The sequence below is a fragment of the Cololabis saira genome, chromosome 1 (assembly GCF_033807715.1).
Source record: "Cololabis saira isolate AMF1-May2022 chromosome 1, fColSai1.1, whole genome shotgun sequence".
NCBI classification, from domain to species: domain Eukaryota; kingdom Metazoa; phylum Chordata; class Actinopteri; order Beloniformes; family Belonidae; genus Cololabis; species Cololabis saira.
The window spans coordinates 41276658-41348746 of NC_084587.1; the positions used below are offsets into that span (position 1 = coordinate 41276658).

General features: G+C 44.2%; 1 protein-coding gene across 1 annotated transcript; it reads right to left on the minus strand.

Moving 5' to 3' along the window:
- Window positions 1-3205: 3205 nt before the first annotated feature.
- Window positions 3206-36662, minus strand: LOC133445876 (NACHT, LRR and PYD domains-containing protein 12-like). The gene is made up of 9 exons (XM_061723384.1): window positions 36386-36662; window positions 36039-36122; window positions 21378-23238; window positions 19675-19848; window positions 16227-16400; window positions 11489-11662; window positions 6458-6631; window positions 5085-5131; window positions 3206-3747 (listed from the first exon to the last, which is right to left on the minus strand). The coding sequence occupies exons 1-9, from the start codon at window positions 36657-36659 to the stop codon at window positions 3206-3208; spliced, it is 3504 nt and encodes a 1167-aa protein (XP_061579368.1). The 5' UTR covers window positions 36660-36662.
- Between the last annotated feature and the right edge of the window lie 35427 nt (window positions 36663-72089).

The following is a 72089-nucleotide window of genomic DNA, read 5'->3' on the forward strand; positions in this document are numbered from 1 at the left end:
ATTATGAGATAGAAAGTCAAAATTATGAGATAGAAAGTCGAAATTATGAGATAGAAAGTCGAAAGTATGAGATAGAAAGTCGAAATTATGAGATAGAAAGTCATAATTATGAGATAAAAAGTTGAAATTATGACTTTTTATGTCATAATTATGACTTACTGTGGGGATATTTTTATTTTTAAGGCTAAGATAAGATCTTATTTTTTTCTTTTAATGCCGGAAATGAGCTTCCATAGACATCACTGGATGTCATTTGATTTTTATCTCCAGTTTGATACTTATATCTTAAATTAGGCTTATAATTAGGTTTGACATAATGACAGGTAAATCCATGGTGCTGAAACCTCATGTGAATGGTTCTGACCGTGTCGCCTGCATGCTGTGGTTGTGTGTCAGAGACGCTGATCTGTGGCATTCTTTTAGCGATTATGACTTAACGGGGATGTTTAGGCCATAAGGGCCCATCTAGAATGTTTCGCCCCCCCTAGGCTGGGACCCCTGCTCCGCCCCTGCGTGGTGCCTAGTCTGGCAAATGACATTGCGGTACCGAGTGATTGTGAGGAACTCAATGAAAGGAGCATCAAACAAAATCTAAATTCAATATTTATTAGGAGGGTAGATTAAAGTGAAATTCTGGAAATAGTTCATCAATTAAAAAACAAAAAATCAACTGTCTGCACAGACATAGACATCACATTGGTCAAAGATATCATAGATTGCATAGTAACCCCATTCACATACATCTGCAACCAATCCTTCCTAACTGGCATCTTTCCAACCAACATGAAGACCGCAAAAGTAGTTCCCATTTTTAAAAATGGAGATAAACACAACTTTACAAACTACAGACCGATTTCACTACTCTCACAATTTTCAAAAATCTTAGAAAAACTGTTTGTAGTACGGCTTGACGATTTTATAGAAAATCACAATCTACTAACCAATCACCAGTACGGATTCAGGTCAAACAGGTCTATATCGATGGCAGTTACGGAGTTGGTGGAACATATATCTACAGCAATTGATGACAAGGAATATACAGTGGTGGTTTTCGTTGATTTACGAAAGGCATTTGACACTATTCATCATGGTTTACTATTACAGAAATTGGAAAGGTATGGGATCAGGGGAATAGCGAACACATGGGTAAAAAGCTATCTTAGCGACAGACACCAGTTTGTACATATGAACGGTGCCGACTCTGAAAAGGAAAGGATCACTTATGGGGTTCCACAAGGCTCGGTACTAGGGCCAAAGCTATTTATAATGTACATAAATGATATATGTGATGTATTAACAAATATGAGATGTGTTCTGTTCGCAGACGACACAAGTCCGTATTGCTCAGGGAAACACCTGGAGCAACTCCAGGTAACAGTTGAAAAAGAGCTTAAAACTAAAAAAAAAATGAAAAAATGGTTTGACATCAATAAACTGTCATTAAATCTAAGCAAAACAAAATTCATCATCTTTGGAAACTACAAGATTGACAAACAGATCAAAATCAAGTTTGACGGCGTTGAAATCGATCAAGTGCATGAAAACACATTTCTGGGCATCATAATTGACAGCAAACTAAACTGAAAACCTCACATTGATAACTTAAGATCAAAATTATCCAAAACAATAGCTATACTGTACAAAATGAAAGCAAATTTGGACCAGAACTCACTGTATCTACTGTATTGTTCCCTCGCACTTCCACACATCAGTTACTGTGTGGAAATATGGGGGAACAACTATCAAACAAATATAAATCCAATATTTCTACTCCAAAAAAAAGCAATCAGAATTGTCAACCATGCTGAATACCACGGACCAACAAATCCACTTTTCATCCGGTCAAACACCATAAAATTATACGATTTAATCAAATTCAAGACAGCAATAACAATGTACAAGGCACACAACCAGATGCTCCCACGCTGTATCCTGGAGTTGTTCCAGGTGAGGGAAAGCAGGCACAACCTAAGGGGCTATGGCATTTTTGAGCAGAAATGGCAGAGAACAAAAAAAATGTCAAGGTGTATCAGTGTCGAAGGGGTGAAACTATGGAACCGCCTGGATGAGGAACTAAAAAGAAGTAGCTCAATTTACAAATTAAAAACAATTATAAATCTAAAATAATAGATACATATAGAACACTAATATAAATTATCTTCATATTAAACTGTCTAAATTATGCAACTTTCCTCCTGCAGCTGTCCTCAATCGTGAGTGACCACACTTATTTTCTTCTCTTCTTTGTTCATTTTCTTTGTTTTGTTCGTTCTTTTCGTTTTCTTCTTATTAGTATGTTTTTTTTTCTGTAGTCTGCCTTTTGTTGAAAAGGATAGGCAAAATAAGCCATGAGGCTTCAGCCTATACCTTTTTAGTCAAAAAAAAAAAAAAAAAAGGAAATGTGTGTGTGTATATATATATATATATATATATATATATATACCTGTGTGTATACATTTACAGTGTGTGTATGCAAACATCTTAAAATGTAAATGACCAAAACAAAATAAACTAAACTAAACTAAAGTTCATAAAGCCTTCACACTCTTGGTGTTTCTGGGTCTGAGCTCAGGGAGCCTGCAGGTAAACTGGTCCATCAGGTGTGTTTGAGTGCAGTCATGGTCTTTTGATGTAGCCTCAGGACTCTTGGTACATCAGTGATGGTTGTTGTGGTAATTATTCAGCCCTAGCCTTCTTCAGCAATATTCCTCACAGGAGCAGCGACTCTACTCTGAGCCTCTCCTAGACAACTGAACTTCCCTCACTCATGAACAAGACCCTGAGATACAGCAGCTAACTCCTGACCTGGAGGGGACGTTCCATCTTTGTCTCACTGAGAACCCTGGTCTCGGATGTGGAAGTGCTGATACTCCCTTCTGCTTCACACTTGGCTGTGAACCACTTAAAAATTAGCTGAATATTGCAGGGCAATCAAACCCACAGGACTACACTGCTGGGATTCAGGACTGTGGATGAGGACGGCTCCAGCATTCTTGTAGCCACAGGTCCAATCGGCCACCTCAACAATGGAGGAACACGGAACATGGCCAAATCAATGTCCATGATCTCCTTTAAAAACGGGCTTGAGGATGATAGCTTATGGCCTCTTTGTTAAATTAAAACATCATTCGACAGATTTTAGTCGCTTATCAAGGCCATTGGGTTGTTCTTTCATGTCTGTCAGTTTGTTAGTCTCTTTGGACGCTTAATCCTGCAGAGAACACAAAGAAACTGAAGATGTGGAGCGACCAAACCAGAAGCCGAAGCCGGCATAAAGAGGCTCAGTAAAGGTGGTGCTGAAGGTGTGCAGGTGGACCAGAGTGTCAGTAACGATGTAGAAGGACAGCGTGCCGGCGGGGAAGTCCACATACACCGCTACTCTGTCAGTGACGGGATGGCAGTCGGAGGGGAAACTCTGCACCTTCTTTTGGTGCATGACCATGTAGCCTCGATCTGAGCAGCTCAGAGTCCACGACTGATGATTATTTCCGAACAGGCAGTCTTCTGGAGTTCCTCTTTTCCTGATGCTCTTGTAGCTCACTGCCACTTCAACCACGCCTTCCCAATTCACCTCCCAGTAACAGCGACCGGTCAGCGCGTCCGTGCACAGTAACTGGTAGAAGTGAAACCTGTTGGGATGATCGGGATACTGCTGATATTCCGTGACCGGGCTCACCTCCTTCTTGTCGTCAGACACTATGAGCTGTTGATGAGCCGTGTTTGTGTCGAGAGCGAGTTCACAGAAATCTGATGGAGAGATGAAAAAGAAAATACCATCTGATTCTCGTTTCCTCTATCTGCTGTTCTTTTAGGTTAAAACTTTTCTCTAGCTGAAAAAACACAAGCAGGTCTGACCTAATGGGGGCATCTGCTGGGTCGACAAATGAGCCACCACACTGTGCTTATGAGTTGTATAAATAGAACTGGACACACCCCCTGTGACATCCCCCACAGGTGTTTTTTTTTTTTTTGTCATATTGTGTCATGTTGGTAAGAACGTCCCCAACCCTAGCTGATCCAAACATTGACAGATTCTACATTCGACACAAACCAAACAATTTTGATGAACGACACTACCCCACTGGTCATTTTTCAATAAAAACATGAACATCCTGCCCATCTACCCTTCTCCTCTGGTGTTCACCAAGGCTCTGTCCTCGGACCACATGCGAATGATACCCAGCTCTATCTGTTCACCAAACCCACGTCCATCCTCCCTCGCACTTCGCTCTGATTGTTTACAGGGAATAATTCTTAAACTTCTTAAAACTTAACAGTAAGGATACTGAACATCTACTCATTGGAAACAAATCCAGCCTATCAGAATGGAGTAACTTCCCTATCTCCATTGACGACTCCTCCGCTTACCTCCCCCAGTGTAAAGACTCTGGGTGTCATCCTCGATAATGAGCCATCAGTCATTTAGCTTATTTCCATCAGTGAAACATCTTCATTCTCCATTCATCCCTTCCACCGTTGTGGTACTCGGCTTGGTCACGTCGCATCTTATTTACTGAAACTCCCTTCTGTTTGGGATAACCGCCAAGTCCATCCATAAAAGTGCAACTGGCCCCAAACCCTGCTGCCTACATCATCAACAGAACCTCCTCCATCATTCATATAACACTTTCCTTGCAGCATCTCCACTGGTTTCCTATAAAATTCTGCATCATGTATAAGATTCTGCTTATCAACATCCTCAACTGCCGCACCAGTCTCGCTGCCAGTCCTGAAACGTGGACTAGCAGAGTTAGTGGCTGCTAGACTCTCTACTGGTGGGCCAAGGCCGGTCACAGTCGCCTGCCAGGCTCTCAAGCAGCGGGACGAGCGATGGCGTCAAATTGCTAAAATAGCTGCTTCAGGCTGTTTTACCACGTTTCAACCCAGAATCCTTCCAGACCAAATCCGAAATTAAACTGCAGATCAGGATCCAGACCCCAGTTGTCCGTAGAGGAACTGTGGATTTTCAACATTCCTGTTTGTGCAACAGACTCTCTGTTCTTCCAACCCCATATGGTAAGAAGTGATTTTCCTACATAGAGTGGCTTTAAAGTATTTGATGGTAAATCTGAACTCAAACTCACACTTCTTCAGTCCAGGTTTCAGCCTCTGCTCTCCACACTGATCCAGCCTGGGGGAAGAAGGGAAGAATCTTCATCATAAACCTTTCATTCTGACCGAAGACTAGCATGGAAACTTACTAAAATGTATATCTTCAACAATGTCTTGGATACATTTACAGAGAATGGAATGTGTCTGGTCACATTTCAAACAAGAATATGAAAAGAAGCTTCTAGGCTGTTAAACCCAACGATATTGTACAATCCTGATTCTAAGGAGGTTGGGACGTTTGATATCATCAACATCTGTAAAACGTTGGAACGGGGGCAGGTTTATCGTTGTGTAGCCTCTCCTGTTCTTCTGACATCTTTCTAGTTTCAGGAGAGGAATGCTGTCCCATTCCTGTCAACCGCAGAATTCTAGCTGCTCAAGAGACTTGCACCTTTGTTGCTGGATTTTAGGTCCCTTGATGCTTCAGATGTTTGCTGTCGGTGAAAGGTCTTGACAGCAGGTAGATCACCTGGCTGTGAAGGTTAACCCCCCTTCATGAGCACTGCACTCTTCACAACACAGGCCTTGTCCTCTCCTCAGCCAAGGAGATCTCTGTCCAGAGAGTTCTCCACGTGTTTCTTCAGGGGTGGAACAACTTACCAGTGGAGACGAGAGCAGACTCGTCCCAGTGGAGACAATGTTAATCAGCTTCCAGGACATCCTTTTTTCGTGAGCTGCGTTCTAACTGGTCTTGAATCCCGTTTTAGCACCACTTCCATTAGGACTGACATATGTACATAACTGACCGTCCCTTCTGTGGGTCGTTAGCATCTTCTGTCCACTGTCAGCTCTTTACCTGGTTTCAGTCACATGAATCAAACTGTGGATGGTTGTGAAACCATCCATCCATCCATCCATCCATCCATCCATCCATCCATCCATCCATCCATCCATCCATCCATCCATCCATCCATCCATCCATCCATCCATCCACCAATCCATCCACCCATCCATCCACCAATCCATCCATCCATCCATCCATCCATCCATCCATCCATCCATCCATCCATCCATCCATCCATCCATCCATCCATATATCCATCCATCTTCCTCTCATCCAGGTTCAGACAGTGGGTGCAGCAGTGTAATCAGAGGTTCTCCTCCAGCTCCTCCAGAAGTTGTTTCCAGACTAGATGATGATCTCACCAGTGTTTCCTAGATCTACCTCGAGGCCTCCTGCTGGTTGGAGGTTCCTGAAAAACCTCCTCAGGGAGACTTCCAGACACCATGACCACAAGAACCACCTGAGGTGGTTCCTCTGGATACAGAGGAGCCTCTCCTAAAATTGAGACCTTATTTGCTTCAGCCTATGTTCACCGCTGGTTGGACGACAGTGCAATCTGACCTGAGAGTGTCCAGTTTCCAGTTGGGATCCTCCAGTCCAGCAGACAGGAGTTTCACTCCAGACTCTCCAGGATGGTTGTAGCTCAGGTCCAGCTCTCTCAGATGAGAGGGGTTGGAGGTCAGCGCTGAAGCCAGAGAAGCACAGCCGTCCCCTGTGATCATACAGCCCGACAGCCTGCAAAGACACACGCCAACACACACACCTAACTTCTAGCCACGTTCACCGTCTGCCCACCACAACAACTCAGACTGTGTCCACAGAAACATGACAAGAACTGTCACTGACCATCCGAAATGATCCAAACATTACCTGAGAACCTCCAGTTTGCACAGTGGACTCTCCAGTCCAGGTGACAGCAGCTCCAGTCCTGAATCCTGCAGGTCGTTCATGCTCAGGTCCAGTTGTCTCAGACATGATGATTGACAGCGGAGAGCTGATGATAACTCGCGGCAGCTTTTCTGTCTCAGGCAAGTTTGATGAAGCCTGATTCAAGATTATGTCAATAATTAGAATCAACATTCCTGGAGAGGAGGGGAATCCCTGATGGTTTAAGTCTAGTTTTTAGGGGCGTGATAAGTGCAAGATTGGCATACTCAAAGTTAGTAGTAAAACTGAACACAACGATTATAATTTGACTGTTCAATTCAATTCAATTCAATTCAATTTTATTTATATAGCGTCTAATACAACAGATGTTGTCTCTAGACGCTTTCCAGAGATCCAGAACATGAACATAAACATAAACATAAACATAAACCCCCGAGCAATTATTATATAAACAATGGCAGGTAAAAACTCCCTTAGTGGGAGAAAAGCCTTAAGCCAAACAGTGGCAAGGAAAAACTCCCCTTTAGGAGGGAAGAAACCTTGAGCAGGACCAGGCTCATAAGGGGGGACCCTCCTGCCGAAGGCCAGACTGGGGGAGTCAGGGACGTCGACAGCACACAGCAGGCAGGTGGAAGCAGCAGCGGGATGACCAGAGGTGGGGGGGGGGGGGAGGGGGGGCGTCAGCAGCACACAACAGTCATGTGGAAGCAGCAGCGGGATGACCAGGGGGGGGGTGGGGGTGGGTGCAGGCAGGCGGAAGCAGCAACAGCAGACATCCACGTAGGCAGGTGGAAGAAGCAATGGGATGACCAGAGGGGGGGGAGGGCCGGGAACACAGGCCAGAACGCAGCTCCTGAGGCTCCGGCCTGCAAACATACACAAAAGAGAAAAAAGGGGGCCGGCACAAGAAACTACAGGAACAATGGACAAAAATGATAGCTATGAGATATTTATAATAAATAAAAATGGTAATGGAGAAGAGAGGCAGGGAAAAGGAGAGGAGAAGAAGGGTGAGAGGCACCGCCCAGCGGATCATGTCGGTGCCCCCCTGCAACATAAGCCTATAGCAGCATATCTACCACCAAGCTATATTTGAGACTAACTATTATAGTTTTGTTCTATAGCTGCGACTATGACTACTGACTCTAACACACTAAAGTTTACACTACCTAGAGATTTACCAACACCAGCTAGAGGTTTACTAAACACTAACTATAGGCTTTACTAAACAGAAAGGTTTTAAGTTTAGTTTTAAAGGTGGAGGTGGTGTCAGCCTCCTTAACCCAGATTGGAAGTTGGTTCCAAAGTAATGGTGCCTGATAGCAGAACGCCCGCCCTCCAAATCTACATTTAGATACTCTAGGAACTACGAGTAAACCTGCACCCTGGGAGCGGAGAGCTCGGCCAGGAACATAAGGCACTATCAAATCTTGTAAATACTGCGGAGCTAAGCCGTTTTGGGCTTTATATGCAAGTAATAAAATTTTAAATTGAATTCTGAATTTTACAGGTAGCCAATGGAGCGACGCTAACACTGGAGAGACGTGGTCTCTCCTGCTAATTCCTGTCAGTACTCGTGCTGCTGCATTCTGGATCAGCTGGAGCCTATTCAGCAAATTACTTGGACATCCTGCTAACAACACATTACAGTAATCCAGTCTAGAAGATACAAACGCATGAACTAGTTTCTCTGCATCCCTCTGCGAGAGGATTTTCCTAATTTTTGCAATATTACGGAGATGGAAAAACGCTATTTTACAAACCTGATTAACATATGGTTTAAACGACAAATCCTGATCGAAAACAACACCAAGGTTTCTCACAGTTGCACTGGAAGCCATCACAACACCATCTAATCCCTTCCTAAGATGCTCTGGACCAAGAATGATAACCTCTGTTTTATCTGAATTTAGAAGCAAGAAATTTCTGGACATCCAGTCCTTGATGTCCCTAAGACATGCCTGAAGTTTAACTAATGGTTCTGTTTCATCCGGCTTCATAGACAAGTAGAGCTGCGTATCATCAGCATAACAATGAAAGTGTATGCCGTGATTCTGGATTATACTTCCCAACGGCTGCATGTATAAACTGAACAAGACTGGCCCTAGCACTGAACCCTGCGGAACCTGTTAGCAACAGTAACCAAGGGGCACACTGACTGGTCATTTGTTTTTTCTTTTAAATATATTTTTATCCCTGGTTTTTTCCCCATTTTTATCAGCCAGTGCTCACACCTACCATTGCTACCCTCTACCAACCCCAGGAGGGCCTAACTGAGCTCAAGTCTCCTTCATACTTGAGGAGCCAACCCCACCCAGGGTGTGGGCGCTGAAGTCATGGGGGAACTTAACACACATTCAGCGCCCACAGCATTCCCGGCGGGAATTGAACCCAGAACCTTGTTGCTATGAGACGGCTGCACTACCAGCTGCGCCACCGTGCCCCCTTGACTGGTCATTTGTATGTGGGATCAGATCAATCGTCAGATCAGATGTGGGATCAGATCACCGGTATCTTTATCGTTTCCAGCTGGTCCAAAATGCTGCTGCTCAGCTCTAAACTGGACCAGAGATGGTATACTCCATGGGGGCGTGTATTTACTCGTTCTGTCCACTGTGGGAAGGATTTTACTGATTGTTTTCAGGTTTTTTGCAGGTTAGCATCACAATATTTGTCTGAGCTTATTCATCTTAATCCTTGCTAAAAGACCTCAGAACTCCAGAGAACAATATGATTTATTCGATTATTAATCTAATTATTAAGTATTGAATTTAGTAATTTACTGTTAAGACAAGTAACTCTACCTAGAGTTCCAGTTTTCACCATTTTTAAAACATACTAATATAAAGTAATGTTTACTTTCATTCATGAGTTTATCTTCTTGTTCCTTGGTTTTTACTCTTCAGGGACCTGGAATCAAGACGTATGTGCGGTTTTCAGTGTCTTTCATCTTCTATCTGCAACTGTTTCTTTATCAGTTTAATCTAAAATGTAGAGATTTTTTGAATTTATTACAAACTCTGGAAATATGTCACTCCGCTGCTAATCTCTCTGCACTGGCTTCCAGTTGCAGCTCGCATCAAGTTCAAAGCTCTGCTTTTGACTTACCAAACAATTACCCAAATGGCTCCTGCCTACCTTCACTCCTTCATCCAGAGCTACACTCCCTCTCGATGACTCAGCCAGTGAAAGATGCTTGGTGCTTCCACTACAACGTGGCGTGAAATCAGTAACTAGACTCTTCTCCTCCATTGTTCCCCGATGGTGGAATGACCAACCAAACTCTGTTCGATCTGCAGGGTCTGTATTTACTTTTAAGAGCAAGCTAAAGACTGAGCTCTTTAAGGAGCACTTCTGCATCTAGTAAACTTCTCTGCTCATCAAAATTAGTAAGAAGATCCAGCTCTTTGCAGGACTCAGCACTGAGAAAGCTGCATGCACTTATGACAAGATGATGGTGTTTTTTTAGAGGTAGCTTTCTTGTATAAGGGGACTGTTGGGTTGGGGCGAAAATAAAAAATAAAATAAATTCTAGCATTAGCATTAACATTTGTCTGAGCTTATTCATCTTAATCCTTGCTAAAAGACCTCAGAACTCTAGAGAACAATATGATTTATTCGATTATTAATCTAATTATTAAGTATTGAATTTAGTAATTTACTGTTAAGACAAGTAACTCTACCTAGAGTTCCAGTTTTCACCATTTTTAAAACATACTAATATAAAGTAATGTTTACTTTCATTCATGAGTTTATCTTCTTGTTCCTTGGTTTTTACTCTTCAGGGACCTGGAATCAAGACGTATGTGCGGTTTTCAGTGTCTTTCATCTTCTATCTGCGTCTGTTTCTTTATCAGTTTAATCTAAAAGGTAGAGATTTTTTGAACTTGTTACAAACTCTGGAAATATGTCACTCCGCTGCTAATGGCCCGGTTTCCCAGATCAGTTAAGTAGCTCTTAACAGCAAAAGACTTCTTTCACAGGCTCCTTAAGATGGTTTGAAAGAAGTCTTTCGCTGTTAAGAGCTACTTAACTGATCTGGGAAACCGGGCCAATGTCTCTGCACTGGCTTCCAGTTGCAGATCGCATCAAGTTCATCAAAATTAGTAAGAAGATCCGGCTCTTTGCAGGACTCAGCACTGAGAAAGCCGCATGCACTTATGACAAGATGATCGCATGATGGTGTCTTTTTAGAAGTAGCTTTCTTGTATAAAGGGACTGTTGGGTTGGGCTAAAATAAAAAATAAAAGAAATTCTAGCATTAGCATGGCAGAACCTTTGTTCAACTAGACTCAGCAGTCTGACCAGCACTGATCCAGCTGGACCCTCCTATGGGATTTCTTGCTGGTGTTTTTCTCTCAGATGTAAGTCGCTTTGGATAAAAACGTCTGCTAAATGACAGTAGTAGTAGTGGTAGAAGTAGAGATAGTAGTAGTAGTATTAGTAGTAATTATGATGTATTGTCAAATTAATAAATCTCATTTCAGAGATGGATGATTTCACTCAGAGTAAATCATTTTCATCTTAAACTGAGTGTTCCTCTCTTGTATTTTAGCTGGTATTTTTTACAGAGCACATCATAGATGACTGTGAGAGAACGAATGACCAACTGATATAAAATTTGTAACATACCTGAGAAGTGTGTTTTGATTGTTCAAAAACTCCAAGTGGCGTTTGGCCTCAAAAACAACTTCATGGGCTCACCTGAGAACCTCCAGTTTACAGTGAGGACTCTCCAATCCAGCTGACAGCAACTCCAGCCCTGAATCCTGCAGCTGGTTCGTACTCAGGTCCAGTTGTCTCAGACACGATGACTGGGAGGAGAGAACTGATGAGATCTCCGAGCAGCTTGTCTGTCTCAGGCCAGTTTGATGAAGCCTGATTCACAAAGATTATGTCAATAATTAGAATCAACATTCCTGGAGAGGAGGGGAATCCCTGATGGTTTAAGTCTAGTTTTTGGGTGTGATGAGTGCAAGAGTGGCATACCCAAAGTTTTTTTTTTCTTGTTTCTTCCAAAACTGTTTTTATTAATGTTTTCTACATATATAAAGTACATTCAGTACAATTACAGGCAATGATATCAATTAAACACTCTCGTAGACAGAATGATCAGATATCTAAATCATATGATCAGATAAATAAAGGACAAAAACCAATAAAAAAATAAATAAATATATATATATATACAGTATATATATATATATACATGTATATGTACCTGTGTATATATATATATATATATATATATATATATATATATATATATATATATATATATATATATATATATATATATATATGCCCAATAGTACCAGATAATATTCAGACTTTTCAAACCTCCTTTATTGTAAGGTAAATGTAGTAGTGACAATCTAATTCTGGCACGCTTTCGTGCATGTACGTCAAACCGTATTATGGGGCTTGAGGCACAAAGTTTTTTCTGACTGGACCAATCAGATAAAGGGTGGGTGCGCTTTTTGGCGTCTAGCGTCGCCACGGTAACGCTTTTGACTGAGAAAAGTAATGCGCGTTGTCGCAGGAGACGAACATTTTGATGTATAACACACCTGGGTGGACGTTACAGTTCGGGCCGTATTAACTGCCGAAGGAATGGCATAAATTGCGCCAAAATTACACGATTAATTCAAAATGGCCGACTTCCTGTTCGGTTTCGGCCATGGTGCCAAGAGACTTTTCTTTAAGTTGCGACATGATACAGGTGTGTAGCGATTTTCGTGCATGTACGTCAAACCGTATTGTGGGCTTGAGGCACAAAGTTTTCTAGGGGGCGCTGTTGAGCCATTAGGCCACGCCTATTAATTTGGCTTTTGGGGCATGTTTAGGGGGGCAAAAAGGCCCTCCTTTCGTCAGAAGAAAGAAAGAATTAAAAAAAAAAAAAATCCTACAGATACAATAGGGCCTTCGCACTGTAAGTGCTCGGGCCCTAATTACTAGTGGTCAAATCGGTCATACCACTATTACCAGCATACACGCGTAATATACTGATGTGTATGTGCAAACATTCATATATATATATACACTTATAAACATATGCACAAACAAACATCAGCATACCCATAACAGAGGCCAGCAATTGTTAAATCCCCTATGAAGTAATGGGCTTTATGTTTACTTGTAACCTGGTACACAGTCACACTCACATCCTCGCGTCCATGCAGTATTAATCAGAATTGTTCAGCCTAGTCTGCCGCTGTCTGTCTCTCAACCTCCGATATTTATTCAGCCAGTTTCTTCTTTTATCTTGTTAATGAAGGTTTGTACTTCAGTCGGATTGTTAAAAGTGTGTGTTTTTTCTCTGTACGTTATTATACCGTGTCTGAGTCCCAGGCTCCGCAGCTGCCGGCGCACTGAGTTGTACTGTCTCCGCTGCTTGTGCATTTCAGTGGCGAAGTCGCTGTAGAAACGCACCTAATGCTTCTTGTAGAGGACGTCCTTCTTCGCTGTAGTTGCCTTTATCGCCGCCATCTTCTGCTTGTAGTTCAAGAACTTCATAATCAAAGTTCTCGGTGGCGCTTCGTTGTCTCTCCTCGGCCCGACCCAGTGCGCCCTCTCTATCAATCGGACGCCGCAGGGGAGCCGTCTCCAGCGCCTCCGGCATCCAGGCTTCCAGGAATGAGCAGGGGTCCGGGCCCTCAGCACCCTCGGGGAGGCCCACTAGCCTCAAGTTGTTCAGCCGTGACCTCGTCTCCATGTCGATAACTTTATCCTCCAGGAGTTTGTTTTTCCCTTTCAGTGTTTGGACCATCTCCCGCAGCTCGACGTGCTCGTCCTCCACTGTTGACACACGTACCTCCGCTTGTGTAATTCTTTCGGCACAGTCAGACAATTCTCTCTTTGTTTCCTCTACGGCAAGTAGGATCCCGTCTAGTCTGGCCGAAAAATCGGACTTTAAGCCGTTTATTGTGGTGTTCTCCAGCCTCTCGGCACGCATTCAGCGCCCACAGCGAATTGAACCCAGGACCTTGTTGTTGTGAGACGGCTGTACTACCAGCTGCGCCACCGTGCCCCCTTGACTGGTAATTTGTATGTGGGATCAGATCAATCGTCAGATCAGATGTGGGATCAGATCACCGGTCTCTTTATCGTTTCCAGCTGGTCCAAAATGCTGCCTCTCAGATCTAAACTGGACCAGAGATGGTATACTCCATGGGGGCGTGTATTTACTCGTTCTGTCTGACTCCAGAGAATAATATGATTTATTCGATTATTAATCTAATTATTACCGTATTTTCGCGACCATTAGGCGCATATAAACGTCTTATTTAAAAAAAAAATGTACCGCGCGCCCAATGACGCAAAAGCGCCTATTGTATTATTGTAAAGGTGGATTTATGGTTCTGCGTTACACCAACGCAGAGCCTACGGCGTAGGGCTGCGTCGACTTAACGCGGATCCATAAGGCGGACGTAATTGAGGCCACCATGAGAAGTTAAGGGGGAAGGGGGGGAGGGGCGTGATTTGCGGATGTAGGAGGGACCACCATGAGATTTTAAAGGGGGAAGGGGGGCGCGTGAATTGCCCGGCGGCGGCTCCGTGGCGGGGCTCCTGGGGCGGACGGGCAGACTCGGACTCGCTACCGAGAAGGAGACGCTGCTCCCGGGGGAGCTGCGCCGCAGAGGCGGGCCCGAAGGCTGGGAGGAACCGCCGACCGAGCAGCAGCCGACACGTGACGACACAGCCGACTCGTCGGCTGCCTCTCGGTCGGTCAGCGGGCTCCGTCGTTTACTGTTGAAGGATTCTAGATGCGTGGACTGACGTGTCTGCTGGGTTGGACTGTTTTTCGGGCTTTTGCAAAAGCCGGCATCATTTCCGAGGGGCCGCACGGCACGGAAAATGACTTGGCTGCAGCGCGGCCAGAGAGCTGCGGGCTCTGCCCGTTGCAGCTGATCAGTTCTCCCGGTCTCAGCGCGATCAGGCTCGGATGAATGCAGAAACGGAGGATCAAGATTTTGATGGGTTTGATTAATGTAATAATTTAAATAAAGTACAATCAAACTAAGTTTTGCTCCCGCTTTATTTTTAATAAATTTTTTTTCGCTCTATTTGTGTGTGTTGTGCGCTCCGTGTGTGTAGACGGCGGTGCGCCATATGTGTGTTTTAAATACAGAAACACAAAACTGAGGGTGCGCCTTTCCACACGGCGCGCCGAATGGTCGGGAAAATACGGTAAGTATTTAATTTAGTAATTTACTGTTAAGACAAGTAACTCTACCTAGAGTTCTAGTTTTTACCATTTTTAAAACATACGAATATAAAGTAATGTTTACTTTCATTCATGAGTTTATCTTCTTGTTCCTTGGTTTTTACTCTTCAGGGACCTGGAATCAAGACGTATGTACGGTTTTCAGTGTCTTTCATCTTCTATCTGCGTCTGTTTCTTTATTAGTTTAATCTAAAATGTAGAGATTTTTTGAACTTGTTACAAACTCTGGAAATATGTCACTCCGCTGCTAATCTCTCTGCACTGGCTTCCAGTTGCAGCTCGCATCAAGTTCAAAGCTCTGCTTTTGACTACCAAACAATTGGCCAAATGGCTCCTGCCTACCTTCACTCCTTCATCCAGAGCTACACTCCCTCTCGATGACTCAGCCAGTGAAAGATGCTTGGTGCTTCCACTACAACGTGGCGTGAAATCAGTAACTAGACTATTCTCCTCCATTGTTCCCCGATGGTGGAATGACCAACCAAACTCTGTTTGATCTGCAGGGTCTGTATCTACTTTTAAGAGCAAGCTAAAGACTGAGCTCTTTAAAGGAGCACTTCTGCATCTAGTAAACTTCTCTGCTCATCAAAATTAGTAAGAAGATCCAGCTCTTTGCAGGACTCAGCACTGAGAAAGCCGCATGCACTTATGACAAGATGATCGCATGATGGTGTCTTTTTAGAGGTAGCTTTCTTGTATAAAGGGACTGTTGGGTTGGGCTAAAATAAAAAATAAAAGAAATTCTAGCATTAGCATGGCAGAACCTTTGTTCAACTAGACTCAGCAGTCTGACCAGCACTGATCCAGCTGGACCCTCCTATGGGATTTCTTGCTGGTGTTTTTCTCTCAGAGAAAAACACCAGCTCAGAGCGAAAAGTCGCTTTGGATAAAAACGTCTGCTAAATGACAGTAGTAGTAGTGGTGGTAGAAGTAGAGATAGTAGTAGTAGTATTAGTAGTAATTATGATGTATTGTCAAATTAATAAATCTCATTTCAGAGATGGATGATTTCACTCAGAGTGAATCATTTTCATCTTAAACTGAGTGTTCCTCTCTTGTATTTTAGCTGGTATTTTTTACAGAGCACATCATAAATGACTGTGAGAGAACGAATGACCAACTGATATAAAATTTGTAACATACCTGGGAAGTGTGTTTTGATTGTTCAAAAACTCCAAGTGGCGTTTGGCCTCAAAAACAGCTTCATGGGCTCACCTGAGAACCTCCAGTTTACAGTGAGGACTCTCCAATCCAGCTGACAGCAACTCCAGCCCTGAATCCTGCAGGTTGTTCGTACTCAGGTCCAGTTGTCTCAGACATGATGACTGGGAGGAGAGAACTGATGAGATCTCCGAGCAGCTTTTCTGCGTGAGGCCATTTAGGTTCAGCCTGAAACAAAACAGAGGAAGCTTCTGTCATGGTCTGAATGATCTCAATGCCAGACGAACCCGGCCACATGCTTCCTTTCTCTGACCGGTGGTTTGTCTCTCCAGTAGTGTCCAGTGGCGGTTTCTTCTGCAGATGCAGGAGTGTCTGAGAAACTCACAGGAGCATTACGGCTGCTGACACTCCTCCACCGCTTGTTGCGGATGTAACCATCGAAGTGTTTAAGTGTGCATTCACATGTTTTGGTACGCAGCGTGGTGTGCCCTCAGTTCACACCGGGGGCCTTATGTACTAAGAGTGCGGCGCACAAAAAACGTGCGTTCGCCACTTTCAACGCTCACGGTCGAATGTACAAAGAATGACGTGAACGTAGAAAGTTGCGGTCCGGCACTCACACATTAAAGGTATTGTGACATGAAAAACAAATTTTTCTTGATTTTTTGTGTTTTGTTGGGTGTCTTGACATCAATTACACCCAAAAAACAACGAACTTTTAACATTCAGTGTATTGTGTGCTTTCTGGGATTTTCCGCATAACTATGCAACGGCGCATGTGGTTTGGTGGCGGAACGTGACGTCACGCCCCGCTAAATCACCGCCCCCTCCACCCAGCTCCCTGTCTCCTCTCCTCTCCAGCGCACCATAAAGGCTGATTTATGGTTCCGCGTTACACCGACGCAGAGCCTACGGCGTAGGGTTACGCGGCGACGCGCACCGTACGCTGAACCCTACGGCGTAGGCTCTGCGTCGATTTAACGCGGAACCATAAATCAGGCTTAACACGGAGCTGTTTAGAGCCTCTTTTGTTCTCATCACCGGAGGAAAACTGCTAAGAAGACCCGCGGCCACTGACTGGACTTAAGATAAGGGGACACTGCTGCTTGCATGCCTTTATTTTTATGATTGTTTGCTGTGGACTGTCTGCTTCGCCCTGCTGCTTTTCCGTGCATGCTTCGCCTGTCGCTCCTGGCTTAACTCTCCATTGGAGGAGGTTTGGAGGAGGAGCGCGGCAATGATTGACAGGAAAGGGGGAAAAGGAAGCAATTTTCACGGCGCAAAAAAACACCGTCATAAAAAGCCAGGAATAGAGTACTGGAGTGAAGTTTTTCTTGTTACACTCTTTTAGACACATTTGAGGGATGTTGGCCAAGACTTTTAATAGTGTTAAAAGCATGTTAAAAATGATGTCACAATACCTTTAAGGCTGGTGTACGCACTTTTCTGAGGTTTTGTCCATTGGCGACACTCACTGGTGATGCAGTGAAGTGCAGAATATGAACGTCAACAATAAATTCACAACCACGTGAAGGACACAACAGTCCCCACATCACCAGATAAATTACACAAGAGTGGAGCTGCAACAATCTCACAATCAACCACATGATCTGAACAAACAACTAGAGGCAGGAGCTCAACGATGGAACCTGCAAATCCCGATGGCAGCCTTGGCTCCATTAGAGGAACCTGCTGATGGCAGGATCAGGAGCGAGTCTTCAGGGACCAGACCAGACCAGGAGTAAGACTGAACCATCAGCTGGTTTAGGTACCAAGAGGATCCTCCTGGATCTCTGTCCTGAACTGGACCAGCTGCTCCGGTTCAGACCAACATGATGCTTCCAGCTGGAGCTGCTGACAGGTCGGACATCTGTCACCATGACGACCGTATGGGAGGACTACTAGAGATTAAAGCCAGATCCTAAAACATCCCATAACTGTGTCTGGACAGAAATACATTAAAATAAATGTTTTGCAAAAACCGGTTCTGTAAAGTTGTCTTAAAAAAAAAAAAAAAAAAGGTGTCACGGGAAGGTTGGTTGGTACGAACTGATGTGATTCAGCAATGATGAATAAAGTTTTTATTGAATGTTTAGGCTACTTTCAGAGTCTGATATCGAGTCAGCTGCAGGTGCTGCAGGATCCAGAAAGTGTTTCTCCGGTGATGGACCGGGATCTAGACCAGTCTCTCCTCCTGCGGATGCAACACTCCGAGTTAAAGCAACTTTGCTCCTTATTTCTCACGTTTGCACCTCGATAATCCCGTCGGCACAAATTGTCTTTATTTCTGCAGCAGAGGAATCAGATCGTGATGCTTCATGTTTTAAATATAAATGTATATTGTTCACATTGTTATACTTATGAGAGAGGTGATCGCGGACATCCACAATGTGTAAGAGTCAATAAACGTGTTTGGATTTAATCCGTTAGTATATAATATGCATGACAATAAAGTGGAACGAGGAGCCGTTTTTCATCCACCAACTTAAGTTCTGGTGTCGGTTCTTAAATTACAAACAAGAAAAGCAGAGTGTAATGATGCACTAACGCTGCCCATAAACATTCACTAACCCGTACAATCATAATAAAACCACAACTCTTCACGGAACGCAACGCAAAGCAAAGAACAGCATTACCCATAATGCATTGCAGCTGAAATCGGAAGAAATGCCCAAAATAAATTATTTATTCCAGCTCACAGCCGATGTTTTTTTTAATTTGTTTGACCTGTTTTTGCAAATTTCTTGTTAGGTTGAGCGGTTTTTAATTGATAATTATCTTCATTATCATATTCAAACATACAGGTATGTATTTGAGGGAGGAGACAGGGCGGAGTGTTGTGCTCCCGCATGTGCGCTCAAATCCACGCTGATTGGGATGTACAGAGAGACCTGCGTGGATTTGGGCGAACGCACAGTTTTGTACATCTGAATTTTTGTGTTCATGTAAATTCCACGCACGGTTTCACGTTGAAATCCCCACACTCTTAGTACATGAGGCCCCAGATGACATCCAATCATGTTTCGGTTTGGTTCAAGTTCACAAGTGTTGTTCTCACTTTTGTCGCGTGTCCCACAACCACCCGTAAGTGCTGTCACTGATCACTATCAGTGTTGGTGGAAATTCATGTTTCCATCACAACCGGCCTGAAGGCAAGAGCTGAAATGCAGTCCACATGGCTGGCCAGGCTGCATTTATAGGGGGGTAATAGTGACTGGTGTCTGATCTTTGATCACACTTACTTTTAATGTCCTTTCACCATCTTCCTGCATAGATTCAGTACTGACTGGTTACAGCAGGGTTACGGACTAGACTGAATGTAAGTGCTGCTCTTCATCGTGAGGATGCTTCCCATGAAAGTGTCAATAAAGGTAAATGTAAACTGGGTCCTGCTTGGATCATGGAGTAAACTTTAAGAACAAAACAACCAAAAAAAGAAATGTGATCACCTCCATGCGCTGAATCTCAATCAGCTTCACGTAAAACCATGACATCACCTCACCTGAGACTCTCCAGTTGACAGTGTGGACTCTGCAGTCCAGCAAACAGCGGCTCCAGTCCTGGATCCTGCAGGTTGTTGTCGCTCAGGTCCAGCTCTCTCAGACCACAAGACTTGGAGACCAGAAGGGATGAAAGTTTTTCACAGCTTTTCTCTGACAGATAACAGCCAGCCAGCCTTAAAGACAGAGATGGACAGTCTCTCAAACTCCAAAGGACTATCTTCTTGTTTCACTAAAAAAACAGATGCACCACTGTGTTCTGGACCATCATTAATGGTTTCACAACTCAAGCTGGAGGACTTGCCCTGCACCAGGACGTTGGGGGCATAGTTGGTTAGGTATGGCCTGGTTTTCTTTTTATAGTAAAATGCAAATCGGCAACATCCGGTAACATGGATAACCTGGTCAGAGATGGATTCTTGATCATCAGCGATAACAGTTTGTAAGGTGTGATAAATGTAGAGGCGATGTTGATTTAAAAGTCCTGGTGGACATGAGTATGAGCATGAGTGACCAAGACCTGGGTCTTAGTGGTTTAATTTAAAATATTGTTCCTTCATCCACTAGTGAAGAGATGTCAAGGTCATCTGGTCTTATTTGCATAGCAGTGATATCATGACCTGGAGCAATGAAGTCATATAGATCGAAAATACAGGCGGACGCAACACCTTGCTTTCACCTAGCTAGAGGTGATGAAGAGGGGTAAAGAAGCAGTGAAAGTGGGCAAAGGAACTTCCTGCCTCGAGATTACATGAGCAGGTGCATTTTGGACTAACAGATGTTTATGGAGAGACTTGACTGAAAGGTCAGACAGAAAGAAAAGAGAGTAATCAATAGTGGGAAGTGGCAAAGAAATGAGAAGTGGAGGTTGGGATTAGAAATGGCCAGAGGTAGTGAATGATCGAGGTGTGGTAGGACAGCAGTTGGTAGAAATATAGATATTGGTGTCGTTGAAAGTTTTTGTTAAAAATGTATGTCAAACTTCCAGAAGATGTGACCAAAAGAAAGCAAGTACATATTGATAAGCAAATGTACCAAGACTAAGCCTTGGGGAACTCTCAAGATCATGAGAAAGGGGCGGGATTTAAGGGACCATAGCTGAGTGTGAGTGGGCCTGAACAGTTATGATTTAAACTAGAGATTTCAGTGATCGTAAGCTTGTCAATGTGAATGCTGTAAAGAAATGGTGCCAATGGTCATGTTCAGATCCAGAAGGAGAAGAACTGGTAATAGTCCAGAATAAGCTGCCAGGAGGTCGTTAGTGATTTTAATCAAAACTGCTTCGATGCCGTGGAGAGGACGGACACCAGAGTGGTGTTGTTTCTCTGATTCTCACTTAGGTCAATATTAGCAAGAGACACAATCCCTTTTTAAGAATTTTGGAAAGGAACTGGACGTCAGTGGGGTCAGAATAAGTATTTTATAGAAGAACAGTTAAGAAAACTGAGCTGAAAGGCGAGAGGACACTTCCTGAGGAAAGTAAATGATAACATTGATCAGAAAAACTACGGAGGAAAGGAAGGCTTATACTGAGACAGGTAGAAGGCTTGAATTTCTTGTGATCTGAGGGTTCTCTTAGGGGTGGTAGACTAAAACAGAGAAGCGGGTCAGAGGGACTGGAAATGGAACCACTGGAAGAATTAGTTGAATTGATACATTCTAAACATGAGTTACAGTAAATATCTGCAGACTTCTGAACACCTACATAACATTCTTGGCGGCTTTGACCACTGGAAGCAGCCTCAGAAGAGCCTCCTCCGAAGCTTCCTCTGAAGAGTATTTCTTGAGGTCAAACACCTCCAGATCTTCTTCTGAAGACAGTAAGATGAAGACCAAAGCTGACCACTGAGCAGGAGACAGTTTCTCTGTGGAGAGACGTCCTGAACTCAAGTAGTGCTGGATCTCCTCCACCAGAGAACCATCATTCAGTTCATTCAGACAGTGGAACAGATTGATGCTCCTCTCTGCAGACAGGTCCTCACTGATCTTCTTCTTAATGTACTGGACTGTTTCCTGTCTGGTCTCTGAGCTTCTGTCTGACTTTATTAGCAGGTCCCTTAGTCTATCCTGATGGGTCTCCAGTGAAAGACCCAGGAAGAAGCGGAGGAACAAGTCCAGGTGTCCATTTGGACTCTGTAAAGCCTTGTCAATGAAAATCCTGTGGATCACTGTTGGGGTCTTCTTGCTCAACAGTTGTGGAAGATATTTCAGGGACATTTTTGGTGGCAAGCCTATGACACTTTGGTTGTGCTTAATAAGTGACATCCTGACATGAACAGCAGCCAGAAACTCCTGAACACTCAGGTGGACAAAGCTGAACATCTTTTCTCTCTCCTTCCTCCCACGCTCTTCTCTGAAGATCTCTGTGAACACTCCTGAACACACCGACGCCTCACTGAAATCGATGCCGCTCTCTCTCATATCATTCTCGTAGAAGATCAGGTTTCCCTTCTCGAGCTGCTGAAAAGCCAGTTTTGCTAACGACTCGATGCACTGAATGCTCTTCTCTGGACCATACTTGTCTTTGGTCAGGTCGATCTGGAACACCAGGAACTCTGTGTACATCTCAGTCAGGGTCCTGGGCAGCTCTCCTCCCTGTCTGGTTTTCAGCATGTCCTCCAGAACCGTAGCAGTGATCCAGCAGAAAACTGGGATGTGACACATGATGTGGAGGCTTCGTGATGTCCTGATGTGGGAGATGATTCTGTTGGCCTGGTCCTCAACTCTGAACTTCTTCCTGAAAAACTGGTCCTTCTGAGGATCAGTGAAGCCCCTGACCTCAGTCATACAGCTGATAAACTTTCGAGGGATCTGATTGGCTGCGGCAGGTCGCGTAGTTATCCAGATGCGAGCAGAGCGCAGCAGTTTTCCATTGATGAGTTTCCTCAGCAGAACCTCTGTTTTAGTTGACTCTGTAACATCCAGGGAGCGAATGTCGTCAACATTAAGGTCCAGATGAAGGCGACTCTCGTCCAGTCCATCAAACACAAACAGAAGTTTGAATTTGCTTTTGTCGTAGTTGCTGTTTCCTGATGACTGAAGACTCGTAAATATGGAATTAAGAGCTTCCTTTTTGATGTCCACAGTTTCTGGGATACATTCATGAATGAGCTCTGCCAAAGTGAACTTCTCCCCCTTCAGTGGGTTCAGCTGACGGAAGGTGAATGGGAAAAGAAGATGCACATCTTGATTGCATTTCTGTTCACCCCAATCCAGCACAAACTTGTGCACGAGGAAGGTTTTTCCAATTCCAGCGATTCCACTGGTCAGGACAGTTTTTATGGGTTGGTATTCTCCAGAAGGGTGTTTGAACATGTCTCTGGTTTTCACTGGTTTCTCTGTTTCTGCTGGCTTCCATACCCTCTCAATCTGCCGGACTTCATGCTGCGTGTCGATGTGAACGTGACAGCCGGCTGTGATGTACAGCTCCGTGTAGATATCAACCAGACGCTGTTTATCTGCTGCCCAGCCTTCTTGTGCGCACATGAACTTATCCTGGAAGTTTGATTGAAGCATCCGTTGGTAAGAGGTGATGGAGCATGTTTCTGGAGCTGGAACCATCGCATCTGTGACAAACAGAAAGAGGAATGCTTGAGCTAAACTGATGTCATAAATTCACAAAAATTGTTGTCCAGAAAGCTGGACATACAGCATTTTATATTATAAAATGCTATATATAACTGGAGCGGGGGTCCATTGCTATAGGTTATTCAGTCTTTATACAAGAATTTGGTCCACAAATCAGCAATTCAGGGTCTTTCTGTAGGGATCAGGGCTAGCCTTTGTCGCTGAGGGTTCCTTTTGCAAGATTCTTCAGATAGTTGTTGGTGTACACTGCCTTAGTTTTAGGTCATTACTGACAATTAACCATCATTTCCTTATCGCCAAAAAAATTTTATTTCAGTTTTCTCTTTGCTTAAATGGAGGAATCTTTGTTGCATCTAGTCATTTACATCCTCGAGCAATTAATATAATAAGGTGATATAACTCTGTTGGGCGTCGTCCATATGCCCATGTGAACTCTGAACTTATAAATGTATATGAACATTTTGTGAATGTGTATATTCAACTTTGAAACTGCTCAGCTGAAAATCGGCTGTAATGTGCCTCCAAAAATGGCCGCCTTGCCATGAACTACAACCCCCAGCATGCCTTGCGTGGGGGGGCGGCGCCTACAAGCGGCGCGCATCCAATCGCAACGAGGCACCGATGACATCACCACAGCGCGCGTAGGATCAAAACGCTGCGCTGCTCCTTCTTCGTTCTCTTATTCCTTCATCAACCGGTGGGTCAGCACGTCCTTTTGGCTCCGGGCCAAAGGGACCACGACCTTCCACCCCAAAGGGGGGGTAAGAGGGGAGATCCGCGGCGTGCTCCAGCCGGTCCGGCCGGAGGATCAGCGAGGATCCACGGCGCGGACTGCGGCGCGGACTGCGGCGCCGACTGCGGCGCGGACTGCGGCGCGGCATCCCTCTCTCCCTTTTTCTCTCTTCTGCACTTCATCTCATCCGAGCTGGATCTTTTGGCTCCGGGCCAAGATCCCATCTCCTCTTCTCCCCCCGGCTGGGGGGAGGTGTAAGGTCCGTTGGACCTGCAGCCCGTTGAAGCCGCGGTCCGCGGAGCCGTTCCCATTAACTCTTGGTCTCAACTTTTCATCCGGAGCTCCGACTCCCACTTCACGTGTCCCCGGTCCCTGGGAGCTGGAGAGGGGGGGAGAGCCGCTTCGATGCTCGGCCCCGATCCAGGGTGAGACCCGTTCCTCTTTCTAACTTCTCTCTCTGCTCTTGAGTTCACCTGAAAGGACCTGTGGCCAGCTTGCCCAGCGCAGAACCGAGACGCATCCCGCCGCCCCGTCCAGGGCCACGCGCTCATCAGCCCGACGGTAACCCGCACGTCCCAGAAGTGCAGAAGAGAGAAAAAGGGAGAGAGGGATGCCGCGCCGCAGTCCGCGCCGCAGTCCGCGCCGCGGCATCCCTCTCTCCCTTTTTCTCTCTTCTGCACTTCATCTCATCCGAGCTGGATCTTTTGGCTCCGGGCCAAGATCCCATCTCCTCTTCTCCCCCCGGCTGGGGGGAGGTGTAAGGTCCGTTGGACCTGCAGCCCGTTGAAGCCGCGGTCCGCGGAGCCGTTCCCATTAACTCTTGGTCTCAACTTTTCATCCGGAGCTCCGACTCCCACTTCACGTGTCCCCGGTCCCTGGGAGCTGGAGAGGGGGGGAGAGCCGCTTCGATGCTCGGCCCCGATCCAGGGTGAGACCCGTTCCTCTTTCTAACTTCTCTCTCTGCTCTTGAGTTCACCTGAAAGGACCTGTGGCCAGCTTGCCCAGCGCAGAACCGAGACGCATCCCGCCGCCCCGTCCAGGGCCACGCGCTCATCAGCCCGACGGTAACCCGCACGTCCCAGAAGTGGACCGGCCCCGCGCGCACCCGAGACGACGTGATAGCGTTCCGGACCGGGGGGGGAGCGCCGGCTGCTGCACGCTGCACCACCGTCCTCTTTTGATTCCAGAATCAGGAGGAGGAGCGGTAGAGGCAGGAGAACTCTTGGATCGGACTCCGACCAAAGACCCGGCAGGAACCCCTGATCGGCACCCGGAGACCCGAGGAGGCGTGAGGTTTTGAGACCTGGGTGTATTAGTTTAACTGGGAGTGTTTCAGAGCTAAATCTGTGTTCAAAGCTGAGATTACATCAGCATCATTATCATGACTGTTGTCATTAATTTGTAGTCACCACTTTCTGCTAGTCATTCATGTTTTAAAGCGCCGCTTCGCCAGTTGATCACGGTTTAAACACCGGGATCACCATCCGTTCTAATTGCACGTGGCGTGGTCTTTAATCTTTAAATACTGCAGCCATCTTTCACCCACGTTGTTGAACCGTAGATGTTCGTGTCATGATCACAGTTCATGGTTTTTTTGCTGTGTTACTGACTCTCCTGTCATCTGGATCCTGCCACCCTCATCAGCCTCATTCCCTTCACCTGTGCTTCCCTGGCCCAGCTCCACACCTGGTTTCCCTCATCAGTTTCCCCTTCATAAACCGGCCCATTCCCTCATACCTGTTGCCAGATTGTCGTGTGCTTTTGCTCCGCTTTCCAGCCTTCCTGATTTCTGTCCTGTTCCTGCCTGCCTGCCTGCCTGTAACCCTGCATGACTCCCGGTATGACTCCCGGTTTTGGATTTTTGCCTGCCCCCTTGGACTTGTTTGCCTGATCTGCCTGTCTGCCCGGTTTGACCCCTGCCTGTCTTTGACCAGTATTAAAGCCTCACGGACTCTGATTCTGCCTGGTGTTGTGCTTTTGGGTTCTCTGTCCTGTCTGAGCCGTGACAGTACAATCTGGCCAAGACTGAACCCAGCCAACATGGACCTACCACGTAAGGAAGAGGATTTGTGGAGGACCAAGTGGCGTTCTACCACCGTACGGTGAAGGGGACAGGGACATGCCCCCAGTTCCGGCCTGTTGCTGTTCCCGAGGTGGTCCCAGACCCACCCCAGTCCCTTCCCCCTTTCTGGGGAACACGCCTGGCTCTGGGTGGGCCCAGGAGCCTGCAGGCTCAGGGGAGGCAACGACGAAGGCGTCAGCCCCAGCCCCAGCTTGCTCCAGCTCCAGCTCCTGCTCCGGCTCCAGCTCCTGCTCCTGCTCCGGCTCCTGCTCCAGCTGCTGCTCCGGCTCCTGCTCCGGCTCCGGCTCCTGCTCCGGCTCCTGTTCCAGCTCCAGCTCCTGTTCCAGCTCCAGCTCCTGCTCCGGCTCCTGTTCCAGCTCCAGCTCCAGCTCCTGCTCCGGCTCCTGTTCCGGCTCTCCGCATCCTGTCTGCTCCTGTTCTGGCTCCCCGCATCCTGTCTGCCCCTGTTCCGGCTCCCCGCATCCTGTCTGCCCCTGTTCCGGCTCCCCGCATCCTGTCTGCCCCGGTTCCGGCTCCCCGCATCCTGTCTGCCCCGGTTCCGGCTCCCCGCCTCCTGTCTGCCCCGGTTCCGGCTCCCCGCCTCCTGTCTGCCCCGGTTCCGGCTCCCCGCCTCCTGTCTGCCCCGGTTCCGGCTCCCCGCCTCCTGTCTGCCCCGACTCCGGCTCCCCGCCTCCTGTCTGCCCCGGTTCCGGCTCCCCGCCTCCTGTCTGCCCCGGTTCCGGCTCCCCGCCTCCTGTCTGCCCCGACTCCGGCTCCCCGCCTCCTGTCAGCCCCGGTTCCGGCTCCCCGCCTCCTGTCAGCCCCGACTCCGGCTCCCCGCCTCCTGTCAGCCCCGACTCTTGTTCCTGAGGCGGTCCCGCAGCCCTCGGTTCCTGAGGCGGTCCCGCCGGTCTCTGTTCTGGAGGTGGTCTCTGTTCCCCTTCCTGAGGCGATCCTGGATGGATCTGCCGCAGTCCCAGACCGACCCCCTGACCAGCCTGCCGCAGTCCCAGACCGACCCTCTGACCAGCCTGCCGCAGTCCCAGACCGACCCCCTGACCAGTCTGCCGCAGTCCCAGACCGACCCTCTGACCAGCCTGCCGCAGTCCCAGACCGACCCCCTGACCAGCCTGCCGCAATCCCAGACCGACCCCCTGACCAGCCTGCCGCAATCCCAGACCGACCCCCTGACCAGCCTGCCACAATCCCAGACCGACCCCCTGACCAGCCTGCCGCAATCCCAGACCGACCCCCTGACCAGCCTGCCGCAGTCCCAGACCGACCCCCTGACCAGCCTGCCGCAGTCCCAGACCGACCCCCTGACCCGCCTGCCAAGCCCCCAGACCGACCCCCGGACCAACCTGCCAAGATCCCAGACCGACCCCCTGACCCGCCTGCCGCAATCCCAGACCGACCCCCTGACCAGCCTGCCAAGCCCCGAGACCGACCCCCTGACCAGCCTGCCAAGCCCCCACACCGACCCCCGGACCCGCCTGCCAAGCCCCCAGACCGACCCCCGGACCCGCCTGCCAAGCCCCCAGACCGACCCCCGGACCCGCCTGCCAAGCCCCCAGACCGACCCCCGGACCCGCCTGCCAAGCCCCCAGACCGAACCCCGGATCCGCCTGCCAAGTCCCCAGACCGACCCCCGGAAGACCTGCCTCGCTGGTCTGCCCAGCACCGAGGACGGCCCCCGGAGCTTTGGCCATGTGTTGGCCGGGGCCCTCCTCCGGACCCCCTCCGCCCACCCTGGGTGGGGGGGTTTTGGGACATCTGGAATCTGTCCCTTGAGGGGGGGGTTCTGTCATGATCACAGTTCATGGTTTTTTTGCTGTGTTACTGACTCTCCTGTCATCTGGATCCTGCCACCCTCATCAGCCTCATTCCCTTCACCTGTGCTTCCCTGGCCCAGCTCCACACCTGGTTTCCCTCATCAGTTTCCCCTTCATAAACCGGCCCATTCCCTCATACCTGTTGCCAGATTGTCGTGTGCTTTTGCTCCGCTTTCCAGCCTTCCTGATTTCTGTCCTGTTCCTGCCTGCCTGCCTGCCTGTAACCCTGCATGACTCCCGGTATGACTCCCGGTTTTGGATTTTTGCCTGCCCCCTTGGACTTGTTTGCCTGATCTGCCTGTCTGCCCGGTTTGACCCCTGCCTGTCTTTGACCAGTATTAAAGCCTCACGGACTCTGATTCTGCCTGGTGTTGTGCTTTTGGGTTCTCTGTCCTGTCTGAGCCGTGACAGTTCGTTGATACCATGTTTATTATTACATTTGATTCTTTTTTTTCACTCCATGCATTTAACTTTCATTTCATTTTTATTGATTGTTGTTTTTCTAGTTAATTAATGGTTTTATAATAATGTAGTGGGCCATCGGGATTTATTTCGGGTGTTACGTTACCATCTTTTGATACCCGTATGTAAATAAATTCTGATTGATTTTTAATGAGTGGTTGTTGTTATTTCATACAGATTTTGGTCACAAACTGATTGTTTGAGCAGAGCCAGTGTTCGGATCTCACTCCTTCAATTAATAACTGGGTATAGTAATTACTTTGAGACTGATATTCTGCTGTTAAGTTATCATTTTCCCTGGACTAAGGCCCCAGGGTGGTGCCCCGAGGATTTTATTTATCATATTGGTCATTCAATTTGATAAATAGTCGACTTTATTAATTATTAATAATTCTTGAATAAAATTATTAATAAGCCTTCGATAACTGATCAGCCAAACTACCTGAGTTGCACAACAACTCTACTTAGTGAGAGTTCTAGATAGAGCTGGGTATTATCTGTATAAGCCATGAAGATAAACTCAGACATTGAAACTGTTCTTGCTGTAGAGAATAATGAGATTATGACAACTTGTGACAGCAATGTGGATACTATACTTAGTCCAATGTTTTCAACTTTTTGATGAAAAGAAAATAACACCCTTTTGGGATAGGAGGAACTCAGGAACGTTCAAGGGGTGCTTTGTTAGCCTGTTAATGATGGTTAGTGGCTCCTGGTAAAACCCCAACCCAATTCAAAGTAGGCCTACTGTTACTTGTGTGTAAAGTCCTAAACGTCCAAACTCCTGGTTATCTCCAAGACCTGATAGTTCGTTAGGTTCCTAACAGTTCTCCATTCTCAGAGTGGAGATTTACTCGTAGTTCCTAGAATATAAAATATGTAGATCTGGAGGGCGGGTCTTCTGCTATCAGGAACCATTACTATAGAACCAACATAAAACCAAACTTAAAATTGTTTCTGTTTAGTAAAGCCTATAGTTAGTGTAAAATGTAGTGTGGGTCAATAGTCATAGCTGCAGTTACTGTACTGGACAAGACTAGAGCAGCTGGTCCTAAACAGAGCCTTACCCTGGATATGCTGCGATAGAGCTACGCTGCAGGGGGACACCAATATGATCCACTGAGCGGTGCCCATCACCTCTCCTTCTCTTTCCTTTCTTCATATCAACCCTCAGTTATTAATAAGAAGTATGTCATAACCATAATTGTTCTCCATTGTTCTGGACCACGACTGGGTATATGATTTCAGAACATTTTAACTACGATTAAATCAGTAATATAGCTGGAGGTTGGTAAATGTCATAATCCATTTGAAGCTCAGTTTTCCTCTAAATTCACTCTGCCTTCCTACATTCTGTCTTCTGATTTGCCACAGCTGGAACTTTGTTTTGTTTTGTCTTTTGTAAATGATCCAAGTGTTTTTGAATTAAACTGATCAAAAGATCATCTACAGATTCTGTTGTTATCACTAATCTTGATATGACTTCTATAAACACAGTATTAGTATTTTCATTACTATATATGTGTGTTTCTTTCTATGAGGCATGAGAAGACACTGTTAAAGAACATGCAATAACCATCAGACACAGCTACATACCCGATATGTACGGAGGAAATACCAGCCCTTTGGGATGACTAGATCTAATGTGTGGTCTTATATTTCATATATTATTATTATATTTTCATATTTCATATTTTATTTCGAGCAACATACAACATAACATAAGTGACCTGTGTGCAACATAAAATTAAACAAATACCTTTATCAGTTTTATCAGGTGCAGGTTCAAAATACAAATGAACTCGTTAACACTCGAAAGGGAGTGGGAAAAAGAAAACGTATTTAATCCCACCTCTGTTTTTCATTAACAACTTGACAGATTTAATTTTTTTAAGGCTTCCTCTTGTCTCAACATTTGAACCAAAACAATGAACAAAAGATCTATATCAAATTATAATAAAAAATATTCTACAGTTCACCTCACCTAAATTTACACACATTGTGGTTGTGAAATGCAGATGCATTTCACAACCACAATGCGCGCAAATCCAACAATGTATATTGTCACCATGGGTGACAGTTAACCGTTAACTTATATTTATAATACACCGTTAACTTATATTTATAATAAATACCAGCAATGGTAAGGACAACAATACCAGAAGGTAATGGACATAATGGACATGGACATATAGAACATACATATAGTACATACATACACGTCAGTGATGGTAAGAACAACAGTACCAGAAGGTAATGGACAATACATACTTACTAAATGAGGAACAACAATTACACAAACATTTCAAGACCGAAGTTGATTTAACATAGTGTTACCACCCACTCTCTTTAGAATTTGACCAGACCATGTGTTTATCTAGCCATTTAAATCTGTGGATATTTTGGCATTGCTTGTGTTGGATATCCAGACTGTTCCAAAGTCTCACACCACATACAGACACACAAAAACTTTTACGAGTAGTTTGAACTTTAGGTATTTTAAAATCACCATATCCTCTCAAATTATAAGTTCTCTCTTGAACTGTGAAAAAATCTTGTATGTTCCTTGGTAGTAATTTGTTAAATGCTTTAAATAGGATAATTGACGTTAAATATTTTACAAGATCATGGAATTTTAATAGTTTTGACTAAATGAACAAAATATGAGTGTGTTCAAAAAAATCCAACCTTGTGAATAATTCGCACTGCTCATTTCTGTAATGTGACCAATGGACCAATTTTGCATTGGTAACTGTTTCCCCAAACTTCAACACAATACGTGAAGTATGGGAGTACCAAGGAGCAGTACAAAGTACGGAGTGCATTTTCATCAAGTAGTGGTTTCACTTTGTTTATAATTGAAAGGCTTTTGGAGATTTTTGTTTTAATGTGTCTGATGTGGGCTTTCCATGATAATTTACGATCTATTATAACTCCTAAAAATGTATTGTCATCTTCATTTTCAATGTGGACACCTTCAATCATTATCTGTAGTTGTGAGTTGGTGATCGAATTTCCAAACATCATTGCCTTAGTCTTATTTAAGTTTAATGATAATTTATTACTGTCCATCCCCTTCTTCAATTTATTTAATTCCTCATTTACAGTTTTTACAAGTTCATTATAATTATTACTACTAAAGAATATGTTGGTGTCATCTGCAAAGAGTATTAGTTAGCGATTGAGATACATTGAATATGTCATTAATATAAGCATTGAACAGTTTTGGTCCCAAAACAGACCCCTGGGGGACACCACAAGAAATGCCAAGATGTTTTTATGTATATGGCCCCATTTTGACATATGGTTCCCTTCCTGTTAAATAGCTTCTTAACCACTCCCCTGTAACCCCCCTAATACCATATAATTCAAGTTTGTTGAATAGGATTGAGTGATTGATTGTGTCGAAGGCTTTTTTTAAATCAATAAAAATTCCAACAGCATGTTTTTTTTGGTCCAGTGCGTTAGTGATTTCTTCTATTGCTTCAATTATTGCCATTGAGGTGGTTGTTTTTTTTCTAAATCCATATTGACCCTGATTGATTATCTGGTATTTGTCAAGGAACTTTTCTAGTCGGGAGTTAAAGAGTTTTTCTAAGATTTCTAAGAATTGTGGTAGTAGGGATATTGGTCTGTAATTTGTATAGTTGTGTTTACTCTCGTTTTTATATAACGGAATTACTTCCATTATACATTTTATTTGGGAAAAAACCAGATTGAAATGATAAATTACAGATATGGGTTAGAGGTTTTACAATGTTATTTATTACTTTTTTTTCAATTATCATATCAATATCATGACAGTCAGTGGATAATTTACTTTTACATTTTTGAACAGTGTTTGTCACTTCCTGCTCATCTGTTGCTGAGAGAAAAAATTAGTATTGGTTCTTTATAATAGTTTGCTTACATTGATTAATTGCCTGATCTGGAATTTCACCAGCCAGCTCCGGGCCAACATTCACAAAAAACCTATTAAAACTATTAACTATATTGTCCATATTTTGATTCACACCATTGCTATCAATAAAGTATTCGGGATATATTGTCTTAGTAGATCCTTGTTTAATTAGGTTGTTCAGTATATCCCAAGTTACTTTTATATTATTTTTATTTTCATGTAATAATTTTTTATAATATAGCTTTTTGCTAATTCTTATTATATCTGTTAGTTTATTTTTGTAGATCTTTGTATTTTGTATTTTGTTATACTTTGTTCTGCTTCTTTGGTTTTTACCTTAAGGAAAAATGTATAAAGATTATTTTTCTTTTTCCAAGCATTTATTATTCCTTTAGTGAACCAAGGACTTTTTTTTCTTTTCTTTATATAGCATTCTTTAGCCGGGCAGTGTGTGTTATACAGAGAAGTGAATATCTAAAAAATGTCCATACGCACTGTCCACCTCTGATGCTTTGTACTCCAATCCTGGAACATTAAACTATTCTTAAAGGCATTGATGGTTTCTTCAGTTCTTATTCGTTTATGGATAACTTTCGTGTCATCTTTGGTTTTCTTCACATCACAGTCAAACAGAATAAACACAGGTAAGTGGTCAGTGATGTCACATGTAAACAGGCCACTGGTGGTTAGATTTCCCATGATGTTAGTATAGATAATTGTGGCACTGTGAGATGTTATTCTGCTTGGCTTAGTTATTGTTGGATAAAGGGACATATGCTGCGTTCCATTTACCTCGGAAATCGGAACTCGGGACTGGGAATGGCGTCACAGCCGAGTTATCGGGGTTCCAGTTACAAAGTCGGAAAACAAGATGGCCACGTCCACGAAAGCTGTTCTAGTACTTGCCTTGTCGGAATACAAGCAACTTATGGACAAATATGCGGTCATTCTGCAACTTTCCAACACGGTGGGTGAAGAGGAAACAGAAAGGAGAACAGCTCTCTTCTACTTAGGCTACTGTTTACAGCGGGGGCAGCCATCTTGGAATGTTAACTCGGGGGTGGTGAAGATTCTCCGACTTTCCGAGTAGGAAATCCCACTTCGAGGGGCGTTCCAGTTGAAAATTCCTACTCGGAACTCGGAGATTCCGACTTCCGAGGACAAATGGAACGCGGCAATACTATACATTGTGTCCAAGTAGTCATCTATAATTTTCACTTTAGTTGGATTTAATAGGTAAATATTAAAATCAACACAGATAATTAATGTTTTTTGGTTTACAGTGGAAAATAATTTCTCCATCCATTCACTAAAACATTCAATATTTGAACCAGGTGATCGATATACACAGCTTATGATGATATTTTTCTTATTATTATGAATTTCTACAGTTAAACATTCCATTGTATCATCTATTGCACGTCATATCTTTTAGAACCATACATTTTATTGATTTATGGATATATATAGCAACCCCACCCCCCATTTTCTTTTCTCTATTCATATAGCTTAATTCATAATCATCAAGAGAAAAAGAAATACCTTTATCAATATTAAACCACGTTTCTGTAATAGCAATGATATTAAATGGATGAGTGAATTGTTGTAGATACTGTTTGATAGAATTTAAGTTTTTATACATACTTCTGCTATTAAAATGTATTATTGATAGTTTTCCCATTGTATTGATACTGTTTACATACTGCTCTTCTGTGAAATAGTTACAATCATTAATGATGGGAGAGAAAAAGTTATTATCAGGATCAATATCTGTGTTAAAATCTATTGTGTTGTGCTCCTTGTATTCGAAAGTTGCCAGTTCCATTTGTTTCTGGTGAAGAGTTCTCTGTAGCATGTCCATATCATTGTTGTTCCTTGGTGTAGTCTGTGTGTTGGGCATGTTGGAAATATAGAGTCATGTTACCTTAATTCTGTTGTTATCAGTACTTGTTGAGTTCGTTAATATTCCTCACCACCAACACTTTTGTTTCCTCTGGAGTCCCGTTCAGTGTGATGAATATCTTGCAGCTTGTTACCCAGGTGTGTTGGATCTTGTGTTGCTTCTTGACTTGTCTGCTTTTTTTGCGATGTCAGCATTTTTTTTGGTTAAGTGATTGTGGCAGGGTGGAGGAGCAGGAGCCACTCAGGTGATGGGTCACAGGTGTGTCCCATCAACCTCTCCACCCTGCCTGCCTTCATAAGGCGTGGCTGCACAGCAGCAAGAGGTCTGCTGTGAAGGAGCTGAAGCGGAAGCTGAGGTTCCTGGGTGTTCGAATAAAAGGTGGTTGTGCACTGAAACTCCGTGTCTTCTCTATCCTGTCGGTTGGGCCGACAGGTTGGGCCGTAGCACTCGCCAGTGTAGCACGGCGAGTGCTACGGGGCCCGACCGACAGGACAGAGAGGACACGGAGTTTCAGTGCAGAATCTCTTTTTTATTCTCAAACACACACACACGTGCCCAAGCACCTTCACAGCAGACCCCTTGCTGCTGTGCAGCCACGCCTTATGAAGGCATGCAGGCTGGAGAGGTTGATGGGACACACCTGTGACCCATCACCTGAGTGGCTCCTGCTCCTCCACCCTGCCAAAGTGATCATTCATGAAAACATCCGTTCCTTTCAGTTTGCGTCCTTGTTTCAAAAGTGCCATCTTATTTTTCCGGTTGACAAATCTCATTATCACGGCTGGTGGTTTCTCATTCCTCGTGGGCAGTGGATGACATGTCTCAATGTGCTCAGGGTCCATCTCTATCCCCTTGCTTAGGAGGTAGGATGCCACCTGTTGCTCCACTGAGCTCGTCTCTTGCTCGCTGGGCTCCCTGTTGTCCGTGGCCACCGCACGCGCATACGGGCGTGGCTTGATCTTGATGCCGGTGATGACCACATCATTCATGCGGGAGTATTGCTGCAGCTCGTCCACTCGCCGCTCCAATTCCCAGATGCGCCGGTCCTTCTCCGCATTCTGGAGGCGCAGTTGTTTTACCTCCTCCGGTAGCTCCAGAAGTTGCTTCTGCTGCACTCTGACAGCAGTCATGTCCTCGGTTACGGAGTTGAGAGAAGTTTTTATTTCATCAAACTCCTCCGGTGTCGGGCTTTTTTTCGGTGGCATTCTGGTGTTCACACCGAGTCATCCAGCAGCCGGCTGCTCAGCAAGCGGCCTTTCTTGAGTGTGTGTTGGCTCAGTTACATGTTATAATAGTTCCAATGTAATGAATGATTCTGTGTTTGCCAATATAGCAGCAGTGAGGATGAATGAGAAGACTCAGACTCATGGGGGACATTTAGAGGCTTGAACATCATCACTACCGTACCACAAAACCAATTAGCTCCATGTTAAAACAATGCCCTATACAGCAGTTTTTCAGGGTACTTTAAAGACCCAGTAGAAGTTCGTGAAAACGTGGTTCCTGGTACTACAAAAATATACCAATGGTGAAGGACCTGTAAAAAACGAATCCAGACCCCTACTAATGGAAACCTAGCTGCACTGTAGAACAGGTGACATTTATTTGGTAAAATTATCCTGACCAGAAAGAGGTGATCACGTTTATCCCTGAACACCAACATACAAGAATACCAGTTTATAACAACTGACTTTGAACCCTTCACAGTTAACTGTTGTGAATGTCATTCTGGCAGGTTTTGGTTTCATGCTCAAATATAAGAATCCCTCAAACATGTTAAATGATGAGCAGATTAGAAGGGGGTGGGGTTAAAGGTCTATTCTTATAGAAGACAGATGTTTGGTCTTTCAGAACTATCTTACATACCAGAGTCCAGCAGTTTTACCTTCAGATTGAGGAAGAGGAGCCTGACTTTGAGAGGAGGAAGGTCCACCGTTCTCTGAAGTTTCACCAACATCACTGACGTTCTCTGACAGAAACACAGAGAGATTATGAGAGTGAAACTGGTGTAAACTGGATGATTAAAATGAAAATAATTTCAATTATCTTAAGCCAAGAACTGAAATGTTCTTCTTTATGTTTATACAAATGCAAACAGCTAATTTCATTTCTCCGCAAATGCTGCATACTGAGGCTGACCTTGAAGACTGATCATCAGGGGGACCCCTGATGATCAGGAGGACCACTTGCATTATCCTTGTAGTCTGTAGACAGAAACATCTCTGGACTGACCTTCTGGTGAGGAGCTGCTGGCAGACAAACTCTGCAACAGGTCGTTCCTGCCGATCAACTCTAGAAGCTTCCTAGTCGCCCACACAGCTCCAGGAAGTCTGTAGGTCTGGACCATCAGGTCCACGGTGTCCGTCCTGTTCGCTGTCTGCAGGTCGCTCTTCTTGATCGCTGCAAGGCCTTGAAGACTGCCGTCCTGCCGCAGGAGCCACTTGAACTTCTTAAACTCCTCATCATCCAGATCTTCCAGGATGTTCAGCAGGTCTGCTGGCGTCATCACACCTCCCTGATGAAGTCAGAGAAACTGTTACATTTCAGGTATTCACGTCTGAGGTTCTGTCCAGTGACCCAGTGATGAAGATCTTTAGAACTCTTTAAGGCACAGCGGGTTCCAGGGAGTCTCCTCCTCCTTATTTTAGACTTTTATTATATTTGAACATGTTTGACTGATGTTTGTCTCACTGAAAATCGGATAGAAACCAGGGGCCGGATTCACAAAACATTCTTAGGAAAAAAAATCTTCTTAAGTGTCATTTTTTTCTTAAGTTCAGTCTTATTCAAGTCATATTCTCCAAAAAAGTTCTTAAGTATTTTCTCAACTTTCTTCTTAAGTTTCTTCTTAAGAAAAAACTTAAGAAGAAATGGTATTCTTGAAATAAAAGTTCTCAAATTTGTTCTTAACTTTTTTCTTAACTTTAAGACAACCTTGACCTGTCTTAAGATTTCGTCTGTGAAAAGGTAAGCCTCTAATATAACCTTTTTCAACACATTTGCACATGCACAAACAAAGATCCGCAATATTGTGGAGCGATGCATTGGTATAGTGAAGTCTCGCTTCAGGTGAATCGACTAAATATAATGAAATTAATAATGATAATAATAATATAATGAATAATAAATATAATTTTGTATACCAAGTACGTAGAGGTGCACTAAATAAAAACCCAAACATATGTAGCTAAAATAAAATAAAATTAAATAGACTGATATGTTCATTTTAATACATGTATTAAAATTGTGACGGCTCTGATGTACAGACAGAGCAGCAACGCTGCTTCTGGGGCTCCAGTAAAAACATGAAGCTTCACTTTATATTCAGACAAACTAATATGGCAGCTACAACTGTTAGATTTCATCTATTAAACCAACATTTATCTTCCTAAATGATTTATTTCAGCCAGCGACAATTCTCCACAGAGCTGCAGGTCAGTTCATTGGATCAGTTTCTCCCCGGGACGACGGCGTAGCTTGATCCGGCGATCACGTCTTTTCCGCCCGGCCGTCAGCTATTGCTGCTGCCGACTGGGCGGCTCTTCTGAGCCCCGAAAACGTCGGAGCAAATTTCTCAACAGGCGTTATTTGGATAAACTGAGGCCAGGTTGGGGATCTTAACGGTTACTTTTAGGCCTGAAAAAATATTAAAACTTAATAAAGTGGCATATTAACAGCGCTACAGCTGAAATTAAAACAGCTTTTAGCTCTCGGCTTCCGCTGTCGTTTTGGTGCAAAATGCATACTGGGATACTTGGCTGCTACTGCTGAACAGTCTGCTGGAGCAACTACTGAATTGATTGAGTGATTTCGGATACAGCCATATTTTAAGAAGTTCTTAAGTAGAAAAATAAGAAATTCGTAAGAAATGACAGTTCTTAAGATGGTTCTTAAGAAAATATTGAGGAATTACACTTAAGAACTTTCTTATGAACTTCTTAATTTTAGATCTTAAGACATTTCTTAAGATTTTCTTAAGAAGATATAGGTGAATCCAATAAAATGAGGAAATATCTGCACCAACAAGATTTGGACCAGCATCTTGGAGCGGCGGGAGGACAGCGGGGCGTGACCGACCTGTCAAACCTGACAGGTTTGTTACGCGCTCATAGTAACAACAGCTGGTAAGACGTGTAACATTCCATCGGTTGACACTCTCTGAAGAAGGCGGAAGCTCTGCCGAAACTGTCCGAAGGTAAGACAGGGCTTTCCACAAGCGCCGGCTGCCGGCCATATAGCCGACTACTCGATTAGGTCCAGCCGGCTACTTTAATGACGCTTATTTTTATAGCCTATAAATATTATTTTTCGATTTTAATAAAATTAAATGTTTTTCTCATAGACTGACAATAATGTCAAACTGAACCGCACTCATTAAAGTTGTGATTCGCTCTGCTTGTACCAGAAATTACTCTGATCACCGCCGACTTCATAGAGAAACTCCGCGGCCCCGACATGCGGTGTGTGTGTGTGTGTGCGTGTGTGTGTGCGTGTGTGTGTGCGCGCTCAGCGGAGTGAATGTGTCGGAACTCGGATCAACAAGCAGAGCTCACCAGATGATTCTTTTGTCACCATAAAAACGGTACGTCCTTATTACTCAGGATACCCACTACAAAATTTAATCAGTTTAATCAGTTCATATTAAAAAGAAAGCCTAACCGCGTTGCATCATTCAGCCCAAAACGTTCTACCGGTAATCCAGTCTTCTCTTCAAGCGTTCAATTAGAGTGTATTTTCATACACTTCATTAGTTACACTAATGAATAAAAGAAGATGCAATGGCGAGTGAGTTGTAATAATCATTTCCATTTGGGAGCCTAGTGCGGCGCTGAATATGCAATGCTGTGTTTTGTGGTGTGCTTCTCATTGAAATGACTAGAGGCAACACGTTGCGGCAGTGAGTGAAGCCTGAATTATGGTTCTGCGTTAAATCGACGCAGAGCCTACGGCGTAGGGTACGCGGCGACGCGCACAGTACGTTGCGTACTGCCGCGTACCCTACGCCGTAGGCTCTGCGTTGGTGTAACGCGGGACCATAAATCAGCCTTAAGTCCCTTTAGGCTAATACTGTGGGAAATAACCTCTCATAATAGCGGTACTACAGTTAATAAATGTAATAAATGCTCCTACTGCTGTTTCTGCTGGCTACTGAGTCCCGTAAGTGGCGAGTGAGTTTTAACTCCTTAATTACCAACCAGCGTCAGAGTCACGCACAGTAAACAAACTGTGATGTTAGAGAGCCACCTTTTGGTCAATTTAAGCAACAGCATCGCCAGCTGCTTGACAGTGGCTCAACTCATTAGTTTACTGTTTTTATGTTAATAATGTCATTGCAATTTTATCTATGCAATTGTGAAAAAAATGGCAAAATAAATGAAAAACTGTGAACAACCGCATTCCGTAGGCTATTCGGTACTCAGTATTCAGCCAAGTCTTTAAATTTTATTCCGCTTCAGTTTCGGCCTCAAATTTTCATTTCGGTGCATCCCTAGTTTTTTCAGGGGGTACCACTGGTAGCATTCTGGATTTTTGTTTAATAATGTTGAACTTGACTCCTCAGTTGTCTATATTTTATTGTTTTGTTTTTATTTTATGTTTTTACTATTTCAATAAATGAAAATAAATATGAATATGTTATTATTATTATTATTATTACTACTACATTTAAGACCAGTGTATACCTAGTGTATTCCGTATTTCTATGGCCTCCAAAATCCAGCGCTGGTGTCTTTTGTCCTCAGTGCGGATGACTCTGGCTTTGTCGCAGTTCATGATATGATTTTCCCTTTTACAGTGGTCTGTTATGGCTGACTTGTGGGTCTCTTGCAATACCTTCTCTTTTATTGCTCTTGTTTGAATTTTTTCCGTCTCCTTTTCGCATTCCTTTTGCTGTTCTTTTCTCCTCGTGTTGAAACTTCTTCCTGTTTCTCCGATGTAAGTTTTATTGCATGATTGACAGGGGATCTTGTATATTCTCTCACACATGGACCAGTATCTTGGAGCGGCGGGAGGACAGCGGGGTGTGACCGACCTGTCAAACCTGGCAGGTTGGCCACGCCCTTATAGTAAAAACAGCTGATAAGGACGTTGTCACTTCCCGTCACGTGACACTCTGAGGAAGGCAGGAGAACCGCCGAAACTGTCAGAACGGAAGGTAAGAAGTCGGAACTTTGTCTGGAAAAAAGAAACCTTAGGATATCTATCTGAAGACATAATGAACACAATACAACTAACAGCTGGGATAGGCTCCATCAGACCCCCATCACCCTTTATAAGAGTAAGCTGGTATAGACAGTGGATGGGTGGATGAGCCGAGCAACAAACCTGGCAGGACATTTACCTCACCCACCACAAGCTGACTAAATTAGCATAACTTCCTCAGTGTGCTGTACTGTTTAGGGTTCTACCACTGACAGAAACCGTCTGAGAGATCAAAAATGATCCTGGTGATGAATCTGGTCTTCTACTGGACTCTGGTTTCTGATGGCGAAAGATGAAACTGATTCAATAGTTTTTCTCCTTATTCCTCTTTGACAGCGAGTTCAGTTTTTGTCAGAGTGGTCATCCCTACATCCCCCGAAGTTCTGCTTCAGTCAAAAGTAGTGTTTTATCAATGTGCTATTGAGAGCTCTGTTGGGCCACCGCCCATGTGATTATAAATTCATGTGTGATTAGGAACTCACGGTGTGATTATGGAATCATGGGGGGTGATTATTAATTTATATGAAATGTGTGACGGGGAACAGTCAGGCTTTGACCGGTTGAAGGCCCGGTTTTCGGCCTCCGGCTGAGACCAGGTCTAAAGTTTTATGACACCTGGGAGCATGGCCTGGAGAACAAAGGAACTGGAAAACTTCAAAACCCCCATGGACAAAGCTTTGCAGGATTTGCATATGTGGCCCTTGGTGATAAGGGACCACGCTCTGATTGGACAAAGACCCCAAACTGCAGGAAGGAGCATTGACTTCCTGGGCGCAGCTATAAAAGAGCAAGGCCCCCCTCTCTCGGGCTCTCTTCTCTGCTTTTTCCTCTCCCCTACAGGTCTCGGCTGCCTCGGAGCGACCAGCCAAGGGCCAGCTTTCTCCAGTATCGTGACCGAAGGAGCATCCGTTTTGCAGTGCTGCACGAGTGGCCCACGAGGTTCCGAGCCCAGAAAGCTGAATTAGGGACCCTGCATTGCCCGCGACGTGAACGCCTAGCTTAAGTGTTTTTGTTTATCTTCTTGTTTTGTCTACTGCTGCATCCACATTGCTGGATCGTGATGACGTGTTCCTCCACAACAAAAAACAAAGCCCTTCCTCATTTCCCAATCGAATGACCAGAGCGCACGTGTGAAGTTTAGTTTCACAGTGGTGCATTTCTGTGTGGGAAAGATCAGAAGGTCTTGGGTTTCTGGTAGCGAGAAATTATTTAAAGTTATATTCTATAATGTTGGAGAGCTAGCAAGATTTTAAAGTGGCACCTCCTCTAAGCCCCGCCCCCTTAGGCAGAGGGACCCGGAGGGACCCTACGTCGCAGCAAAATGACCACAATAAAGAAGTTCAGAACAGAACACACTGCAGGCTGATTTATGGTTCCGCGTTACACCAACGCAGAATGGTGCGCGTCGCCGCGTACCGCCGTACCCTGCGCCGTGCCCTGCGCCGTACCCTGCGCCTTAGCCGTGGCAACAGAGCCTGCAGGGCAGCTCCGCAGCACAGCAGCACCGGCGCACCGGCGCTCCGCTACTTGGGGTCTGCCAAGGAGCCCCATACTGGGGGGGTCCGTGGCAGACGGACCGACGGACGATGACCGACGGATGACGACCTGAAACCGGCCAGGACCGGATTTATGACCACAGGAGTTTTCCCAAAATCAGCCTCGTGACGCACGCAGAGTAAACAGGAGTAAAAAAGGAGTAAAAACTAATAAACGGGAGTGAAACAGGAGGAAACCAAGTTAAACAGACGTAAACAGGAGCCAACAGGAGTGAAAAGGAATACATTGGAATAAAACAGGAGTAAAAGAGAGTAAAACAGGAGTGAATAGGAGTGTCTGCCACGGACCCCCCAGTAGCGGACAACCTGCGGCGCAGAATCGCACTTTGGCTTTCTTTTTTTATCCTTTTTAGCAGGGCGAGCCATTACATTCGACGTGACAGCCCGACCGCGAGCCGGCAGTGAAGCCGGGAGGGGCGGGGCCCTCCGATGTCAGACCGCGGTTGCCAGTCGCTCTGGAGGAGCAGGGGGGGGTTACACTGGGACACTCTGAGCCGAGGAAGATCCGTGGGAAGCGGACACGGGGGCTGGAGGCTGCAGGAAGCAGAGTGGCAGGCTGGAGGCAGAGAGACGTGACGAGTGTGCGCATGAGACGGAGGAGGGCGTGGGCGGGGCGTAAAATGAAGGCATCTGATTGGTTCTTTCCCCCCTGCCAAGCCTCTGGTCCTCTGACCAATCCGTTTCATTCGGACCGCAAAAAACAGATTGGTTAGAGTTTTTCAGAGAAAAGCTTTCAGAGAGGTTGGATTTTTTTCTTTCCTTTTGAACACATTATTCACTGGCTACTCTCGGGATGGAAGGAACATTTCACCCAGTATAACAATAAATGTTTTTGAATACGATTACAGACTATACCTTTAAGTGTGTCTGTTTATTTTATTTTTCTTCTCTATTTCTCTTTTCATCTCCTACTAATCCCCACACACAGATACAGACTCTTATCTCGGTCATAAATTCCCGAGCCATTCTGAGCCACCGACACACACCCACACACACCCACACACACACACACACACACACACACACACACACACACACACACACACACACACACACACACACACACACACACACACACACACACACACACACACACACACAAATGATTGGAATATTTGCAATATATGATTTCTAGTGCCTGTTAATGTAGTGTGTAAGTGTTGTTTTACCATTTGCTTGACACTGGTGTAAATAAATTCTGATTGAAAGAAGTCGTCCTTGTTTATTTTGCGCACGTTTGCCGCTAATGTGGGTTGCCGGAGCCTGTGCCGGATTTCGTCCTTCAACTATTATTTTGTAGAATAATTAATCTTGAGACTGATTTTGCTGTAGTTATCATTTTCCTGATAACCTCAGGTGGTGCCCCGCCTTGATTAAGTCATTATGATCATTCAATTTGATAAATAATCTACCTTATTAATTATTAAAATTGTCGAAGGACAATTATTAATAACTCTCTTGATAACTGAAACAGCATCTCCTTGTGTGGCACAACAGCTCTAATCACATCTTTAAAAAAATTAAATACACAAACAAAGAATCTGATTTAAAGGAGCCGTCTGTAAGAAATGTCCAAAACTGGTACTGCAGTCACTTTCAAAATATTGTTGAGCGGCGTGTACCCTCCCCCTCCTCCCCCCGACCAGAGGTTGCCAGGTAGGCTGCAGAATGCAGCCTACCGAGCTGGCAACCCGGATGCCGAAACAATACTGACTTCGTGATTGGGAGATAGGTGGAGGGTGGAGCTTCAGGCCAAAACAAAAAATGACAACATAAACATCAGTTGAGGGCTGCAACTCCTCTTTTTAAACTGGAATATCCTGGCTTGAGTGCTGTTGTCAGTGACATAAGTATTTGAAATTAACATGATTTTTAAATGTCTGTTGACATATCGGGGTCATTTTATGATTCGTTTTATTATTGCTCTTACATACAGCTCCTTTAATATTTAATCCGATTTCAAATCTGGTGAGGACTTTGATTTTTGTCAGGCTGTTAAATGAACCACTTCCTGTTCAGGCATGTAACCGAGCAACAATGATTTGAGCATGTTTTCTAAACCTGCCAACACAGAGCAGGTGGAAAGAAACCAAATTCTGCAGGGTCTGTACATCCCGCCCGGCTGAATCTTCCAGTGTCATGTGACTTCTACGAGCCGTTCAGAATTTCCATAGGTCGGCCTCCGCTGCTGAAACCACGCCCACAACCAACTCCGCCGGCTGGAGCGTCCACCATTGTTTGGAAGTGGTGTATCATGTGGCTGTTTCAACGAGGGACAGTAAACATTAGGTTTTGCATCGACACTTACCCTCATAAAAGGATCAGTACCCACAGCACGGAGCCGGCAACTGCACACGAGTCAGCGGTAAGTGACGTTATTTTTTTATGTTATTTATATTTGTTTACAAGTATGATATTTGCATGGGTCAAGTATTTAGCTTAGCTCCGGTGTTACTCCGTGTTACGGAGCTCTATTAGTACCGTAATACATTTTTCTTCTGTTTATGGTTTCAGATCTTCCAAGCAATGCACCTGAAGCTGTTCAATGACACCTTTAGAAGATGCACAGTCCTTCCTTGACCCAGTGCATGCATACATGTTATTTATATACAACTGTGGCAGGGTGGAGGAGCAGCAGCCACTCAGGTGATGGGTCACAGGTGTGTCCCATCAACCTCTCCACCCTGCCACAACAACTTATGTTTTATTTTTTTTAACAATGAAGTTGCCATTTGTCCCCTCCTTGAACCGCCACCTTACCGTGGTGGAGGGGTTTGAGCACCCAAATGATCCTAGGAGCTATGTTGTCCGGGGCTTAATGCCCCTGGTAGGGTCTCCCAAGGCAAACAGGTCCTAGGTGACGGGTCAGACAAAGAGCGGTTCAAAGCCCCTTATGAAGAAGAAAAGAGCAAGGAAGTTTACGTCGCCCGGACTGGCGTTACCGGGGCCCCACCCTGGAGCCAGGCCTGGGGTCGGGGCTCGCAGGCGAGCATCTGGTGGCCGGGTCTTGGCCCACGGGACCCGGCTGGGCACAGCCCGAACGAGCAACGTGGGCCCGCCCTCCCGTAGGCCCACCACCCGCGGGAGGGTTCATAAGGGGAAGGTGCCGTGTGATTTGGGTGGCAGCCGTGGGCGGGGGCCCCGGCGACCCAATCCCCGGACGACGACTCTGGCTTTAGGGACATGGAATGTCACCTCGCTGGGGGGGAAGGAGCCTGAGCTTGTGCAGGAGGCTGAGAGGTATCGACTAGAGATAGTCGGGCTCACCTCCACGCACAGCCTGGGCTCTGGAACCCAACTCCTTGAGAGAGGTTGGACTCTCTTCCACTCTGGAGTTGCCCATGGTGAGAGGCGGCGAGCTGGTGTGGGCTTGCTCATAGCTCCCCAGCTCAGCCGCCATGTGTTGGAGTTCTCCCCACTTAACGAGAGGGTCGCTTCCCTGCGCCTTCGGGTCGGGGATAGGTCTCTCACTGTTGTTTCGGCCTACGGGCCGAACGGCAGTGCAGAGTACCCAGCCTTCCTGGAGGCCCTGGGAGGGGTGCTGGAAAGTGCCCCAACTGGGGACTCCATCGTTCTGTTGGGGGACTTCAACGCTCACGTGGGCAGCGACAGTGTTACCTGGAGAGGTGTGATTGGGAGGAACGGCCTCCCCGATCTGAACCCGAGCGGTGTTCTGTTATTGGACTTCTGTGCTAGCCACAGTCTGTCCATAACGAACACCATGTTCGAGCATAAGGGTGTCCATCAGTGCACGTGGCACCAGGACACCCTAGGCCGGAGGTCAATGATCGACTTTGTTGTCGTTTCATCTGACCTCCGGCCGTATGTCTTGGACACTCGGGTGAAGAGAGGGGCTGAGCTGTCAACTGATCACCACCTGGTGGTGAGTTGGATCCGCTGGCAGGGGAGGAAGCTGGTCAGACCTGGAAGACCCAAGCGTATCGTGAGGGTCTGCTGGGAACGTCTGGCAGAGTCCCCTGTCAGGGAGGTCTTCAACTCCCACCTCCGGGAGAGCTTTGACCGGATTCCGAGGGAGGCCGGAGACATTGAGTCCGAATGGACCATGTTCTCCACTTCCATTGTTGACGCGGCCGTCCGGAGCTGCGGCCGTAAGGTCTCCGGCGCCTGTCGCGGCGGCAATCCCCGAACCCGGTGGTGGACACCGGAAGTAAGGGATGCCGTCAAGCTGAAGAAGGAGTCCTACCGAGCCTGGCTAGCTCGGCGGACTCCCGAGGCAGCTGACGGGTACCGGCAGGCCAAGCGGACTGCAGCCCGGGCGGTCGCGGAAGCAAAAACTCGGGTCTGGGAAAAGTTCGGGGAGGCCATGGAGGAGGACTACCGGTCGGCCTCGAGGAAATTCTGGCAAACCATCCGGCGCCTCAGGAGGGGGAAGCAGTGCTCCGCCAACACTGTTTACAGTGGAGGAGGGGAGCTGTTGACCTCGACTGGGGACATCGTCGGGCGGTGGAAGGAATACTTCGAGGATCTCCTCAATCCCGCTGACACGCCTTCCGTCGAGGAAGCAGAGGCTGAGGATTCAGAGGTTGATTCATTCATTACCCAAGCTGAAGTCACTGAGGTAGTTCGGAAGCTCCTCAGTGGCAAGGCACCGGGGGTGGATGAGATCCGCCCTGAGTACCTCAAGTCTCTGGATGTTGCGGGGCTGTCGTGGCTGACACGCCTCTGCAGCATCGCGTGGCAGTCGGGGACAGTGCCTCTGGACTGGCAGACCGGGGTGGTGGTCCCTCTCTTCAAAAAGGGGGACCGGAGGGTGTGTTCCAACTACCGGGGAATCACACTCCTCAGCCTCCCGGGGAAAGTCTATTCCAGGGTGCTGGAGAGGAGAATTCGGCCGGATAGTCGAACCTCGGATTCAAGAGGAACAATGCGGTTTTCGCCCTGGCCGTGGAACGCTGGACCAGCTCTACACCCTCCGCAGGGTGCTCGAGGGCGCATGGGAGTTTGCCCAACCAGTCCAAATGTGTTTTGTGGACTTGGAGAAGGCTTTCGACCGTGTCCCACGTGGCATCCTGTGGGGGGTGCTCCGAGAGTATGGGGTCGGAGGCCCTCTGCTGAGGGCTGTACGGTCCCTGTATGACCGGAGCAGGAGCTTGGTTCGCATTGCCGGCAGTAAGTCAGACCTGTTCCCGGTGCGTGTTGGACTCCGGCAGGGCTGCCCTTTGTCACCGGTTCTGTTCATTATTTTTATGGACAGAATTTCTAGGCGCAGCCAAGTGCCGGAGGGGGTACGGTTCGGGAGCCACTTGATTTCATCTCTGCTTTTTGCAGATGCCTGCCTGCCTGCCTGCCTGCCTGCCTGCCTGCCTGCCTGCCTGCCTGCAACCCTACATGACTCCCGGTTTTGGATTTTTGCCTGCCCCTTTTGGACTTGTTTGCCTGATCTGCCTGTCTGCCCGGTTTGACCCTCGCCTGTCTTTGACCAGTATTAAAGCCTCACGGACTCTGATTCTGCCTGGTGTTGTGCTTTTGGGTTCTCTGTCCTGTCTGAGCCGTGACATTTCCACTAAGGCATAGACTAGCCAGCCATACTAAATAAGTAGCCAGGGGGGGGGGGGGGGGGGGGGCTGTTGGTGGTGGTCACGTCGTAGCCACGACCGTATACACTGGTGTTAAATGTAGTAGTACATTACAGTGTACATAGTACAGTAGGTCCATATGTGAGAGAATATACAAGATCCCCTGTCAATCATGCAATAAAACTTACATCGGAGAAACAGGAAGAAGTTTCAACACGAGGAGAAAAGAACAGCAAAAGGAATGCGAAAAGGAGACGGAAAAAATTCAAACAAGAGCAATAAAAGAGAAGGTATTGCAAGAGACCCACAAGTCAGCCATAACAGACCACTGTAAAAGGGAAAATCATATCATGAACTGCGACAAAGCCAGAGTCATCCGCACTGACAAAAGACACCAGCGCTGGATTTTGGAGGCCATAGAAATAAGGAATACACTAGGTATACACTGGTCTTAAATGTAGTAGTAATAATAATAATAATAATAACATATTCATATTTATTTTCATTTATTGAAATAGTAAAAACATAAAATAAAAACAAAACAATAAAATATAGACAACTGAGGAGTCAAGTTCAACATTATTAAACAAAAATCCAGAATGCTACCAGTGGTACCCCCTGAAAAAACTAGGGATGCACCGAAATGAAAATTTGAGGCCGAAACTGAAGCGGAATAAAATGTAAAGACTTGGCTGAATACTGAGTACAGAATAGCCTACGGAATGCGGTTGTTCAGTTTTTCATTTATTTTTTTCACAATTGCATAGATAAAATTGCAATGACATTATTAACATAAAAACAGTAAACTAATGAGTTGAGCCACTGTCAAGCAGCTGGCGATGCTGTTGCTTAAATTGACCAAAAGGTGGCTCTCTAACATCACAGTTTGTTTACTGTGCGTGACTCTGACGCTGGTTGGTAATTAAGGAGTTAAAACTCACTCGCAACTTACGGGACTCAGTAGCCAGCAGAAACAGCAGTAGGAGCATTTATTACATTTATTAACTGTAGTACCGCTATTATGAGAGGTTATTTCCCACAGTATTAGCCTAAAGGGACTTAAGGCTGATTTATGGTCCCGCGTTACACCAACGCAGAGCCTACGGCGTAGGGTACGCGGCAGTACGCACCGTACGGTGCGCGTCGCCGCGTACCCTACGCCGTAGGCTCTGCGTCGATTTAACGCAGAACCATAATTCAGGCTTCACTCACTGCTGCAACGTGTTGCCTTTAGTCATTTCAATGAGAAGCACACCACAAAACACAGCATTGCATATTCAGCGCCGCACAGAGGCTCCCAAATGGAAATGATTATTGATTTCTGAATGAATGGATAGATACGTCGCTTATTTTTTGCATATTTTTTTTTTTTCTTTTCTGGCCTGGCGGGGGCTCTCATTATTATTACAACTCACTCGCCATTGCATCTTCTTTTATTTATTAGTGTAACTAATGAAGTGTATGAAAATACACTCTACACGTGTCGCAGGTGGTGCTAATTGAACGCTTGAAGAGAAGACTGGATTACCGGTAGAACGTTTTGGGCTGAACGATGCAACGCGGTTAAGCTTTCTTTTTAATACGAACTGATTAAACTGATTAAATTTTGTAGTGGGTATCCTGAGTAATAAGGATGTACTGTTTTTATGGTGACAAAAGAATCATCTGGTGAGCTCTGCTTGTTGATCCGAGTTCCGACACATTCACTCCGCTGAGCGCGCACACACACACGCACACACACGCACACACACACACACACACACCGCATGTCGGGGCCGCGGAGTTTCTGTATGAAGTCGGCGGTGATCAGAGTAATTTCTGGTACAAGCAGAGCGAATCACAACTTTAATGAGTGCGGTTCAGTTTGACATTATTGTCAGTCACAGTCACAGTTGAACATCTTACCAAAAAAAATGCAGATATAGCAAGAAAAGCTAGGGCTCTCAGAAAACAAGGCAAAATTCAGTCAACTTGGACTGTCAGTTGCAAAGTCTTCATTAAACCTTTGGGTGCAGCAGAAAATTCAAATGGGGTATACATCACTAACATTGATCAACTGGAAAAAATTGACAGAGACCAGTAATCTGTAGTGTTTCCATTCCTAGGGATGAAATGCTATTGTTATATGAATATTAGTCATGTGTGTACTTTTTACATGTACTACTGATGGAGATTGAACAGGATTTAGATCCAGATCTTAATCTTCTTAAGAACATTAGTGAAAACTGTCTATATCACACAGACAGTCAGTTCAATGCAAATATTACATATGAAAATGGTATATCTATTATTCATTTTAATAGTAGGAGTCTTTATGCACATTTTAATGATATAAAAGAGTATCTGAAGTTTTTTAGAAAATGCTTTTAGCATTGTTGCTGTTTCTGAAACCTGGATTAACAATGAGAAGGGTGCTGATTTTGCTTTAAATGGTTACAACTTCCATTACATCAGCAGAGAATCTGTAGTATGGTGGTGTTGCTCTGTTTGTAGATGATGGGTTATCTTACAAAGTTATTGATAAAATGTCATTGGTTGTGGACAATGTGATGGAGTGTATCACGATTGAGATTGACACTGAGAGAAAGAAAAAGGTAATGGTTAGCTGTGTGTACAGAAAACCTGGTTCTAATATTGAGTTATTTATAACCAATATGGAAATGTTATTTGGTACGCTAAAGCAGAGAGTAATTTATGTCTGTGGGGATTTCAACATTGATTTGTTGAATCCCCAAAAACATAAAAGGACAGATGATTTCATTGATGTCATGTATGGTATGAGTTTGTTTCCAACTATATCTAAACCTACCAGGATAACAACCCATAGTGCAACCTTAATTGATAACATTTTTACTAATAACGTGGATAATAACACAAGTGGTATATTGATAAATGACATCAGTGATCACCTGCCTGTCTTTGCAATTTATGAATGTAATTATAAGAAGAAGAGTGTGTTAAATGAAGTCAAATATAAGCGACTCAGATCTTCTGAATCCTTATCTGCATTCAAACACGAACTGTTGAAATACAACTGGAAAGGGGTATTTGAGGAAACTGAGGTTAATATAGCCTATGATAAATTTTTAGATATATTTATCAAACTTTATAATAAAAATTGCCCCATAAAACAATACAGTAACAAGAATAAATATGTAGATAATCCCTGGATTACCAAAGGATTACAAAACGCGTGTAAAAAAAAATTATTCATTATACAGGTTATTCATTAAGCAGAAGTCAGTTGAAGCAGAGTTAAAATATAAAAAATATACAAATAAATTATTAAATATTATGAGGTGCTTGTAGGAAAGACTACTATACAAGACTAGTAGATAAGAATAAAAATAACATTAAAGGAATATGGAACATATTAAATAGTGTCATTAGAAATAAACCAGCTGAGCTCACATACCCCGACCTTTTTGAGTACAGGGATAAGAAGATCACAAACATGAAAGATATTGTTGATGGGTTTAATCACTTTTTTGTAGGTGTTGGTCCAAATCTAGCCAAAGAAATAAAAGGAACAGGGAAGGTTGCTGAGGAGGTGGCTTGGGGGGAGAGAAACTCTAACTCAATCTCTCTGGAAACTGTGGACAAAGGGGAAATTATAGAAATTATAAAAAATAGCGCTAATAAAACATCTACTGATGGAAATGATATTGACATGGCATTGATAAAAAACATCATTGATGGGATCATTGATCCCCTTTCTCATATTTATAATCTTTCATTGAGATCAGGAGTATTTCCAGACCAAATTAAACTGGCTAAAGTTATCCCTGTACACAAAACGGGTGATAAACATCTATTTACCAATTACAGGCCTGTTTCCCTTCTGTCCCAGTTTTCTAAGATACTAGAAAAATTATTTTTGGTTCAATTGGACAGATTCATAGACGGCAATAAGTTGCTAAATGATGGGCAGTATGGGTTTAGATCATCAAGATCAACTTCCATGGCTTTGTTGGAGGTAGTAGAGGAGGTTACAAGTTGTATGGACAATAAGAAATATGCACTGGGTGTGTTTATTGACCTTAAAAAGGCATTCGACACAATTGATCATGGATTGTTGTTAGAAAAGATGGAGAGGTATGGGATTAGAGGGGCAGCACTAGACTGGCTGCATAGTTACATGAGTAATAGACATATAAACAGTTTGTACAAATTGGAACTTATAAATCATTGAGCCTAAACATTACCTGTGGTGTCCCCCAGGGGTCAGTACTAGGACCCACATTGTTCATCTTATATATTAATGATATTTTTATTAATATTTTATAATAATATATTTTTACAAATATTTTAAAACTGGTTGTTTTTGCTGATGACACAAATATTTTTTGTTTGGGGGATGATTTAAATCAACTCATAAAAATGGTTAACATTGAATTATCCAAATTAAAAGATTGGTTTGACAAAAACAAACTGTCACTAAATCTGAGTAAAACAAAGTTTATCATATTTGGAAATCGCAAAATAGATATAGAAATTAAAGTAGAAATAGATCAGGTAATGATTGAAAGAGTATATGAAGTTAAGTTTCTGGGTGTATTAATTGATTACAGACTTTGCTGGAAATCCCATACTAAATATGTGTGTTCCAAACTAGCAAGGACAATAGGGATACTGGGTAAAGCCAGACATATACTGGATAAGAAGCCATTGCACACTCTGTACTATGCACTTATTGAACCTTATTTATCATATTGTGTAGAAGTGTGGGATAGTAATTATAAAAGCACTTTAAAAAAGATTTGCACTTTACAAAAACGAGCAGTGAGGTTAATAAACGGAGCAGGATACCTAGATCATACGAATAATTTGTTTTTAAATTCTTATTTGCTCAAGTTTCCAGATTTGGTGAAATTCAAAACGGCACAGACCATGTTTAAAGCCTGGAATAATAGTTTACCTGGAAACATCCAAACGTTATTTAGGAAAAGAGATGGTATTCATGATTTACGGAATAAACACACTTTTAAACAGACAATGGCTCATACTACATTGAAATAGATGTGCATTTCAGTGTATGGTATAACACTCTGGAACAATCTTGATGAAAGTGTGAAGGTCTGCAAGAACATCAGGCTATTCAAACGCTGCTATAAGCAGATTCTCATACTGAACTACCAACATTTGATGTTATAATGACCATGATTTTTTATTTTTACTTTTTTTCATTGTCTTTTTTTCTTCTGTGCATGATGCTTTTCTTTCTTTTTTAGCAACTTTTATTATGGTGATTGTTTTTGTTTTTTTTCATTGACTTTTTTTCTTCTCTACTGTGCTTGATGCCTTTCGTTTTAGCTACTTTTATTATTGACTCACTTGTCCTTTAATTACTCTTATATTGACATACTTTTATATGTCAAGAAGAAGGGTATATACTGTATATATGTATTATTGCTGTTGTTATTATTATTATTATTATTATTATTATTATTGTTATTGCTATTATTATTCTTTTATATATCGGATATTCTTATATTGCAAGAAGGGGCCGGACTAGATAAGCATTTGCTTCTTCCTGTCCCTTCTTGAACAAAACTGGTTGTGCTTTATTATTGTTGTTGATGTATGGTGTGTTTTTTCTTTTTTATTGTTTTGTTCAAGATGAATAAAGATCAAATCAAATCAAATCAAAGTCTATGAGAAAAAACATTTAATTTTATTAAAATCAAAAAATAAAAAAAATAATAAAAATAAGCGTCATTAAAGTAGCCGGCTGGACCTAATCGAGTAGTCGGCTATATGGCCGGCAGCCGGCGCTTGTGGAAAGCCCTGCAGTTTGAAACAATTTAAAAAAGAAAAAAGACACTCACAAACCTTGAGCTGCCGTCTCCTTGACTACATTCGTCATCCTCCTCCTCAGATGGACAGAATGAATATGGAGGTGCTCCTTAGTTGAAAAACAGGAAGGCTCCACGGTCCACCGATACCAAACAGGAAATACTGTGCTCATGTTTTCATCATAGTTCCTCATTTATTAGAAAAAAGTGATCACAGACAGTGAGAATAGAGGAAATAACTGTTGTTTTACATAAAAACACAGAAACCTCAGACATGGGGACCAGCAGATGAAGACTCCACTCCAAACATTTCTGACCCGACTCATGAAAGGACTTTGAGACCATAAACCTCCACCAACTTCGTTCAGTTTTTGATGCTCCCTTTTTCCACGTCTCACCAGTGGGCCGTTTCTCCACTGAGATTTCTTCTTACCAGAGACGACCTTCACCCTAGTGGAGCCATGGACCAATGATATCTGAAGTTTTAGAGAGTCATTTTAGAACGTCATCATTCATCCAGGTCCATTCATCCATTCATCCAGACCATCCAGGTGTTTCCACCGAGTGTCAGACGTCCTCCAACATGTCAACACCAGACATCAATTCAGATCTCTGGTGGTAGTTGGAGTTTAAACACAACTCCAGCTGTTTAAACTTCAACAATCCAGCAGTTTTCATTCATTCCATCATCAGATATTGTAGGATCATTCACACTTGCAGACGGATGTTACTAAGGCCCTGTCACAATACTATCACTACCCCTAGTTTTCATCCCTACCCCTAAATTTTGCGTGTTCCTGTGAGGGTAGTGGTGTCCCAATTCCTCTTTCCACCTAGGGGTAGTGAAGAAAAGTAGTGTAGTGGCTATGAATCTTTCCCTACGGATCGAGTGTTTTCGAATGCTCACTAGTTTGATCTAGGGACAGAAAAATGTCCCAGAATGCCTTTCGTCGTCATTTGCGGACTGAATAAAAAAAAAAAACATGGCGGACGTTTCTTATTTTTTTGTGAATAAAATCTATATTTTGAGTTAGTTTCTGCATAAAAATGTGTTTTGATTACATTTCTAGCGAGAAATATATATTTTACTTTCATAATATTCACTCAGTGAATGTACATAATCACTCGCTTGCCCGTTGTTGCGAAGTCTTTTTCAAACCTCGCCAGAATAAAGTCTGATTTATGGTTCCGCGTTACACCAACGCAGGCCTACGGCATAGGTTACGTAACCTACGCCGTAGGCTCTGCGTCGATGTTACGCGGCGACGCGGGCCGTACGCCGTACCCTACGCCGTAGGCTCTGCTTCTGCTCCGGAGCCGGCAGGCAGAAATCTTGAAATTTTCGGAGCAAATTTCTTAACAGGCGTAGCTACAACTGTTAGATTTCATATATTAAACCAACATTTATCTTCCTAAATGATTTATTTCAGCCAGCAGTGATTCTCCACAGAGCTGCAGGTTTCTCTCCCGGGACGACGGCGCGGGTTGACCCAGCAATCATGTCTGTACTCGGGCTGCCGCTGCTCCGAGCCGGCGGCTCTTATCATCTCCGAAGACATCGGGTCAAATTTCTTAACAGGCGTTATTTGGATAAACTGAGCCCAGGTTGGGGATCTTAACGGTTACTTTTACGCCTGAAAAAATATTAAAACTTATATATATTAACAGCGCTACAGCTGAAATTAAAACAGCTTTTGGCTCTCAGCTTCCTGATCAGGGTAGGGTTGAAAACGAGGGGTAGGGGGAGAATTGGGACAGGACCCTGGGCCAAGTGCCCTAGATTTCAAGTGCCCTAAAATCTCCCCCTTCTTTTTTAGGGGTTAGGGAAGAAAGAAAAGTAGGGGGAGTATTGAGATTGGGCCTTAGACCAGGGGTATTCAACTAAAACTTCAATAGGTCCATTTAGAGAAAATCTACTCAAGCGAAGGTCCAGAACATCATAATATATATTATATATATATATATATATATATATATATATATATATATATATATATATATATATATATATATATATATATATATATGTGTGTGTGTGTATATTATCAAGTAGCCTCGTAGTTGTATCAACATCTGCATCTGACTGTTATATTAAACAAAGTACATTTCAAAATTATTTGCCACTTAACATGTGTACCTTGAATTACACGTATTTGTTTTTTCTTATTAAGTTAAAGAAGGACTGAAATAAAAAATAAAATAGATTTTATTTTATTTTTAAAAAGCTATCTTATTTTATTTCTCTACCAACAGTTTGAATTTCCCCTTTTCTTTGTTAATTGTCTCAACACATTTTTATAATAAATGGATATAAACACATCTTAACAATTGAACAGTTTTGCAGTTTCTCTTTCTTCCCCTCTTATAATCTTATGCCCCCACTTTCTGTCGTTCAGTGAGAAAACTGAGCTCTAATTTCTCCTGTCAGGACTTTAAATTTGGGCTGGATGGTGTCAGGTTCTCATACACATGTGAATGTGCTCATTGATGAGCCTGGAACGATATTTAGTTGTAATTATGTTCATTGTGGAGAAAGCTGCCTCAGAGCTGTATGTGGACCCAAACATGGGCAGGATGTTTTAAGATGATCAGCTTATTTTCTGTCAGTACGTGCACATGCAGCGATTCAAACTGGTTGGAGATCATTTGCACACATCGTACTGACTTTTAAACTGCATGTGAACACCTTAAATCAGTCAAGTAATCTGATCAGACTGGATTAATCAACCCGCTTGCAGCACCTAGATAAGCCAGTCGCAACCGCCTTGTTAATGCCATGTGTACGGAGACATGGATATTACAGTCTGCGCATGCTCGAGAATTTCCCCCGGGTGGGGTTTTCCCCCGGGGGAGGGGATTCACCCGGAAGTGAAAGGAGACGACGCAACGCTGCCATGGATCTATTAGTAGCTCCCTGGGGTGTCGTGTGACTGCTTCAGGGGTGTCGTCAAAATATTTCCTATTCTGACATTTCATATATAAATACTGTATTTTCGCGACCATACGGGCGCCGTGTGAAAAGGCATAGTCTCAGTCTTGTGTCATTTCTGTATTTAAAACACACACGGCGCACCGACCGAAACGGCACACACACAAGAACACACACACACACACACACACAAGCACAGGAGTGTGCGTATTTAAAAATACAGCGGGAGCAAAACTTTGTTTGATTGTAGGCTACTTTATTTCAGTTTTTACATTAATCAAACCCATTAAGTCTCATCCTCTGTTTCTGCATTAAAGAGCTCCGCTAAATCAGCTGTGCCAGTCCGAATTCCTCGCTGTCAGAGTCACGTTCCGTGCCGTGCGGTGCCTCGGAAATGCACGCTTTTGCAAAAGCTCGCAAAATAATCCCAGCAGACACGTTAGCCCACGCATCAACAATCAATCTGCAAACTGTGGCATAAAAAAAAACAAAATACGCCGTACCCTACGCCGTAGGCTGCGTCTATTTAACGCGGACCTAATGCCGCGTTCCATTTATCCTCGGAAGTGGGGATTTCCCAGTCCCCAGTCGGAATTTTCAACTGGAACGCCCCTCAAAGTGGGGTTTCCCACTGGGAAAGTGGGAGAGTCTTCACCACCCCCGAGTTACCATTCCAAGATGGCTGCCATTCCCAGTTCCCACTTCCGATTTCCGAGGTAAATGGAACGCGGCATAAACTCCGGAACCGGCAGACATAAATCTCTAAATTTCGGAGCAAATTTCTTAACAGGCGTAGCTACAACTGTTAGATTTCATCTATTAAACCAACATCTTCCTAAATGATTTATTTCAGCCGGCGTGATTCTCAACAGAGCAGCGTCCCAGAGAGAGTTTCTCTCCCGGGGCTGACGCAGCAGCTTAACCCGGCGGACACGTCTCTTCTCGGGCTGTGAGCTGAGGCTGCTCCCCGGGGGCGGCGGCTCTTCTCATCTCCGAAAACATCGGGTCAAATTTCTTAACAGGCGTTATTTGGATAAACTAAGCCCCGGTTGCGGATCTTAAGGTTACCTTTATACCTGAAAAAATATTAAAACTTAATAAAGTGCCATATTAACAGCGCTACAGCTGAAATTAAAACAGCTTTTGGCTCTCTGCTTCCTGATCAGGTTAGGGATGAAAACGAGGGGGAGTAGGAGAAATGGGACAGGCACCTGGGCCAAGTACCCTAGATCTCAAGTGCCCTAAAATCTCCCCCTTCTTTTTTAGGGGTTAGGGAAGAAAAGAAGTGCGAGTGGAGAAAAGAAGGGCGAGTGAAGGAGAATTGGGATTGGCCCTTAGAATGCACTTTCCTTGTTGTTAAGCGGAGGTCAACCGGAAGTGGCTCTTTGTTGAAATGGTTACCATGGTTACCTCGGGTACAGCGCCACCTAGCGTCACGGAGTCAGCCATGCTCTGGTTACAGTGGTTTATTCAATCTGATTCAGTCTGATCTCAGAACAGCATGTGTAATCAGACAAGTTGATCCAATCTTCTGCATGTCATTATCTGATCAGATCTCCAACCACCTTGAATCGCTGCATGTGCACGTACTGTGTGACTCCAGTTCAGACTTGAGTGGTAAACGACAGAGCCCACCGACTGAGCGGCAGCCGACCTCCCCGCGCGCGTCCCCGCGTCGGCTGACGCTCGGTCGAGTGGTTCCTCCGGCTTTCCGACCCGCCTCCGCAGCGCAGCTCCCTCGGGAGCCACGTCTCCTTCTCGGTAGTGAGCCGGAGTCTCCCCCTTCCGCCCCAGGTGTCCCGCAACGGAGCTGCCGCCGAGCAATTCACGCGCCTCCCTTCCCCCTTAACTTCTCATGGTGGCCTCAATTACGTCCGCCTTAAACCTGAATTATGTTTCCACGTTAAATCGATGCAGAGCCTACGCCATAGGGTACCGCGTAGGGTACGCGGCGATGCGCACCGTAGGCTCTGCGTTGGTGTAACGCGGAACCATAAATCAGCCTTTACAATAATACAATGGGCGCATTGCGTCATTGGTCGCCGGTACACGGATTTGATTGGCTGAGCAGCATCATGTGGGATGGCTTAACTCGTATGCAATTGGTCTGTAAGGTCTGCTAAACAAATACCGTAAAAGAATAGTAAAGCTGCGCTGGTTAAAATAGAAGTGCCCCGTCAAAATATAGAATCCCTCGATAATTTATTGATTACAGGTCTGGGTCCGTGCAGGACGGCGTCTGGGTCCGGACCCGGACCACGGTCCGCCAGTTAGTGACCTCTGAGTTAGACCGATATGCAAACGATAAGCACAGCAGAGGATGTACTTCCTGCGGCAGCTGAAGAAATTCAACCTGCCAAAGACAATGATGGTGCAGTTTTACACGGCCATCATTGAGTCCATCCTCACCTCCTCCATCACCATCTGGTACGCTGCTGCCACTGTAAAGGACAGGAGCAGGCTGCAGCGTATCATCCGCTCTGCAGAGAAGGTGATTGGCTGCAATCTCCCATCTCTCCAGGACCTGCACGCCTCCAGGACCCTGAAGCGTGCAGGAAAGATTGCAGCAGACCCCTCCCACCCCGGACACAAACTGTTCCAGACTCTTCCCTCTGGCAGGAGGCCGCGGTCCATCAGGACCAAAACCTCACGCCATAAAAACAGTTTTTTCCCGTCTGCAGCTGTCCTCGTCAACAAGGCCCCGGTCCCCCCTCCCCCCCCCCCGACGTTACATTAACGTAAAAACTCCAATCCTGTAACTTTTGCACAGACTCTATCCTAAGTTCCTAAGTCACTTTTGTACAGACTCACCCGGCACTTTAAAACCTCATTTTGTACATTTCCGGTCTACATTTTATTTTACTGTTTATACTTTTTATTGTTTATACATTTAATTTTATTTTATCTCTTATATATTTGTTTTTATATTTGTATTGTGTTGCACCAATCCCCAAAACAAATTCCTCATGTGAAAACTTGGCAATAAACCCTTTTCTGATTCTGATTCTGATTCTGAACTGTGGGTCCAGGGCAGGGGGGGTATATAAACATATATATATGTTATGGTTAATGTAGAAAAAACGGCTATTTTGCAAAATAGACGTTTTTTCACACACACATTCGCACACCGGTTGTCGGCGGAGCTGCCACACAACGGCGCTGGCCTGACAACCGGAAGCAGCTGGGGGATTCAGTTACTTGCCCAAGGACACTTTGGTGACACAAGAGGAACTAGGGTTCGAACCACCCTTCAGGTTCATGGGCGAATGCTCTACCGACCAGGGGCGTCTCTAGGATTGTGACACATCTGGGGCTTAGCCCTGAAAAGTTTATGTTGTGCGCGCTTAGAGCGCGCGCCCGAAAATTTTGGACATAGAGACATTGATTTATCACGTACAATTAAGTCTCTGCATTAATTCTGACTCTACGAAGAGATCTATCTATCTATCTATCTATCTACAGTGGGGAGAAGTATTTGATACACTGCCGATTTTGCAGGTTTTCCCACTTGAAAAGCATGTAGAAGTATGTAATTTTTATCATAGGTACTCTTCAACTGTGAGTGATGGAATCTAAAAAAAAATCCAGAAAATCACATTGTATGATTTTTAAGTAATTAATTTGCATTTTATTGCATGACATAAGTATTTGATACATCAGAAAAACAGAACTTAATATTTGGTACAGAAACCTTGGTTTGCAATTACAGAGATCAGACGTTTCCTGTAGTTCTTGACCAGGTTTGCACACACTGCAGCAGGGATTTTGGCCCACTCCTCCATACAGATCTTCTCCAGATCCTTCAGGTTTCGGGGCTGTCGCTGGGCAATACGGACTTTCAGCTCCCTCCAAATATTTTCTATTGGGTTCAGGTCTGGAGACTGGCTAGGCCACTACAGGACCTTGAAATGCTTCTTACGGAGCCACTCCTTAGTTGCCCTGGCTGTGTGTTTCGGGTCGTTGTCATGCTGGAAGACCCAGCCACGACCCATCTTCAATGCTCTTACTGAGGGAAGGAGGTTGTTGGCCAAGATCTCGCGATACATGGCCCCATCCATCCTCCCCTCAATACGGTGCAGTCGTCCTGTCCCCTTTGCAGAAAAGCATCCCCAAAGAATGATGTTTCCACCTCCATGCTTCACGGTTGGGATGGTGTTCTTGGGGTTGTACTCATCCTTCTTCTTCCTCCAAACACGGCGAATGGAGTTTAGACCAAAAAGCTCTATTTTAGTCTCATCAGACCACATGACCTTCTCCCATTCCTCCTCTGGATCATCCAGATGGTCATTGGCAAACTTCAGACGGGCCTTGACATGCACTGGCTTGAGCAGGGGGACCTTGCGTGCGCTGCAGGATTTTAATCCATGACGGTGTAGTGTGTTACTAATGGTTTTCTTTGAGACTGTGGTCCCAGCTCTCTTCAGGTCATTGACCAGGTCCTGCCGTGTAGTTCTGGGCTGATCCCTCACATTCCTCATGATCATTGATGCCCCACGAGGTGAGATTTTGCATGGAGCCCCAGACCGAGGGAGATTGACCGTCATCTTGAACTTCTTCCATTTTCTAATAATTGCGCCAACAGTTGTTGCCTTCTCACCAAGCTGCTTGCCTATTGTCCTGTAGCCCATCCCAGCCTTGTGCAGGTCCACAATTTTATCCCTGATGTCCTTACACAGCTCTCTGGTCTTGGCCATTGTGGAGAGGTGGAGTTTGTTTGATTGAGTGTGTGGACAGGTGTCTTTATACAGGTTACGAGTTCAAACAGGTGCAGTTAATACAGGTAATGAGTGGAGAACAGGAGGGCTTCTTAAAGAAGAACTAACAGGTCTGTGAGAGCCGGAAGTCTTACTGGTTGACAGGTGATCAAATACTTATGTCATGCAATAAAATGCTAATTAATTACTTAAAAATCATACAATGTGATTTTCTGGATTTTCTTTTTTTAGATTCTGTCACTCACAGTTGAAGAGTACCTATGATAAAAATTACAGACTTCTACATGCTTTGCTCACTCACTCATCTTTTCCCGCTTTATCCGTTCCCGGGTCGCGGGGGCAGCAGCCTCAGCAGGGATGCCCAGACTTCCCGTCACCCCAACACTTCCTCCAGCTCTTCCGGGGGGAGTCCGAGGCGTTCCCAGGCCAGCCGAGAGACATAGGCTGCGTCCCAATACTCCCCCTCGCCCTCGTTTTCTTCACTAACCCTAACTTCCTCTTTTCACCTAGGGGGAGGGGGCATAACGAGGGCTAGGGGCTGAGAATAGCCCCTTCAAATCGAGGGATTTCAGATGCTGACTTGGCGAGCGAGGGGGTATGAAAATTTCCCAGAATGCTTTTCGTCGTCATTTGCGGACTGAATCAAAAAAAAAAACATGGCGGACATTTCTTGTTTTTTTGGGAATAAAATCAATATTTTGAGTTAGTTTCTGCATAAAAATGCGTTTTGATTACATTTCCTTTTGCAAACCGATATTTTACTTTCATAATATTCACTCAGTGAATGTACATAATCCCTTTTTTGTCCGTTGTTCGCTAAGATCGCGCCGGAATATGGTTACGTAACCTACGTAAGCGACGCCGTAGGTTACGTAAACTACGCCATAGGCTGCGTCTATTTAACGCGGACCTAAACTCCGGAGCCGGCAGACAGAAATCTCTAAATTTCGGAGCAAATTTCTTAACAGGCGTAGCTACAACTGTTAGATTTCATCTATTAAACCAACATCTTCCTAAATGATTTATTTCAGCCAGCATAATTCTCAACAGAGCTGCGTCCCAGGAGAGAGTTTCTCTCTCGGGACGACGCAGCAGCTTGACCCGGCAGACACGTCTCTTCTCGGGCTGTGAGCTGCTGCTGCTCCCCGGGGGCGGCGGCTCTTCTCATCTCCGAAAACATCGGGTCAAATTTCTTAACAGGCGTTATTTGGATAAACTGAGCCCCGGTTGCGGATCTTAAGGTTACCTTTATACCTGAAAAAATATTAAAACTTAATAAACGCCGTAGGTTACGTAAGCTACGCCGTAGGCTGCGTCTATTTAAAGCTCGCCAACCGAGGAAAAGGAAAAAGGAAACGTTTTTTTTTGAGTCAAATGGCGACCCGCAAAGAGCAGGAGGATATTGAAAAGAAAACCCACAAATGTAAGTATAATGTCCCATGGAATTAAAAAAAAAAGTTTTGTAATCACAGTGCTTTTGTAGTGCTTTTGCGTTTGTATGAACAGTACATAGAAATACCGGCTAGATAACGTTGCCGTGTCCTGTTAACTACTCGTTAACTCTCATATTTTCTACAAATTTGTTGGATATTTCACATTACTATAAGGCAGCAACGTTACTTGGGGGGGGGGGGTTACGAAGTAATAACGTTGCTTGCTGCCTTGTTATCATAGTTCAAACGTTTTCTTTTTGTTGTTTGTTTGTTTTTTTTTTTACGAGGACGTTTGTGCATTGCGGTAATCACATTTCATCCGGCCCGGATCAGGTCCGACACCTAATAAGCTTTAGGGCTATCAACGAGGAGAATTTTACTAAGAAGAAATATGCTGCTAAACCACTGTGGGAGTGAGTGATCTAGCTGTCTGCTTGCAGAATATCTGTGATGGGGTCCTTAACCATGGTATAACTACTATTCATCACTGTTTTCTGTTACAGGAAACTCATCAAAGAGCTGGAACTGGAGGGGAAGGTGACCACAGCACAAATTGGCAAAAAATTGGAAAATCTTAAAAAAAAATATAAGGTAAGCAATGGTTATGGTTATGGTAAGTAATGTAATGAAATGTATCTGTAAATGTATTATCTGCTGAAGAGATGATGCTTAACAAAAAAAAAATACATGTAAAGTATTTATTAATAATCTTCTGTAAATTGTGTGTGTGTGTGTCTTATGCAGGACCTCAAAACCCCTAAAACCGGCTCCGAGACAGACAGTGGGGATGCCACAGCAGCCTCATGGCCTTTCTACAAAGAGATGCATGAGGTTTTGGGGTCCAGACCTTCAATCCAGCCTCCATGTTTGTTGGCGTCTTATGAAGATCCCACGCAAATACTCATGGTAAGTTTAGCAGTAAAAAAGCACAATCTTATTCCCCAGTCCTTCTTCCTATAGCTAGCTTGTGCTACGACCGGTGGTTCTAACTGTTATTTTCTTTTCAGAACATAATCGACCCTCCATCCTCACCGGTGTCCTCTCTGACAAATTCAGAGGAAAGCACAGAGGTAATTTTTATTTATACAGTGATAATTAACCTGGTATGATGTTGTGGGTGTGTATGATAGTCCAGTCATGTGTGTAATCAACATGTGTATCCATCTTTTTTTTATCTCAGAACACTGGAAGACGCCAGCACATCGGCCTCAAGCTCTGCCTCACCAGCTGGAAGAGGAAGCTGGAAGCTTCAGGCATCAGGTCCACTTTCCCCCCGATCCCCCAAAAAAAAGAAATTCTCTATGCAGGACTTCATTCAAGCTGAGGACAGAGAAGACAGAAGATGTCAAAAGAATGTAGAACACATGGACAGGTTTCTGAACCTTTAAGAGAAAATGGTGGACCAGACACCTCATCAGCAGTAGCAGCACATACACTGCAATTTTTTTTTTTTGTACATATTTCTGTGCAAATTTTTTTATATGGAACGGCACCTTTCTTTGTTTTGCGTGCAATGTTCACTTTTTTCTTTTTAAAAATTGTATTTGAATATAGCAAATAAAGCCTTTTTTACTGCAGATTCTCTCACTATCCTTATTTTACTATTGATCTTGTTGTACAGTTTATAATTTGAGACATTACCTTACTTTGAGAAACCCCAGAAGAGAAAACTGTTGTGTAACAAGTTTTATTAGACAATTTAAAAGTATTTCCAAGTGAGTAAAACCACACAAGTACAAAACTATATGAAGAACACATGGACAGGTTCCTGAACCTTTTAGAGAAAATGGTGGACAGGACACCTCATCAGCAGTAGCAGCACATACACTGCAAACTTTTTTTTTTGTAAATATTTCTGTGCACATTTTTTTATATGGAATATAAGTGCCATATTAACAGAGCTACAGCTGAAATTAAAACAGCTTTTGGCTCTCAGCTTCCTGATCAGGGTAGGGATGGAAACGAGGGGTAGGGGGAGAATTGGGACAGGCACCTGGGCCAAGTGCCCTAGATCTCAAGTGCCCTAAAATCTCCCCCTTCTTTTTTAGGGCTTAGGGAAGAAAAGAAGTGCGAGTGGAGAAAAGAAGGGCGATTGAAGGAGAATTGGGATTGGCCCATAGTCTCTCCAGCGTGTCCTGGGCTTTGCAAGTGGGAAAACCTGCAAAATCGGCAGTGTATCAAATACTAGTTCTCCCCACTGTATCTAGTATCTATTTGTCCGTTACATACAGATGCTAATAAAAGATCGTTTTTCTCATGTAATATCAACTAGCTTCTAGCTAGCTAACTACATTCCCTCTATAGTTCAAGCTGCAACACTCTTTTCAAAATTGTATTTCACATACATTTTTACATCCACATAATTTCTATTCCCATTACCTCTTTTATTGCTGACCACCTTTGGGGAGTAAAACGTGGAAATCTTTTTCTGTGACATCCCAAATACAAGTCATCTGAACAGCTTTCTGCCTGCTGCCTGCTGTTTTGACTCACGACGTGCGTCGTGCGACCTGGAGGTGTTAACCACTTGTGCGCCAAAGCCAAAGAAGTGGCTTGAAAAATAAATAAATAATAATAATAAAACTAATAATTTTTAATTGAATTGTTACTCAAATCTGTCCACTGTTTTATCTAAGCATCAACATAAGAGGACCATAGATTAACCTAAACACAAAAAAAAAAAAAAAAAATTAAATTCATATTCGGGGCTAATTAAAAAACATCCGGGGCTTTAGCCCCAAATGTTTTAGCCTAGGGACGCCACTGCTACCGACTGAGCCACCTTCCCCTTGTGCAATATTGCACAAGTTATTGCACTGTCCTGGTTATTGCACAGTTATTGTACACTGACTGATCCCCCAGAGTCTCTTCTCCTTATATGAATATGAATATATATATATATATATATATATATATATATATATATATATATATATATATATATATATGTGCAAAATAACCGGCAGGGCGGTGAATATGTAAAATAGCCGGCCAAACAGTGAATGTGTAAAATAGCCAGCTAAATGCAAAATAACCGTCAGGGCGGCTAATGTAGAAAAACGGCTATTTTGCAAAGTACATCAGTTAGTGTACAATAACTGCAATAACCAGGACAGTGCAATAACTTATAAGGGGAAGGTGGCTCAGTCGGTAGAGCGTTCGCCCATGAACCTGAAGGGTGGTTCCAACTCTAGTTCCTCTTGTGTCACCAAAGTGTCCTTGGGCAAGTAACTGAATCCCCCAGCTGCTTCCGGTTGTCAGGCCAGCGCCGTTGTGTGGCAGCTCCGCCGACAAAACCGGTGTGCGAATGTGTGTGTGAAAAAACTTCTATTTTGCAAAATAGCCGTATTTTCTACATTAACCGTAACATATATATATGTTTATATACCCCCCCTGCCCTGGACCCACAGTTTGCATATCGGTCTAACTCAGAGGTCACTAACTGGCGGACCGTGGTCCGGGTCCGGACCCAGACGCCGTCCTGCACGGACCCAGACCTGTAATCAATAAATTATTGAGGGATTCTATATTTTGACGGGGCACTTCTATTTTAACCAGCGCAGCTTTACTATTCTTTTACGGTATTTGTTTAGCAGACCTTACAGACCAATTGCATACGAGTTAAGCCATCCCACATGATGCTGCTCAGCCAATCAAATCCGTGTACCGGCGCCCAATGACGCAATGCGCCCATTGTATTATTGTAAAGGCTGATTTATGGTTCTGCGTTACACCAACGCAGAGCCTACGGTGCGCATCGCCGCGTACCCTACGCGGTACCCTATGGCGTAGGCTCTGCGTCGATTTAACATGGAAACATAATTCAGGTTTAAGGCGGACGTAATTGAGGCCACCATGAGAAGTTAAGGGGGAAGGGAGGCGCGTGAATTGCTCGGCGGCAGCTCCGTTGCGGGACACCTGGGGCGGAAGGGGGAGACTCCGGCTCACTACCGAGAAGGAGACGTGGCTCCCGAGGGAGCTGCGCTGCGGAGGCGGGTCGGAAAGCCGGAGGAACCACTCGACCGAGCGTCAGCCGACGCGGGGACGCGCGCGGGGAGGTCGGCTGCCGCTCAGTCGGTGGGCTCTGTCGTTTACCACTCAAGTCTGAACTGGAGTCACAGAAAATAAGCTGATCATCTTAAAACATCCTGCCCATGTTTGGGTCCACATACAGCTCTGAGGCAGCTTTCTCCACAATGAACATAATTACAACTAAATATCGTTCCAGGCTCACCAATGAGCACATTCACATGTGTATGAGAACCTGACACCATCCAGCCCATATTTAAAGTCCTGACAGGAGAAATTAGATCTCAGTTCTCTCACTGAACGACAGGAAGTGGGGGCATAAGATTATAAGAGGGGAAGAAAGAGAAACTGCAAAACTGTTCAATTGTTAAGATGTGTTCATATTCATTTATTATAAAAATGTGTTGAGACAATTAACAAAGAAAAGGGGAAATTCAAACTGTTGGTAGAGAAATAAAATAAGATAGCTTTTTAAAAATAAAATAAAATCTATTTTATTTTTTATTTCAGTCCTTCTTTAACTTAATAAGAATACATACATACTGTACATACGTACGTACGTATATATATATATATATATATATATATATATATATATTCATATTCATATACAGAGAAGAGACTCTGGGGGATCAGTCAGTGTACAATAACTGTGCAATAACCAGGACAGTGCAATATTGCACAAGGGGAAGGTGGCTCAGTCGGTAGAGCGTTTGCCCATGACCCTGAAGGGTGGTTCGAACCCTAGTTCCTCTTGTGTCACCAAAGTGTCCTTGGGCAAGTAACTGAATCCCCCAGCTGCTTCCGGTTGTCAGGCCAGCGCCGTTGTGTGGCAGCTCCGCCGACAACCGGTGTGTGAATGTGTGTGTGAAAAAAACACGGACTGCTATATTGCGGGACTAACGGTCTAAGGTCCGTCTCTGAACAACCACACGTGGTTCCTACGCTCTGCGTGACATCATTACATCACCTTGACAGACGGCCAAAACAGCCGCGATGAATATCTGCTACTATTCATTTCATGCTGTTGAGAATTCTGCACTAAGGTTAAGCCAAAATGTATTTTAATTTTCTTATTAATTGTGAATTTGGTTGGATGTCATTCAACTTTTGAACCTAGTAGGTAAACTACCTCCTTTTGAAGTGAAATGTATTTATTTTTGTTATTGCACTATTTTTCACTTTTGTTTTAGTTTACAATTTCATGTTTCTCCATTTTGTGGCACCGGTGCTGATAAACTTTGTTTATATCCAATGATACCGTCAGTGAACAAAAAAATATGTCCATGTTGGAGAGAATGGACAATAAAAGAAACTTGGAACAATTTGAGTTTTAGTCCTCTTTTTTTTTTTTATTAATTCAGTCGGGGAAAAATCGGGATCGGCAGATACTCAAACTCAAGTGATCGGGATCGGATCGGGAGCTGAAAAATCCTGATCATGCCAACCCTAATATATAGTCAGTTGTGATTCCGTTGTCTGGAATAAAGTCTTGTTTACCAACCTCTGGAGTCGTGCTTCATCCTGCCCATGATATATACATTTCAGAAAAAGCGATAAAATCAAGTCTAAACATGTCCAAGCAGAAATAAATGTAAACGTGAGCCGGACAGCTCTGTGTGAAGTCCCGGTTTAAACTCAATTATAGGCGGGGCCTGAAGTTAGTTTATACAGTGGGGAAGTCTGACTGGAGGGGACGCGCGGGCACGAGTGGGGATGAGCCACCTTTTTTTTTTTTTTTTAAATTTAAATCTTGAAATACAATGAAAGATTAAGATCTAAGGGCTGTTGGTGGTGGTCATGTCGTAGCCAAGATCGTATACACTGGTCTTAAATGTAATAATAATAATAATAATAATAATAATAACATATTCATATTTATTTTCATTTATTGAAATAGTAAAAACATAAAATAAAAACAAAACAATAAAATATAGACAACTGAGGAGTCAAGTTCAACATTATTAAACAAAACTGTACTGTGCGCGTCGCCGCGTACCCTACGCCGTAGGCTCTGCGTCGATTTAACGCAGAACCATAATTCAGGCTTCACTCACTGCCGCAACGTGTTGCCTTTAGTCATTTCAATGAGAAGCACACCGCAAAACACAGCATTGCATATTCAGCGCCGCACTAGGCTCCCAAATGGAAATGATTATTGATTTCTGAATGAATGGATAGATACGTCGCTTATTTTTCTTTCTGGCCTGGCGGGGGCTCTCATTGGCCTGGCGGGGCCAAGCCTGTACAATTGTAGGAAACGCTCTAATATCATTATTATTACAACTCACTCGCCATTGCATCTTCTTTTATTCATTAGTGTAACTAATGAAATGTATGAAAATACACTCTACACGTGTCGCAGGTGGTGCTAATTGAACGCTTGAAGAGAAGACTGGATTACCGGTAGAACGTTTTGGGCTAAACGATGCAACGTGGTTAGGCTTTCTTTTTAATACGAACTGATTAAATTTTGTAGTGGGTAGCCTGAGTAATAAGGACGTACCGTTTTTATGGTGACAAAAGAATCATCTGGTGAGCTCTGCTTGTTGATCCGAGTTCCGACACATTCACTCCGCTGAGCGCGCACACACACACGCACACACACACGCACGCACACACACACACACACCGCATGTCGGGGCCGCGGAGTTTCTCTATGAAGTCGGCGGTGATCAGAGTAATTTCTGGTACAAGCAGAGCGAATCACAACTTTAATGAGTGCGGTTCAGTTTGACATTATTGTCAGTCTATGAGAAGAACATTTAATTTTATTAAAATCGAAAAATAATATTTATAGGCTATAAAAATAAGCGTCATTAAAGTAGCCGGCTGGACCTAATCGAGTAGTCGGCTATGGCCGGCAGCCGTGTTCTGCCATTTTTTGCTGCTTTGCCAAAAAATGCTACCTAATGGTTTTCTACCTTTGTAGAGCTACAATTTTATTGTGTTTAACTCCCTAAACCACGTCCTTTTCCCCCAAGTGGTCCTTGTCTCTTGCCAGGCCGTCATTGTAAATAAGAATGTGTTATTAATGACCTGCCTGGTTAAATAAAGGTGAATAGCCGAATGAATATCAAATAAAGCGATAGAATTGTTTTTTTTTCTCTCTTTATCGTATAATTTTCGCATAGTTCAATACAATTCATGTCATGGGTAATGTATTTTGAAGGATCAAATACTCGACATCCCATATTATCCTTTTTACATCGTGCAAGAAATGATTGGCCTCGCAATCAAACTTTGAAAATCGACTGTGCGCATGCGCAGAACCACAAAGTAGCATTTTCTGGCAGGGAGCATGGAATGGCAGAACACCGGCGCTTGTGGAAAGCCCTGAGTATAAAGGGTTCAGTCTTTCTGTGGATGAATTTGCACTTGTGTATGTGAAACCTTGCTAAAAGTAAAGACAGATTTTTAAAAAAGAAAGCGTCACTGTCTTTGTGATTAAAATTATGAAAACTAAAAATAACATTCTTATAATAAAGATGAAAATCAAAAAAGACAGAATCAGCAATAAACCTGTGGACGTCCCTCCAGAATTTATAAGTGAATTCCCATGACCAGAATAAGTGAGAATATGTTTCAGGATGCCTTTGCCAAAAAGAACAATTAACATCTATATCATTCTTAAATTTTGATAAATATTGTTTTGTAGGGTAGAATTTGTGTATCAATTTAAAAGAGATCTCTTTGACTTTATTTGTTAGAAAGAATCTTTGTGGTAACGACCAAACTTTTGTCCACTCAATATCCGTCACGAAATTGACCCAATAAAATGTGGCTGGTGGAATGGAAGTTAAGCCATCCTGAAACAAGACTCTTACTTTGGCATTCGGAAGCTTACCAGATGAAAAGCAAACACAACCAAGAGAATGCATGATAGGGGAGAAGAACTGTAGGAGCACCTGAATAACATGCACAGACCAGAAGGAATATAATCTAATACGACTGAAAATTCTCTAGGTGTTATTGGTACATTATATCTCATTAGAAATTCAGGCAATTATACAACAACCCATCTTTTTTGAACAATTGACTAACTAAAACAATTCCATTGTCAAACCATTTATCCAAAAATTATGTTTTGTTTTTGTAAACAATATCACAGTTGTTCCAAATGAATCAACTTTGCAGAGAGAAATTGGGTTTTAAATCAATGTCCATGCTAAGAGAACCTGTTGACGGAAGTTGAAGAAATACACTCATCAATGTCAATTATTTCGTTTAATGACAGAGATGAAGAAGCCCTGCTGAAAAAGTAAACAATAAACATGAGCAGGCTGAATCTCACACTCAAATAATATAGGAATTTGTTTAAAAGACATTATAAGTAATCAAATCCTGAAATAAAATAATAACAAAATAAAGTAACAAAAACTATACCATTAGTTTCATGTAACTAATGAGCAATATATTGTGGAGAGCTCCCAACCAACACTACGTGCACATGGATCTATAATATGTACGTGCATCTCTGAATGAACATGAACCCCACACACAACAACCATGCCGTTACTTCCCTCTACAGAACGGTAAAGCTCACAACATACTGCCCCCTAGTGGACGGCATAAAACCATTCAGAAGTGAGAAAGTTTTAGTGATATTTTTGGAATGCTATAATTACAGAGCAGCAGGACATTAAGGCCACCTAAATTTTAGAATACGTGGTGAGAAATAAAATTCCAAATAGATGTTGGGTTCTTCAACAAGTTTTTGATCCAATTTATCTCGAAGGTATTAAATAAAATCAATAACAATTCGAACCACCTTTGTCATAAGAGCATAAGAGTGACAGATTTTTCGCAAGTAATGGGTTTGGTTTTTCGATAAAAAATGGTGTAATATTTTATCAATTGGTTTACAGGTTGTGTTATCAACATGCAAGGACTGGGCAGCATAGGTTGTGATGAGCCACTTTTTTTTTTTATTTAACATTTGCAAAAAGTACAATGATTACATATCTTCATATATCTTCACATTATGCAATGTCAAGTTGAACTATAACATATAAAGAATATAAATCAAATAAAATACAAAACCAAAAGCACAACACATTATAACCAGCCAGGGGGGGATGAAATTATAACAGTAAACCAAAACTGTGGCCGGGTGGAGAGGTTGACGGGACACGCACCTGTGTCCCATCCGCCTGAGTGGCTGAAATAAGAAATGAAAAGGGTCTGCACAAAACTCTGTGTCTCTCCGTCCTTCGGTCGGGCCCCCGTGGCACCCACCCTGCCACATCTGGCGCCCAACGTGGGGCTTCGAAGGACATGGAGCGGGCCCTGGACGCGCTCGCCCAGGCCATGGCGGGCATGACGGCCATGTTCCGGGACCAGGGCGAGCGGCAGCCGGCCGCAATGGAGGCGCTCGTGGCCGCGGGGAGACCCACCCCGGCGCCAGCAGCGCGGGAGGACATGCCAGCGCCGCAGCTCAGCTGCTGGGAGGCAGGAGCTGCGGGCCGCCAGGCGACGGCTCCCGAGACGGCGGGACTGACGGAGCGACCCATCCCTGCACCCCGTCTGAGGTTCGCCGCGGCAGCGCTGGTGGCGCAGCGCTGGTGGCGCAGCTTAGGGGCCGCGAGGCAGAAGCTGCGGGCCGCCAGACGACGGGTCCTGGGATGGAGTCAGCGGTGGAGACGGAGGGGGAGGCGGAGTTGGCTGGGGAGGCGGGTCCCGCGGAGACGGGGCCGGACCTGCGGCCAGAGCAGAGTGTGGGGGAAGAGGCGGTCCTGGAG

What these genes read in the sequence shown, in the direction of transcription:
- LOC133445876 (XM_061723384.1), bottom strand. Translation starts at nt 36,659, where the DNA reads ATGACGCCAGCAGACCTGCTGAACATCCTGGAAGATCTGGATGATGAG. An exon ending in CAGCAGCTCCTCACCAGAAG is followed by an intron (nt 36,123 to 36,385) that starts GTCAGTCCAGAG and finishes TGTTTCTGTCAG; the next exon opens with AGAACGTCAGTGATGTTGGT. An exon ending in TGTAAACTGGAGGTTCTCAG is followed by an intron (nt 6,632 to 11,488) that starts GTGAGCCCATGA and finishes GTGTCTTTGCAG; the next exon opens with GCTGTCGGGCTGTATGATCA.